The sequence below is a fragment of the Pinus tabuliformis genome, chromosome 5_1 (genome assembly GCF_031772625.1).
Source record: "Pinus tabuliformis cultivar Carrire ecotype Pingquan chromosome 5_1, CPIR1, whole genome shotgun sequence".
NCBI lineage: Eukaryota > Viridiplantae > Streptophyta > Pinopsida > Pinales > Pinaceae > Pinus > Pinus tabuliformis.
The window spans coordinates 460,964,764-461,036,852 of record NC_142305.1 but is presented as its reverse complement, the minus strand read 5'-3'; the positions used below and the strand labels follow the sequence as shown (position 1 = coordinate 461,036,852).

General features: G+C 37.8%; 1 protein-coding gene across 1 annotated transcript; it reads right to left on the bottom strand.

The window, feature by feature from the left end:
* Positions 1 to 37,386: 37,386 nt before the first annotated feature.
* Positions 37,387 to 38,685, bottom strand: LOC149165487 (BTB/POZ domain-containing protein At1g63850-like). The gene has a single exon (XM_089429826.1). It carries the CDS (start codon positions 38,683 to 38,685, stop codon positions 37,387 to 37,389), a length of 1,299 nt encoding a protein of 432 aa, XP_089285952.1.
* Between the last annotated feature and the right edge of the window lie 33,404 nt (positions 38,686 to 72,089).

The following is a 72,089-nucleotide window of genomic DNA, read 5'->3' as shown; positions in this document are numbered from 1 at the left end:
CAGTGTCCAGTTGCTTCATGAGGATTCTGGTTCCAGAAGCCCGCACCCACAAATTTTCCCAAGTGTAGACAACCGTAGCCACAATGCCCCAACTGTCTTTTCATTGAGCTGAAACTAGGTAAGAGCTGAGAAAAAGGAGTGTCACTACAAGGGTAAGGCTTCTGTGCAATAATTCTACAATGAAAGTCTTCGTTCGCCACCTCGCCTGCTCTAGAGAGGGGACTAAAACACTTCTATTAAACCCCATTTCCACCATGTAATGTGAAAGACCGGTCCAAGTAAAAAAATAACACTCTTCATCTTAATCAATTGCAATCACATACAAATGCATGTAAGGGGCAAGCCATACCACCCCCTCTTAAATGCACCCTTAGCCACTGGGATGGCGGCTCGCCCCACGTTTCCCACTTCCATAAAAAATATATTATTATTATTTATAATTTAATAAATTTTTTCTTCTAATTTTATATTAAACAATTAACTCTAACATAAATAAATATCTTTTAATTAAAAAATTAAATTATTTAAAAATAAATAAATTAATTAATTAAACAATTTACTCGATACTTTTTAGTTTAAAAGCTCAAATTTACTTTATCAAATAGTTAAGATAATCTCGTTTAGTTTTAAATATTGAACACGGTTTAGTTAAGATCTATAATTAATTTTACCAAATTATAATTTTTTTTAATTTTTTATTATTATTATAAATAATATTATTATTTTTTCAAAATTTAAAATAATAATTTATTATTTAAAAATAAACAAAACCGTTAAAAACATTTTATTAAATAATATTTATTTAAAATTTAAAATATGTTATTTTTTTATAAAATATTAAAGTAATACAACATAGCACGCTTTTCCCATAGATATTTTCTTGTGTTCGTACTGGAGAATGGAAAGGCATTGGTTTCTGTTAACAGAAGATTGCCTAACACCAAACACGAGTGTTGCGAGGGGATGCTGCTCTCACAGGAACCGGAAGGGAGTGAGAATCCTTAATATTATATTGAAATAGTTATAAAACTAAAGTATCACAATACGTTTAATATTTATTTTATATTTAATTTTTAATCTTTATAAAAATGTAGCTTGCGTTGGCCTAACGGTTAAAAGCATGTGTTTCCTCTTAAGAGGTCATAGGTTCAAAACTAGAGGGATAAAGTATGTATACCTTCGTAGATAGTCAAATTATTGCACAGGTCCCTTATCCTACAAACAAGGAGGTCTTTGATAATTTATATATATATATATATTTTTCAAGAAATTTATTTAAGATTTTATTATATAATTATTAAAACATATAAGATGTTATTAATTAACAATTACAAAATAAAGATATCAATAAATTTAAAAACAAACTAAAATTATAATGACACAATATAAATATATAATAACTTAAAATAAAAGATAAAGTAACATTTAATTTAAAAATTTAATAAATATTTAAAAAATTAAATATTAATTTATTAAGTTATATAATATACATAACCACGGTATAATTTAAAAAAAAATCCAAACGAATTTTTAAAGAACAATCAATTTATGTTTATTAGTCAACTTTTAAAGAATAATTAGTTTATGTTTATAGGGTTTTGGATATATGGTGATTGAGTGTTTTGTTCACTTGGTTCAATTGACCATCCTAATTAAGGTGATATATTGGATATGATGAAGATATAGTCCCATCATATTTATAACAAAAAAAAGCACAATCAAATTATACCTAGAAAAATTCTGAAATAAATTTAGAAAAACTATCTTAAAAAAACCTCATCTTTTTTAGATAAACTAAATTATTATAGATAAAAAAAACTACTAAAAAATTAAATTATTATAAATAAAAAAATCACCCTTTACTACTATAAATAGAAAAATCACTGTTTATTCTAAATAAAAATAAATTATTACACTACAATATCATTTAATTTTTAAAATCCCATTATTTCACCACTAGGAAAAATTATATTACACTACAATATCATTTAATTTTTAAAATCCCATTATTTCACCACTAGGAAAAATTAAAAGTGACAAGGGAAAACTAAAGTATCTAACTTAAATTAGAGATTATAAATAGAGACACTAAAACATAACTTTTATCTATATATTCCATAAGACGAATATCCATAATTTTTTTTAAAGTTCTTTAACCATAAGGGTTAAAGTTTGAGGTCTTTATAAAAAAATATTTATTATGAATTTAATAGGTAGAAATCTCACAACAATAATTTTTTCAACTAACTATATGTAATTAATATACATATAAAATATTTATTTTTAATTAGATTAACTATCGCTTGATATTGATGAGTTATGTCTTAACATGCATATAAAATAATTATTTTTAACTAGATTAACTATTACTTGGTAGTGAGGAGTTATGTCCCAAGAGACACTGCCTGTGGGTCAGCCAACAAACAAATTTATTTTTAAATATATTAGATAATATATTGATTCCATTTTTTTTTTTTTTTTTTCAATTTTTTATCACTAATTATAAAAATTACTTTTTAATATACCATACAAATATTACAATATATTTTTAATAATTACTTTTTAATATTTAATATAAATACTACAATATATTTTTATTAAAATCGGAAAAAAAAATAGTTATGCAAAAATATAATTACACACGAAGGTATAATAACGAATTTTTTCAAAGAAATGAATAATTCAATATGAAAAATATGGAATTTTAAACTAACAACCAAGACATTATAAGTTTGTTTTATTAAATCCAAGCTTCAAATGATACCACGAAACAATGATTTTTCAATCCAATTGGGGTGTGACGCTTGTGTTGGAGGGTTGCAGACGCTTGGGTGATTCTCCAGTGGAGTTGTGGTGTTCGGGAGATGTATCCCATTCCTGTGGTTGAACTATTGCAAATTGTGGGTCTGATTCTGAGCGTGATTTATATCCTATATCTAATGCTAGTCTCGACTTTCCGCACCACTCGACATAAATCCTAATGTGGGTTTTGTTGAAGTTTCGAGAGTTGGCTCTCTACGAGTGCAAGGAAGCTTAGGTAGTTTCGGGGAGGTCTTTTTTTACTCATTTGTGGTAGGGGTTAGACATTTCATATTGTCTTCACCAGACTTTTCAAGGACTTCAGTTTCAGGTGTTGTCATAGATGATGGAGGTGCATGGGGTGCTGGTGTTATTGGTGTTGTTAACAACTCTGTATCTATTCTTGGTACCGGTCATCTGAATAAGGTGTGTCTCTGATTTCGATTGATACCCCTCTATTTTTAGGGTCCTGGAAGGTCATTCTTTTGGATTGCATTGAGGGGTAAGGTGACGAAATGTATCCGACATTAATTTTAAATTTTCTAGTGGTCTGTTGTTCCCGATCCTCATACTTCTCGAGAGTTTGTTTTTATTTCTTCTCTATCTGGGCTCATCCTACTATGTCAGAGGTTTCCTTTCAGGGTGGCTTGCTTTTTTTCTCAGGATTTTTCCATTTCGGTGTGGCATCGTATGTCTCCAGTTTCTTTCTATCGGGAGGCATTACTTGGTTGATTTTTCTCATATTGGTACCTTGTTTCTAGACATGGGTGGCAGGTGATCTCACCTACCTTCCTTTATTACACTTTAGAAGATGGATTTTTCTGATCCCAAGTGATGTTTTAGGAAAATTGATATATCACGTGTCAGGAGGGCGTATTGATTATTCCCTTTGCCACACACTGTTCTACAAACATTCCTATTGTGGCATTTATTTCTCTTAAATGGTGTTTCAGATGGTGGATTTTTCCATTATGGGTGTTTGTATTTTTGTCATAACGACCTGATTTTTGTTGATCTTATTCTATCTTCTTCCATTGGTCTCGGTTCTATTGGTCTGAACGTCAGTGATGCGGAATTTGGAACATGAGGTTGACACATTGGTCACTGATGTTTATGTTCATGAAGCTTTCATCTAGGCCATGTTGGCGGCTGAGCTGGCCTACTCTAAGCGAAACCCATCTCATGACGTGCCGACCCATGCAAATTGTTTACAACCTCCAGTGTTCCTCGATCTGCGGCCACGAAACCTCCCCTTGATGGAAAATGATTTGTGTCCTCCCATCAGTTTCCAAGACGCCATGGTCGGAGACGAGATCAAAGTAAGGTTATCAAAACATCCTTTTAGATAAAACTTTTGAGCTTTGGTCACGATGTTTTATGGGATTGAGTGGTTAGCCTTCAAAATAGGGCTTTGGTCGGCCGTTGGGTTTTTGCAAACTTTCAAGAATACAACATGCAGGGCTAAGTGAAAGCGCAATGGACTCCCATTTTGGGGTATACCCTGAAAGTTAGTAGGCTAATGAATTCCTGGTATAGTTTTCATTTCTCACATTAGGACGACGCCACCCATATACTTCAGACTCCATGGGTGTGAGGATGTAGCTTCCTCCAACTAAATAGGTGGTACGCCAATTTTAATCCTCTTCTGGACACTCTTAAGAATAACTTTGTCTAGGTGAAACTCCCTGGCTTACCTCTTGAATTTTGGATGCACCAAGCAATGATGGAGATTTGTAACTCTATTGGCTGCTTCATTTACTTGAATCCTGGATGTTTGGGGGACTGGGACAAAAGAGTCGCTTGGATCCTTGTTAGGCCCCTATAATACCAGTGTAGCCCCCTTATTGTTATTGTTGTGCCCTTAAATTATTAATGTTATGTAGGCTCTGATTATATTATGACCCCTTAGACTCCTATATATACAAAGGAGGTATTTCCATTTGTATCATCTAAGAATTGTTCATTTATGTAATGTAAAGGAGGTTTCCCCCTCGAAGAAGATAATTTTTAAGTTGATGATCTATCTATTTGTGAGTTGGTTGCATAACATTTGGTATCAGAGCTTTGGATTCTAGGGGTTCGCTGGTTCAAACAGGTCATCATGGAATTTTCTCTATAATTTTTTTCTATGAAGCTGAAATTGCAATCACATGAAGTTGAAATCTCGGTGAACTCCATGTATGAATTTTAGATCTTGTCTCGCTATATTTTCGGAGATATGATATGAGGAAGTTAGGATTTTTGCAGGCTCCAAAATTCCTTCTCAAACAGGTGACGTTGGGAAAATCGTCATAACTTTCTCTCTGAGCATCAAATTCTAATTTCGTAAATATTCACTGAAAGAGGACAGACTGTAGTTTTTTGGGTATCATTTTCAGGGCCGAAGGTCGAAACAATGACACGTGGAACTTTATACAAGTTCGCTCTACTGAACCAGTCTATAATTTGACCATCGTGGGATATTGGGCATAACTCTTTCTTGAAGAATTAAATCTTGGTTTGACTTGTTGGGTTGGAAAGAAAACTCAGAGGGCTACTACAGGACATAATTTTAGATCTTGGACATTCACAATTACAAAGATACAACAACTGTAATATATATTTCCTAAAAAGCAAGAAAAATGTGTGTATTTTTTTTAAATTTTGCATAACTTTTGTTTGAAAAATCAGTGCGAAGTGATTCAAAGGTCATAGTGAAGCACATATATCATTGGTTGATTTCAAAATGCCTTGAAACAAAAAAATGGACACAGTTAGTAAGAATCCATAAATCTCTTCTATGACAGATGAAGAAGAGGAAGAAATGCAACATGATATATCAAGATTACGAGACCAAGTGCAACAAATTTCACTCACGCAAAGAGTAACCAAAAATGAAATGGAAGCTAACATGGATGGTTTGAAGAATGGTTTAAAAGAAAATATGGAAAGTTTGAAAGATGGCATAGAAGAAAAAATGAAAAGCAACATGGAAGATTTGAAGAATGGTTTAAAAGAATACATGGAAGGTTTGACAAAGTTGCTACAAGAAATGCTTCCTAATGGTGAAAAGGTATTAGATGAAACTCATGAGGAGAACAAGAGGAATGTTAATCATGATTTCATAGAATCTAGCTTTGGATTGAAGACCCACCATATTCCAAAGATCAATATGAGGAAGTTTGATGACAAGGATCCGGTAACATGGATACTTCAGATAGAGCAATATTTTGATCTCCATAATGTGAAACACTCACAAAAGGTACGCATTGCATATTTATATTTAGAATCCAATCAGTTTTTATGGTATCGGTGAATTTTCTCTCGTAAGCCTCTTATCACTTGGTAAATTTTTACGGAGGAAATCATAACACATTATGAGGATACAAAGAGCAACACCTTCTTTAGCCAATTGATAAATCTCAAACAAAAGGGTTCATTGGTAGATCACATTGACGAATTCCAAAAAGTGAATATCAAGGTAAATTATATTCCAGAGGAGCATAGGATTGATGTCTTCATAGGGACTTTAAAGTATAACATCCAGCATGAGGTTCGCCATTGGGAACCTGATTCATTGGAGAAGGAATTTAGGGTGGTAAGAAAAGTGGAAAGAAAAATTATGGCAACAAGGAAGTCTACTACTCACAACTATAAAGACGAAAGTGTTGCTGATCCTAGCCTTCCACAACCTACAAGGTTGACACCAAAAAAATTGGTGTAAAAAAGAGAAAAAGGGCTTTGTTATAGTTGTGATAGTAAATACACTAAAGGTCATAAGTGTGCTGAGAAGAAATTATTTTACCTAGATTGTGAAGAGGAGGAAGAAAAGGATCAAGAAACGTCAAAAGAAGAGGATATACACTAGGAAACAACCCTAGAGAAAGAATACATGAATCCGACCATATCTTGTAATGCATTGGCAGGAATTACCACTCCTCAAAATTTCAAGATAGAAAGACATATCAAGAAGAAATATGTAATAGTATTGATTGATTCAGATAGTACCCATAATTTTATTCATTGTAAGATAGCTAAGGAATTGAATTTCTTCCTATATTGAGCACCATAGTGTCAAGTAATGGTTGCAAATGGAGGAACTATAAATTTCTCTGGAAAGTGTCATAATATCAAGCTATCCATGGGGTAATATGTATTGAATAGTCCAATTCTTTCCATTCCAATGGGTGGTGCTGATGTTGTACTAGGAGTCCAATGGTTACAATATTTGGGGATGATAACTTTTATTTTTCAAGAACTTTTCTTGAATTTTTTTTGGGAAGGAAAGGAAGTTGAATTAAGGGGTGTCGCAGGAAAACCAGGAAAGATAATCAACTCTAATGGCATGAGAAAGCTTCTAAAGAAATAACAACGAAGCGTAATTTCACAATTATGCTCACTAGATGTTCAAACATTGAAATCATCTATTTCTCGAGATCTAAAAAAAGTCTTGGACAATCATTCCAAGGTATTGGAGACTCCCAAAGGTCTCCCACCTATTCGTGATCATGATCATGCTATTCATTTGATTCCAGGAACTGTTCCTCCAAACATTAGGCCTTACAGATATCCCTATGCCTAAAAGAGTGAAATTGAACGTATGGTTGCAGAAATGCTAGAGGTTGGTATAATTCAACCTAGTCAGAGTTCTTTCTCTGCTCTAGTAGTATTGGTGCACAAGAAGGATGGATCATGGCGCATGTGTCTAGATTATAGGGATCTCAACAAGATCATTATTAAAGATAAATTTCCCATTCCTTTTATTGATGAATTGTTGGATGAATTACATGGAGAGATTTACTTCACCAAGATGGATCTTCGTTCAGGATATCATCAAATTAGAATGAAAAATGAAGGCATTCCAAAAACAACATTCAGAACTCATGAGGGTCATTATGAATTTTCGGTCATGCCTTTTGGCCTTACTAATGCACCTTCAACATTTCAAGGTTTGATGAATTCCATTTTCAAACCCTTAGAAAATTTGTGTTAGTATTTTTCGATGATATACTAATCTACATCAAGTCTTGGAAGGATCATGTTCAACATGTTGACTGGGTGCTCAAACTGTTGGGGGAGAAACAATTATATACAAAAACTTCCAAATTTTTCTTTGAAGTACAATAGGTGGAATATTTGGGTCATATTGTATCTCATGAGGGTGTTAAGGTAGACCCTAAAAAAATTAAAGCCATTAAGGAATGAAAAATCTCCACAACCATAAAGCATCTTCTAGGATTTGTCGGTTTGATAGGTATTATTGCAATTTTATTAAGAATTATGGGAGAATAGCAACACCTCTAACATCATTATTGAAGAAAGATGCATTTTCTTTGATTCCAGAAGCAACTAAGGCCTTTGAAAATCTTAAAGAGGCAATGTGCCAAACACCGGTGTTAGTTATGCCAGATATCACAAAAACCTTTATTGTGGATTGTGATGCCTTAGGAAATGGAATTGGTGCTGTTTTAATGAAAGAAGGAAGACCCATTGCTTTTTAAATTCGTCTAATCAAAGGAAAGTATTTACAAAAACCTATTCATGAGAAGGAAATGTCGGCAATACTACATGGACTAAAGAAATGGCGACCTTACCTAATGGAAAGACACTTCAAGGTAAAATAAAATCATGATAGCCTTAAATACTTTTCAGAACAAAAATTATCTTTAGAAGAGAAAAAAAAATGGGTCAAAAGATGTTGGGTTATGACTTTGAAATCATCTACAAAAAAGGGAAGAAAATTGTTGTTGCAGATGCACTCTCAAGAAAGGATGAGGATGTGGAAGCATTGATTTGTGCCATTTCTATTATCCAACCTGAGTGGATAATAAAAACAAGGGATGAATGGAAGAATGATGAAGAGGTGTGGAGAACAATTCAAAAGTTGCAGCAAGATCCAAGTACATTTGATACATTTAGCTAAAAAAATGATTCAATATGGTACAAAGATCGATTATATCTTTGTAATAATTTCCAACTCAAACAAAAGATTCTTTTGGAATTGCACTCCTCTCCCTTAGGAGGGCACTCATGATTTTTAAAAACTTACGACAGGGTCAAAAAGGATTTTTTTTGGGATGGCCTTAAATTTGATATTCAGAAGTTTGTGGCGGAATGTTTAGTTTTCCAACAAAATAAAGTTGAGATAATTAAGACCCCGTGTCTATTACAACCTTTAACCATTCCAAGTCAACATTGGAAGGAGGTCCCAATGGATTTTATCACAAGTTTACCAATGTCTGAAGGAAAGAGTGTCATCATGGTGGTAGTTGATAGACTTACCAAGTATGCACACTTTTGTGCATTATATCATCCTTTTAAACCCAATACAGTTGTTATTGAATTTATGGAAACAATTCAAAGCTTCATGGAAACCAAAAGATTACTGTAAGTGACAGAGATCCCATTTTCACTGGAAATTTTTGGACGGATTTATTTTCTTGTCTTGGTACTCAATTAGTTCATAGCTCATCTTATCATCCTCAATTTCATGGGAAAACTGAGATAGTGAACAAATGTTTGGAAGGATATCTTTGTTGCTTTGTATCTGATAAACAAACACAATGGGTCAAGTGGTTACCTCTAGCTGAATGGTGGTATAACACTTCCTTCCATACTACAGCAAAAATGACCCCATTTATGGCACTTTATGGATATCATCCACCATCGATCACATCATATTTAAGAGAAAAACCATCGATCACACTATATTTAAGAGAAAAGTCTAAGGGTCAAGCAGTGGAAGATCACATCGAGCATCAAAATCAAGTTCTCCAACTCTTAAAGGACAACCTCACTCTGGTGCATAATTGAATGAAACAGCAGGCATAACAACATCACAATGAAAAAAGTTTTGAAGTAGACGACTGGGTATTGTTACGGTTACAACCATACAAGAAAATGTCCCTCAAGAAAGCTAAGAAGGATAGTAAATTATCACCCAAGTACTACGGTCCTTACAAGGTGTTGCAAAATATTGGTACTATGGCATACAAATTGGAGCTTCCTACATCTTCCCGAGTACACCTAGTTTTCCACGTTTCATGCCTAAAGAAGGTTATTGGTGACAAGCTTCCAGTTCAAACAGTGTTGCCAGAACTTTAAGAAGAAGGAAAAATCATATTTGAGCTTGAAGCAGTCACGGAAACAAGAACCTGACAGCTACGAAATCGATCAATTCCAGAGTATCTAATTGAGTGGAAGAACTTACCCGCTAAAGATTCCACATGGGAGGATGAAAATTTTATACAAAAGCATCCAAAACTACTCAAGTGCTGATGAAAACACTTTTTTGAAGTAAAGGGGCATGTTAGGTCCCCATAATACTAGTGTATCCCCTTTATTGTTATTGTTGTGCCCCATGTAGCCCCCATATTTTTATTGTTGTACCGCATAGAAGCCCATTATTTTTATTGTTGTGCCCATAAATTATTATTGTTATGTAGGCTCTGATTATATTGTGACCCCTTAGACTCCTATATATACAAATGAGGTAGTGTCATTTGTATCATCAAATAATTTTTCATTTATGTAATGTAAAGGAGGTTTTCCCCTTGAAGAGGATAACTTTTAAGTTGTTGATCTATCTATTTGTGAGTTGGTTGAATAAAAATCCTGGTTGAAATAAAATTAGCTGGTGGTCTCCTAGAAAACATTGATTTAGCTTGGGGTTCAATTTGGTTTTGTCAGTGCCTAGATTTTTGGGGCATTCCTTTCACATGCCTCCTTTGTCACCATACTGTACATCTTTTGGATCGATTCCCTTAGAGAAATCATTGTCACAATGGTGAGTACAGATGACGGGGTGGGAATGGATGAGGAAGACTAACGTCATCTGTAAATCAACGGCTCAACTCTGGAAAAGGTACTATTATTCTAACTGATGATGCCTATTTGCAACATAATGTATTGCATTCATCCTTTCCCTCTTCTTCCCCATCCTCGCCCACCTTTTCGTTATAATATTTGTTGGAGTCGGAGGAGTGTCCTGTTAACAAGGGAGGACATATTCCTCTGAATTCTTTGGATGGGAAGCATGGCCCTTCTTTGCTGATTACACCACCTCCCCCCTCTATGTCTCCTCAACCCTCTATCCCACCTGACATCCCTGATACTCTTTATCACTTTTTGGACCTTTCTCATGAAGTGTCAGACCACCTCCCCCCTCTTGTGTGGGACTTATGTATCTATGATTTGTATTCCTCCCCCTCCATCCTCAGCTGTTCTGTTTCATCATTCCTCCCCCCACAACTCAATTGGAAGTGACCTGAACTTCCTGATGTTAATAAGGGCAAGGGTCAGCCTAACTCTCCGATCATCAGTCTCGACTTTGCTTGAAATATCACTATCTGTAGGCGTGGTGGTAAGGGGATCCGACGTTTTAGAGGCAAGTTGTTGACCAAAACTCTGGTTTTCCATGATAATTTATATTCACAAGATGTCCCCATCATCTCCTCCTTCAACTCCCGGGCCCTTATAGAAGATGAGATCATGGGTAAGACTCCATAATGAAATTCTATATCTCAACCTTCGTGGCCTGGGGGATGCCACTAAATAAATATCCCCACGTCACCTTTTCTTTTCTATTCGACCGTTCATTATCCTTGTTCAGGAGACGATGGAAGATTCTATCAGAGCTTTGACATATTTTAATCTATCTGTCTAGATTGGCATATGGTGGCTGTGAGCTCTTGTGGGATTTCGGGAGCCCTTACTACTTATGGGATCCAAAATGGGTTAATCTAAAAGCCCACAAATTCTTTACAAGAATTTTACTATTGGGACACATACAGGGGGTTGAAGAGTGGGTACATATCTTAAATTTGTATGCTCCTTATAATGGAAGATTTTATTTCTGGGATTGAGTGGAGACTTGTGATATTTTGAGGATAAGCTCTCTTATTATTGTTGGGGACTACAATGCCATTATGTGTATAGAGGAGTGTTGGGGGTTTCGTTGCAGAAGAGACCCCTTGGAAAATTGATTACATGCCCTATTTGAGGATGATCATATCATGGGCATATGCCCCATCCTTCTTTCTCTTACATGACCTAATGGATGAGTGGGAGAAGACCATATTAGGAAACATTTGGACTGATTTATGATTCATGAGAATTTGGTGGAATTAGTAGGCAATATGAAATCCTAGGTGTAAAGGAATTTCATCTCTAAGGACTTTCCGATAGTGCTTCAATGGCGAATGGAGTCTATTCATAAGGGGATCCCATTCAAATTTGATGTAGGGGATAAAAAATATGCCCAAAAATAAAAATGCTCAAAATTGCTTGAAACTAGTGCCAAATCGTAGTGTTCGTCATCCTGATTCCAACGCTGCTTGAATTGCCTCAATTAGACATCATATGAGGAATTTATGATGTTCTGAAGCTTTTCCCAACAACTAAAAGTCAACTTGCAGGGTTGAATGGATTGCTAACTGGGAAATTCATACAACTGACATTAGCATTTGACTAGGTAGGCATATGGGGCAGTACAGACCAATCTAGGAGTGACATGTGGCAGGGTCATATAGTTGGGTTGGCAGATTGTGATTGGTTATTGGTTGTTGAAGTGGCCCAATTACGAGGCGTGACGTGGCCCTCTGTTATTGGTCAAAATTTTCATAACAAGGCTAAAGGGCCTTAGCGGGGTTCAACCCCTCGACCTACCGCCCAACGAAAAACGACTTACCGCCACGCCACAACTTCATTTCTTGGTATAAATGGGTTTCCAGTTATATTTAACCATGTGTCCGGGCACATTTGGGGGGAGGGGTCTGGCGGTTAGCCTTGGCCCCTAGTTACGTTTATCACCATATGATTAATGCATAGTTAGAGGGAGTGGGAGGTTAGCTTGATCCCCGATCCCATTGATCACAATGCGACCAACACCAAAGGCGGAGGAGCAAAGTTGATGGGGTCGGGCTGTTAGCTCAACCCCATACCATATTAAAGCCACACGACCATGACCAAGCAGAGTGGGGGCTTAGCCGGCGGGGGTAGGCAGTTAGCCCAGCGCTCAGTCGTATGTGGCATGTGACAACCCTTAAGGGATAGAAAATAAGCACTAAGGCCTATTTGGCACGCTTAAAGATGTGACACATTGAGCCAATTTGCGATTGGAATCCTGTTGGTCCCAAAGTGAAATTGTTGCTCAACGGTCAATGAAATATGGATTTCGTAGAACAATTAGCTAGTTTTGTGAATGTGCAGAACATATAACAGTGAATTGGAAAAAGAGGCCTAACTTGGTCATTCTTCAGCCTTTTTGAGCCCAAGAAGAGCCTAGACAAGGGTTTTTTGGTGTTATGGACATAATGGCAGTGTCATTTTTTCAATTTGAGCTATGTAAACTGATGTAATTTCAGATTTGAGCATATAATTTAAAGGCCCAACATTCGAAGCTAGACCCAAAGACGTAGCTCAGAGGGGTGAACTTCATCATCAAATTGATGTTTGTGTGATGTTGTTCATGGTCTATTTTTCTCTATGTTATATATGCAAAACTTAACTAAAAATACCAATTTTATGTGATTTTGCAAATTGTTTCATTGCCCACAAGACATAAACTTGCTTGCAATTTTATTATTATTATTATTATTTTTTTTTAATTTTATTTTTATTTATTTATTTTATTTTTAATTTTTTTTTTTTTTTAATTTTTATTATTATTATTATTATTTTTTTTTTTTTCTGAATAAGACTAATTCTATTATCATACAAAAATCAGAAATACATATGAGTTACAATGGGCAAGGCTATGGAAATCTGCCTGGAAGCCCTCTTCTTGCCCTGATTACATTCCCAAAATTGAACGTTATCAAAATTTGGAATACGATAATTTGCCAAAGGCTCGACACATTGACACTGAAGACACAAGGACATTGAACAGACCAAGACACAGACAGACAGACACATAGACAATTACAGCCGACACATTGACATAGATGCTGATGCCGCTTGGCCGAATCATAGACATAAAGATAAAAACATAGAAATGCTCTTGCAGCAGAGGTTACCAAGAGCAAGCTCATTCTTCATCAGTGGTGTAGGGCGCCTCTTCTACTCGACACCCAAATAGGAGAGAATCATCAGAGTCTGAGAGAGGGATGACCGCACCAGATGGCCCTTCCTGAACCGGCTTGCTTGGACCAGCTAGCGCCAAAGGACAGGCTGAGGGGACGCATTCCTTGGCAGGGCGCTCAAGGTCAATTCCAGACCCTCGTCCATGAACCAAATGACTTGTTCCTGCCCGAACCGGATGGCACGCGATGGGGGATTCTTCTCTGCTGTGGCATTGCCATTCCGGTATGGGCTCTGCCCCATGCACAGGATAGTCTGCCGCGTGAATTGCCTCATCCTGTGTGCTCTGAGTAGCACCAGGTTCAACCGTAATAGAGATAATAAGAGTTGAATTAGCCAGAGGGCAGGGAAGCCGATACCTGAGCGTGGGAGATTCCTCCTGACCTCCTTCCGCTCTTGCGTCTCTACCAGCTCCTCTGCCACCTTCATCATTGCTGCCCTGGAACCGCTGTGGCACCGACGTGACTTCAATGGAGGAGGAGGGCGAAATGTGACCTTGCCTCTGCGTGGAGGCTCTACCTCTGGTGCCCCCTCGCCTGCTACACATTCTCTGCCTTTCCCTTTGCATCGCGGGATTTGCCAATTGCAGTCTCACGCAGGCCACAGGAGCTGCTTCTGTGCGGAGGACCTGCGCAATTGTAATGCAGTTGCAGGGCCTGCTTTTCCCCGTCTCTGAAACAGGCTGAGTGAACTCCGGATCCCTTCCCCCTTCCTCCGCAGAGCGCATCAGGGATTTCACCTTATGCCAAACCATATCCCCCGGATGAACAGGCCCTCCAACGTTAATACCCTCCATTGCACTGGTTGCCAAGCAGCTCGCTCGAGCTGAGAGGACTGGCATTAAATTCCTCTGCCATCGGATTTCATGCGAGGTTTTATCATTCCTTGCAGGGTACCGTCTGTCACCTCTGGGCTGCCACCTGCCCACGTGACCGCCCACCCTCTCAACACGTCCCGCCATCACCCGCATCCGGGAGGGTGAGATCCTTCTGCGCCAGAGAAATGCAGTCATTTTTGAGCTTGTCATCATCTAATGTATCCAGAGATCCTGAGAAATATGGAATGCGCTGAGATGCCCCTTGGTTGGCCAATCTATCTGCAACTTTGTTCGCTGTTCTTCTTACGTGCTTGAAGGTTATGCTTTGGGGATTTTGTAGCTTTTCCTCCAGTGATTCCAGTCTACTTAACAACCTCCAGCTAGCGGCCACCTTGACAGCTGGCGTGCCTGCCTGAATTCTTTGAGCGGCTGCAATAAGGATAAGGGAATCTCCCTCTACCTCCAATGGGAAGAAGTGATTTTGCTCTGCAATACATATGCCTGTCCATAGTCCTTCTAATTCGGCTGCGTTGTTGGTGTCTTTGCCTAGAGAGCCATAGAATATTTGCATTATTGCTCCTGTGTGACTTCTGAAGATTCCTCCGAAGCCCGCATGTCCTGGATTTCCTTTGGCTGCCCCATCAAAGTTTAACTTGTAGGTGGCATTAGCCGGAGGGGACCAGCTAGTTGGAGAGGTGGTGCTGTAGGAGGATCGGGTGCTGTCCGTCGTTAGTGCTGAGAGGTTCAGGTTCCACGCCCTCAGAATCTTGCTTTCCATTGGAGAGTCCGACAGATCTGCGTTTGACCAAGTTCTGATGGCAAGAGTTTCTTGCAGGTTTTTTTTGAGAATCAGCCACAAGGCGTCTATTGACTGGGAGGTATTATTGAAGATTCTATGATTTCTTTCCTTCCAAAGAGTCCAATATATAAAGCCTGGTAAGAGGCTCCACAGAAAGTTAAGAAGCTGACTCTTAAAGGGGTTCTTGGGCCATTTTCTTATGTTTTCTGTTATATCCTCTGTCCTGGCTACTGATCTCATATTGCAAGTTTCGACTTTCCTCCATATTTGCGTAGCTAACTGACATGTTTCCATTAGATGGCTGATTGTCTCAGAGTGAAGGTTGCAATTTGGGCATCTTGATGGCCCTACAAATCCGCGCTTTACCAGGTTGTCCCAAGTGAGTATTCTCCTTTTACTGAGGAGCCATAAGAAGGTAGAAATTTTGGGCCACAGTCCTGGCTGCCAAACCTTTTCCCAGATACGGTCCTTATCTATCTGGTTTTCGGTGTATCTTAGCTGGTGAGCCTCTTTGGTGGTGAATGTTCCTTTAGGCATATGGCCCCACCTAAGTCGGTCCTGTTGAGTGGAGTGTCAGATTCTTCTGTATGATAGTTCTTGATCTATATCAGAATATGACTCTCCTAGCCAATCCCTCTGCCAGAGACTGGCTTGCTTCCAGATTCTGAAGTCGTGACTTTCGGATTGTTGCCAGAATTGATGAACATAAGTGAGGTTTGCCTGCTGCATCTGCGCTTGCCAGAGGGGCCTTTGAAATAATGTAGCCAGCTTGGGGAGCTGTTGCCATGAGTCCTCCCAGAATCTTGCCGTAGTACCTGAGTGAATCTCCCAGAAACTGTGATCTTGAATGAACTTACTGTGGGGTTTGGCTGCGTTCCATATGGGTGATCCTTGTGTAGTGGAGTTGATTCTGATTAAATCATTCCATTGACTGCCCGGTGCATATTTGGCCTGCCATAATTTAGCCCATGGTGAGTTAGGCTTGGTGATCCAGTTCCACCACATTCGAGCACCCATAGTGTTGTTGCTTTGAAGGGGATCTCGCAAGCCTAGTCCACCTTCAGACTTGGGTTTGCAGACATCTTGCCAATTGACTAGCGCCCATTTTCTGTTCAAGCCTGATGAACCCCAAAGGAAGTTACGTTGGAGATTGCGAATGGTTTTGAGAACCCACTTTGGGGCTGCCAAGATTGAAAAGAGGTACAGAGGCATGGCCTGTAGGACTGATTTGATCAGAACGAGCCTGCTGGCAATGTTGAGAGCTCGGAAAGTCCAAAGAGAAAGTTTAGATTCAAGCTTGTCTAGAAGAGTCTTCCAGGAGGAATGCTTTATTGCAGCAGCTGCTAGGGGAGCCCCTAAGTAGGATGATGGAAGCTTGGAGATAGTGAACCCCAGAATTCTGGCTATGTTTCTTTGCGTGGTGGGGGGGGTGTTAAAGAAGTAAAGCTGGGATTTCGAGGCATTGATGGAGGTACCAGATGCGTTGGAGAAAATGGAGAGCAGGGTTTTAAAAACAGAGGCTTCTTGAGAGGAAGGGTGTCCAAATAGCATGGTGTCGTCAACAAACTGCTGGTGAGATTGAGGAGGGAGGCCATGGACAGAGATGCCTTTGAGCGTATGGGAGGAGACAACTGCGTTTAGCAGTCTGCCAAGCCCTTCAGCCATGAGGACGAATAGGAAAGGCGATAGAGGGTCCCCTTGTCTTATGCCCCGAGATGGCCGGAAGGGAGAGGAAGGAGAACCATTCAACAGGACAGAAAAGCTAGGAGAGGAGATCAGATTCATGATCCATCTTGTCCAAGTGAAACTGAATCCAAAAGCCAAAAGCATTTTTTGTATGTAATTCCAACTGAGCTTGTCAAAGGCTTTAGATAAGTCTAGTTTTAGGAGCATACCTGGCTTTTTCAGAAGCTTTAATGAGTGAATCACCTCATTTGATAAGATGATGCCGTCCATGATCTGCCGCCCTTCAACATAACCTGTTTGTTCTGGCGAAATGAGTAATGGAAGGAGAGGTTTGAGCCTATTTGCTATGACCTTGGTGATGAGTTTGTATATTACATTGCATAAAGCTATAGGTCTATAATTTTCAGGCTTGCTTGGCTCAGCACGCTTGGGGACTAATGCTATGAAGGTGGTATTGAGGGCCGGGAGAATCCAATGCATACTTCTTGATTCTTCCACCAGTTCCCAGACCTCTTCCTTGATGAGCTCCCAAAATTCGTGGTAGAAGTTGGCTGTAAAGCCGTCCGGCCCAGGGGCTTTGCCGTCCTTGAGCTGGTTCATGGCCTCTTCAATTTCCTTTAGAGATGTGGGCTGCAGCAGTTTGTTGTTGTGCTCCTCTGTTATTATTCGAGGAATATGCTGAGTGATGGTTCTAATTTCCGCTTCTCTGTTTCCTGCCGGCTCTTTGAGGATATCCTGAAAGTAGTTTGTGAATTCCTTTTCCATGTCTTCGTGGGCTTCAACTCGTTCCCCTTGTTGGTTGTTGATGAAGGTGATGTTGTTGTGCATACGCCTTTGAATAGCTGTTCTATGGAAGAATTTAGTGTTCTTTTCCCCTTCTTTTAGCCAGCTGATTCGTGATTTTTGTCGCCAGAGAATTTCTTCTTGTTGCCTCCGTTCTTCAATTTGATGCCAGAGGATTTTCTCTTGTTGTGACTGTTCCTCTGTCCGGCCTTCTCTGATGATAGCTTGTTGTAGCACTTCCATTTGCTTTTCCAGCCTTTGGCGATTTACCTGTATGTTGCCAAATTGTGCTCGATTCCAATTTTTGAGGACTTGTTTTAAGTTTTTTAACTTTTGTTGGAATTGATACATTTTGGCTCCCTCTGGCGGCATATAGGACTTCCATGCTTCTTCTACTATTTGCTTAAATTTTGGATTTGTAAGCCAGAAGGCTTCAAATCGGAAGGGCCTATTGCAGCGTGTACCAGGCCGAGACCATTGAAGCATAATGGGCCAGTGGTCCGATCCTCCATGGGGTAAAATTGATGCATTGAAGTCCCCCCCTAGATGGATTGCATTGTCTGAGAGGAGGAACCTATCAAGCCTGGAAGCGATATGATGAGTGCCCCTGCGCTTGTTAGTCCAGGTGAAGATTCCATTGGTGGTTGGAATGTCCATTAGGTGGTTGTCCTGAATAAAATCTCTGAGTCCTTTGCTATCATTCTCTAGCCTTGTTCTGCCACCTGTCTTCTCCTCCAGCGATTGTATGATGTTGTAGTCTCCTCCACTGATCCATAGAGGGAACCTTCTGTTCTCATTTAGAATGGAGATTGTTTCCAGCAGATCCAATTTTTGCTGTATGTTTTGCGGAAAGTATACATTTGAGAGATGCCCATGGATATTAGTGCCGATGAGATGAAAGGATGCTTGAATTAGGAAGTGGGTGGCATGGAAATCATAAAGTGTAAGGATCTGCGGATTCCATAGTATGGCAAGTCCACCCGAAGCCCCTGAGGCATCTACTGACATTGAGCTGCTGCCTGCCCAAATTTTATTTCGAGCTTTTTCCATAGCTGTAGTGCTGCTTTTAGTTTCTTGAAGAAAAACTATGGAAGGTTTTTCTTGTTGAATCAAGTTCTTGATCATCCTGTGTTTTGAGGGGCTGTTGAGTCCTCTCACATTCCAGGAGATGAGCTTCATGGTAACTGAGATGTGGGTTTGTAGTACTTAGTCAACTTAGGGAATCTCCCTGATTCCATAAGTAATTCTCCCACTGCAATGGTTCGCTGAAGATCCGTCTTGCGCCCCCTCTTCTTGGTTTCTTTGAGGTTCTTTTTTCCATCCCATGGGCTTCCTCCCTGTATGCCGAGATTTCTGTTGTGCTGCACCTTGGCTAGGACTCCTTCTAGCCGATCTATTTGCCAGGGAGGTATGGTATTATAATCTTTTTGCTTGCAAGCTGTTTCAAGTTTTAAGATGTCAATACCTTCTAGGATAATGTTCTCCGGATCTTGTTCCATGTTGCTAGGGGCACTTTGCTCGTCCTCCTCCGTAGTTTCCTGTAGGCTTAAAGCCAGCGCTGCATCTAAATCCATGGCAGAGGCTTGCTGCTTGGAGTCTAGAACAGATTTCCCTTTGCCAGTAGATGGAGAGCTGGGGTTTGGAGCTACCTTTGAGATGTCTTCCAATGGTGGGAGAGGAGAGTGAAAAGAACCAAGATTAGAGGTATGCATGGGGGCAGAGGGATTAAGGGACGAAGAGGGCTGAGAAACCGATTCCAAAGGCTCCGTGCTAGGAGGGTCTTGGGTAGCAAGAGGAGAAAATTTGTTCCGAGAGTCTAACCTGGCAGTATTTTCAGGGACTGCCTGGTTTTTCTTGGTGTGCCTGCGGCGGTTAGGGATTTTGGTGAAGCCCTCCGAATCGGTCAAGGTTTCATTGGGTGAGGCTTTGGATTGCTGATTGAGAGGACAGTCTCTGAAGAGGTGACCATGCACATGGCATTTGCGGCAATGAAAGGGGATGTGTTCATAATCAAGAGTTTGGATCCATTCAAAATCATCATGAAAGAGACTTACCGAATCCGCCAGAGTCTTGGTAAGGTGCATCTGCACGCAGATCCGAGCATAGGATGTATATTTGCGGGTCTTCGTTTCCGCTGCAACTTTGATGAAGGTCCCCAATTTGTTGCCAATGTCTGCAAGCATTTCTTCCTTCCAATATTCCACTGGGAGGGAGTACATTCTGATCCATACAGGAGCCCAGCTGAAATCTTCTTTATCAGGGTTGAATCGTGGCTTCCATTCTGTGAGGTACAGTCCTGATGAATTAAAGAAGTATGGGCCACCCTCAAATATCCTGGATTTGTCCTCCACACAGTTGAATATGGCTGTGAAGAAGCCTTTTGGGCCAAGTTGCAGTGTAACTTGTCCTTTGGGTTTCCACTTTGATGCGATCCATCCATGCAAGGCCTTTTCTGTCGGCCAAAAGCCCAAAAATTTTCCGATCAAGGCGTGATCCTGCATGTATTGGATCTCTCCGTTTATTCGATGACTGGGCAGTTCTATCTTGATGCGTTCTGCTGCCTTCGGAATGCAAGTAGCCGAGGTCGCCTTTGGCTGTGACGGAGAGGCGTTTTGGTGCTCCTCTGTTTCTGTGTCTGTCTCTTCAGGCTGATCTGCGGGAATCTCTTTGTCATTGGTCCTTTGTCCTTCCTGCTCAGGTTCTGGAATATTGCCAGAAGGGGTTAGAGGGGTCTTGATCCTTCCTGCTGGCTTTGCCATGAAAGGCTCTCAGCATTGGTTCGACGGCACAGCGAAGTCCGTCAGGTATGATTAGGGTTGTGGGGTTCGGTTAATGGTAGCAGGTGCGCAGCCCAATCTCTATTTATTATTATTATTATTAATTTTTTTTTTTGAAACATTCAAGTTTTTAATTTCATATTAGTTTGGTATCAGAGCTTGTTTTTTTTGAAGGTTTGACTATGTTTGCAAGTGTTTTCTTGATGCTTACAAGGTTAAAGTTAAAAAGAGGAGAGGGAGTGCTTGAAGAGCCAAATCCTCAAATTGGTTCAAGGAGGTCGCAAAATCCTCAAACTCCACCAGTCACGACACATGAAGAAGGACATGAGATTATGTATGAGGATGAGAGAGATTTCAGAAAGGCTTTTTATGATATGTCTGAAATGGTGAAATTTTTGTATGAGGAGAGAACAACAAAGTTGCAAGGAGAGAGTTCAAATCATCCAAAAGGTAATGGTGGTGATGGGAGCAACTCTCCATCACCACCTCCTCCTTCACCTCCATCTTCACCTCCTTCTTCATCTCCTTGAACACCTATACATACTCCTCCTAGATCTCCAAAAGGATATGCTAAGTCTCCTTTGTTAAAGCTTGATGTCAAGTTTGAATTGCTTATGTACAATGGGGAAGTAAATGCTGAAAAGTTGGATAATTGGGTTCGTCAAATTGAAGTCTATTGTAGGATTCAAAGGATTAAGGATGATATGACCAAGATTCAACTTGTTTCTCTTCGTTTGGAAAGTGTAGAACTCATATGGTGGGAAGCCAAAACTCAAGAAGATTTGAATAAAAGTGGTAAAATTATCTCTTCTTGGAATGATTTTATAGTTGCATTAAGAATGAAATTTTATCCATTAGCTTACATGCAAAAAGCAATTATGGATTGGAAAAAATTTAGACAAGCTAAAGGTCAAAGTGTTCAAAGTTACACACAAGAATTTAAAAGAAGAGATTTAATCTTGGGTGTAGATTTGTCTTCACAAGACACTCTCCTTAAATACATAGGTGGATTACATAGTTATTTGAGACATACAATTCTTATGTTTAATCCCACCAATCTAGATGAATTATGTGTTCAGGCAACTCATTTAGAAGCAAGAGGGAAGAATGTTCCTCAAGAGACTTGTTAGGTCCCTATAATACTAGTGATTAATCCATTACTTTTGTCATTGTATCCCTTATTGTCATTTTTGTGACCTTATTGTCCCCATATTGTTATTATTGTGCACCCCAGAAGCCCACTATTGTTATTTATGTGGCCTTATATTATTATGGTTAGGTCGGCTTGGGTTATATTGAGACCCCTTAGACTCCTATATATAGAAATGAGGTTTTGTCATTTGGATCATCTAAGAATTGTTCATTTGTGTAATGTAAATGAGGTTGCCCTCTCGAAGAGCTTGAATTATAAGGCGTTGATCTATCTTTTCTATCTTTTTGTGAGTTGGTTTCATAACATTTGGTATCAGAGCTGTGGATTCTAGGGTTTCGCTGCTCCAAACAAGTCATCGTGGAATTTTCGCTATAAATTTTTTTCTGCAACGTTTCAGATGCTAAAAAAAAACCCATTTGGGTTGAAATCATTCTAAACCTTGGGGCCGAATTTCAGAGATTTTCACGCTATATTTGCAGAGATTTGATCTGAGGAATTTGGCCTTTTTGCAGACTCCTAAATTACATTCCAAACAAGTGACCTGGGGAAAATAGTCACAACTTTTGTTTTGAGCATCAGATTGAAATTTCGTAAGAAATTACAAAAAGAGGACGAACTGTAGTTTCCTGTGTATATTTTTTCAGATCCTAAGGTCAAAACAGTGCCACATGGCACTTCATACAAGTTCGCTCTTCTGAAAAGGTATATAATCAGGTCATCTTGGGAGATTGTGCATAAATCTTTCTTGTAGAATCTAAATTCGATCAGAATGGTGCCATTGGAAAGAGGAAATAGAGGGCTACTGCAGGTCACAATTTCAGAACTGGAAGATCCGAAATTACAGAGATACATCAGATTCAATATCGAGTGCCTACAAAGTGAAAAAAGGTGTGTATTTTTATTTATTTATTTGCATAAGCTTGGTTTGAAAAATTAGTTTGAAGGAATTCAAAGGGAATAGTTAAGCATTATTATCGGTAATTGATGCCCCTAAGAAAGAAAATGGAAACACCTAGTAAACAACCTGAAAGCTCTAGCATGAATCATGAAGAAGAGGAAGAAATGCTACATGATATATCAAAATTACAAGACCAAGTGCAACAAATTTCACTCTCACAAAAGCTAACAGAAGCTAAGATAAATGGCGTGGAATCTAAGATAAATGGCGTGGAAGCTAATATGGATAGAATGGAAGCTAAGATGGATGGTATGAAAACATTGTTACTAGAAAGGCTTCCTAATGGAAAAAAGGTAGGAGAGGAAACTCATAATGAGAACAAAAGGAATGTTAATCATGATTTTAAGAATGACAACATGGAAGATTTGAAGAAAGACATTGAAGGATTGAAGGAAGGTTTGACAAAGTTGCTACAAGAAAGGCTTCTTAATGGCGAAAATGTTGTAGAGGAAACTCATGATGAGAACAAAATAAATGTTAATCATGATTTCATAGACTCTAACATTGGAACAAAGACCCACCATGTTCCAAAGATCGATATGAGGAAGTTTGATGGCAAGGATCCCGTGACATGGATACTATAGATGGAACAATTTTTCAATCTCCATAATGTGCAAAACACACAAAAGTTACGCATTGCAACTTTATATTTGGAACCAAATCAGTTTGTATGGTATCAATGGATTTGCTCTCGTAAACAAATTGTGACTTGGGCAATTTTTACGGAAGAAATGACAGCACATTATGAGGATACGAAAAACGACACTTTTTTTAGCCAATTGATAAACCTCAAACAAAAGGGTTAAATGAGGGAGCACATTGAGGACTTCCAAAAATTGAATATAAGGGTAAAAAATATTCCAAAGGAGCATAAGATTGATATGTTCATAGGGAATTTAAAGGATAAAATCCAACATGAGGTTCGCCTTTGGGAACCTAACTCATTGGAGAAGGCATTCAGGTTGGAAAGAAAAATGGAAAGTAAAATTATGGCAACAAGGAAGCCTACCACTCACAACTATAAGGATGGAAGTGTTGTTTCCCCTAGCCATCCACAACCTACAAGGTTGACACCCCAACAATTGGAAGTAAAAAAAGCAAAAGGGCTTTGTTATAGTTGTGATAGCAAATACATTAAAGGTCATAAGTGTGTTGAGAAGAAATTATTTTACATAGATTGTGAAGAGGAGGAAGAAAATGAACAAGAAACACCAAAAGAAGAGGATATACACCAGGTACAAACCCTAGAGAAAGAAGAAATGAATCCAACCATATCTTGTAATGCATTGGTTGGAATTAGCACTCCTCAAACTATCAAGATAGAAGGACATACCAAGAAGAAAAAGGTAATAGTGTTGATTGATTTGGGAAGTACCCATAATTTTATTCATTGTAAGATAGCCAAGGAATTGAATTGCTTCTTATATCCAGCACCAGTGTCAAGTGATGGTTGCCAGTGGAGGAACCATAAATTTCTCTGGAAAGTTCCATAATATCAAGCTATCCATGGGAGAATATGTATTGAATAACCCAATGCTTTCCATTCCAATGGGTGGTGCTGATGTTGTACTAGGAGTCCAATGGCTACAATCCTTGGGTACAATAGCTTTTAATTTTCAAGAACTTTTCATGAAATTTTCTTCAGAAGGAAAGGAAGTTGAATTAAGAGGTATCGCAGGGAAACCAGGAAAGATAATCAGCTCTAATGGAATGACAAAGCTTCTAAGGAAAGAACAACAGGGCGTAATTGCACAATTATGTTCGCTAGAGGTTCCCACATCAAAATCATCTATTTCTCCAGATCTCCAAAAGGTCTTGGACAATCATTCCAAGGTATTTGAGACTCCCAAAGGTCTCCCACCTATTCGTGATCAGGATCATGCTATTCATTTGATTCCAGGAAGTGTTCCTCCGAACATCAGGCCTTACAAATATCCCTATGCCCAAAAAAGTGAAATTGAATGTATGGTTGCAGAAATACTAGAGGCTGGTATAATTCAAACTAGTCAAAGTTCTTTCTCTACTCCAGTAGTATTGGTGCACAAGAAGGATGGATCATGGCACAAATGTCTGGATTATAGGGAGCTCAACAAACTCACTATTAAAGATAAATTTCCCATTCCTGTCATTGATGAACTATTGGATGAATTACATGGATCGATCTACTTCACCAAGTTTGATCTTCGTTCAAGATATCATCTAATCAGAATGAAGACTGAAGACATTCCGAAAACAACATTTAGAACTCATGAGGGTCATTATGAATTTTTGGTCATGCCTTTTGGCCTTATCAATGCACCTTCTACATTTCAAGGTTTGATGAATTCCATTTTCAAACCCTTCCTTAGAAAATTTGTGTTAGTATTTTTTGATGATATACTAATCTATAGCAAGTCTTGGAAGGATCATGTTCAACACGTTGACAGGGTGCTCAACCTATTGAAGGAGAAACAATTATATGCAAAAAGTTCCAAATGTTTCTTTTGAGTATAAGAGGTGGAATATCTGGGTCGTATTGTATCTCATGAAGGTTTTAAGGTAGACCCCAGCAAAATTAAATCCATTAGGGAACGGAAAATCCCCACATCCATAAAGCATCCGCGAGGATTTCTCGAGTTGACAGGGTATTACCGCAAGTTTGTTAAGAATTATGGGAGAATAGCAACACCTCTAACAATATTATTGAAGAAAGATTCATTTTTATGGACTCCAAAAGCAACGAAGGCCTTTGAACATCTTAAAGAGGCAATGTGCCAAGCACCGGTCTTAGCTACGCCGAACTTCACAAAAACCTTTATTGTGGAATGTGATGCCTCAGGAAATGGAATTGGTGTTGTTTTAATGCAAGAAGAAAGACCCATTGCTTTTGAAAGTCGTCCAATCAAAGGAAAGTATTTACACAAAGCTATTTACGAGAAGGAAATGTTGGCAATACTACATGCACTTAAGAAATGGCGACCATACCTAATGGGAAGACACTTCAAGGTAAAAACAGATCATGATAGTCTTAAATACTTTTTAGAACAAATATTATCTTCAAAAGAGCAACAAAAATGGGTCACAAAAATGTTGGGTTATGACTTTGAAATCATCTACAAAAAAGGGAAGAAAAATGTTGTGGCAGATGCACTCTCAAGAAAGGATGAGGATGTGGAAGCATTGATTTGTGTCATATCTATTATCCAACCAGATTGGATAAATGAGGCAAGGGATGAATGGAAGAATGTCGAAGAAGTGGGGGCACTCATTCAAAAGTTACAACAAGATCCCAGTGCATCTGATACATTTAGCTGGAAAAATGATTCATTATGGTACAAAGATCGTTTATACCTATGTAAGAATTCCCAACTCAAACAAAAGATTCTTATGGAATTGCATGCCTCTCCCTTAGGAGGGCACTCAAGATTTTTAAAGACTTACCACAGGGTTAAGAAGGATTTTTTTTGGGATGGCCTTAAATATGATATTCAAAAGTTTGTGGCAGAATGTTTGGTTTGCCAACAAAATAAAGTTGAAACAATTAAGACCCCGGTCTACTACAACCTTTATATATTCCAAGTCAACGTTGGGAGGAGGTTTCAATGGATTTTATCACAGGTTTACCCAAATTTGAAGGGAAGAGTGTCATCATGGTGGTAGTTGACAGACTTACCAAGTATGCACACTTTTGTGCATTATCTCATCCATTTAAAGCCAATACAATTTCTACTGCATTTATGGAAACAATTCAAAAGCTACATGGAAACCCAAAGATTATTGTAAGCAACAGAGATCCCATCTTCAATGAAATTTTTGGACATAATTATTTTCTTGTCTTGGTACTCAGTTAGCTCATATTTAATCTCATCATCCTCAATCTAATGGGCAAACTGAGATAGTAAACAAATGTTTGGAAGGATATCTTTGTTGCTTTGTATCTGATAAACAGACACATTGGGTCAAATGGTTGCCTCTCGCTGAATGGTGGTATAAAACTTCCTTCCATACTTCAACAAAAATGACCCCATTTATGACACTTTATGGATATCACCCACCGTCCATCACATCATATTTAAGAGAAAATTCTAAGGTTCAAGCAGTGGAAGATCACATCGAGAACCAACAACAAGTTATCCAACTCTTAAAGGATAACCTCACCTTGGCACAAAATAGAATGAAATAGCAGGCATATCAACATCGTAGTGAAAGAAGTTTTGATGTAGGTGATTGGGTATTCCTATGGCTACAACCATATAAACAAATGTCCCTCAAGCAAGCTAAGAAGGATAATAAATTATCACCAAAGTATTATGGTCCATACAAGGTGTTGCAAAAGATAGGTACAATGGCATACAAATTGGAGCTTCCTGCAGCTTCCCGAGTGCACCCAGTTTTCCATGTTTCATGCTTAAAGAAGGTTATAGGTGACAAGCTCCCAGTTCAAACAATATTGCCAGAACTTGACGAGGAAGGAAAGATCATATTGGAACTTGAAGCAGTTAAAGAAACAAGAACTCGACAGCTACGAAATCGATCAATTTCAGAGTATCTCATCAAGTGGAAGAACTTACCCATTGAAGATTCCACATGGGAGGATGAGAATTTTTTATAGAAGCATCCAGAACTACTCAAGCGTTGAGGACAACACTTTTTTGAAGGAGAGGGGCATGTTAGGTCCCTATAATACTAGTGATTACCCCATTACTTTTGTCATTGTATCCCTTATTGTCATTGTTGTGACCCTATTGTCCCCATATTGTTATTATTGTGCACCCCAGAAGCCCACTATTGTTATTTATGTGGCCTTATATTATTATGGTTAGGTCAACTTGGGTTATATTGTAACCCCTTAGACTCCTATATATAGAAAGGAGGTTTTGTCATTTGGATCATCCAAGAATTGTTCATTTGTGTAATGTAAAGGAGGTTTCCCCCTCGAAGAGGTTGAATTATAAGGCCCTGATCTATCTTTTCTATCTTTTTGTGAGCTGGTTTCATAACAAGACTAGCAAGAAGACATCCAAATATGGGGACAAAGGAAATGGGAAGTTTAAAGGCAAAGGGGAAAATAATGCTGCAGTCAAGAAAGAGGGAGAGAAAATTACCAGTAAACATTGCTCTAAAGAAGGCCATGATGAATACCATTGTTGGAAACTACATCCAGGAATGAGAACAAAGAAGTTCAATAACAAGCGGAAACAAAAGACTGCTGAAACAACTCAATAAGATCTAGGATCTAATTCAGAAGATGAGACCAAAATCACAACCATGGAAATGAAAGGTAAAGCTTCTATTGCAAGTACTAGTTCTTCTAGTAAGCCTATTGAGTCTCAAAATGATAAATAAATAATTCATATTTTCCATATCAGGGTCATTACAAAACATACCAAAGTTGATACCTTATTTGATAATGGATCCCAAGTTAACCTTATTTCTAAAGCTATTGTCAAGAAATTAAACTTAGAAACTACATCTCATCCTAAACCTTACCCTTTGGGTTGGGGATGTGAAAATGCCAAATTGCGAGTGACAAGAAAGTGTAAACTAAAATTCTCCATCACTGTAAACTTTATAGATGAGGTAGAGCTTGATGTTGTACCAATTGACATATGCAGGATTTTTTTAGGGAGTTGATACTTGTATGAACAAAAATCCATATTCTATCGTCATGAGAACAAATATCATCTTTTTAAAGATGGCATTGAGTATATTGATAGAAAACATCAGAAGAAGATGAACTTATCTTCCATGAGTGCTGGTAAGATGAAAAGGCTTGTTAATGCTAGTAAGAATTTTGTATTGTTGATGATCAAACCCAAAGATACTACTGACTCTAAAGCATTCCAAGGATGTGATTAAAAGATAAAGTATGATTTGATTGAAGCTGTTAACACATATGATAAGCTATTTCAAGAACTTGAAGGGTTGCCTCCTAAAACAGGAATCCAACATGAGATTCAATTACAGTAGGATGCACCTCTTCCAAACATTGGCATGTACAGAATGTCAATTTTGGAGAATGCAGAAATCAAGAAGCAAATTCAAGAGCTACTTGACAAAGGGGTCATCAGGCCTAGCACATCTCCTTGTGGGTGTCCTATTGTCTTGGTTCCAAAGAAGGATGGTACATGGCACATGTGTGTGGATTTTAGATCTTTGAACAAAATCATGGTGAATAATCGTTATCCTCTTCCTCGTCTTGATGATTTGCTAGACCAATTAAAGGATGTTGTCTATTTCACTAAGTTAGATTTGAGAAGCGATTATCACCAGATAAGGATTGCTGAAGGTGATATTTGGAAGACTGCTTTCAAGACAAAATAAGCTTTTTTTGAATGGTTAGTTATGCTGATTGGGCTTTGTAATGCACCTACAACATTCATAAGAGTTATGAATGATGTGTTGAGACCAATCCTGGATGATTTTGTCATAGTCTACTCAGATGATATTCCGATTGTCAGTAAGACTCGAGAAGATCATGTCAAACATGTGAAACAAGTTTTAGATGTCTTAAAGAAAGAAAAATTGTATTTGAATATGTCTACGTGTGAATTTGGAAAAACCTCTTTGGTTTATTTGGGTCATATTATAGGAGGGGGTGAATTGAAAATTGATCCCTCAAAAATTGAATTCATTGTGAATTGGCCTAAACCCAATAATGTAACAGAAGTTAGGAGCTTTTTGGGAGTATCCCAATATTGGAGAAAATTCATAGCTAACTTCTCACTCATTGCAACACCATTACATGCATTAACAAGTGTAAAACAAGTCTATCAGTGGGGATGCAAGGAACATAAATCCTTCGATACATTGAATAAGAAAACCAATACAACACTAGTTCTATCACTTCCAGATATTAAGCAACCATTTGAGATTCAAACCAATGCAAGTGATTATGCTATGGGAGCAGTTTTGATTCAACATGGTAAGCCTATTTTTTATCATTATGAAACCTTTACCAATGCAGTAATTAACTATCCAACTTATGATAAAGAGTTGTATGATTTGGTACAAAGTGTGAAGAAATGGAAGCACTGTTTAATGAGCAAGGAAACAATTATTCATATTGGCCATCAACCTTTGCAATATTTACAATTGTAAACCAAGCTACAACAAGCTAGAAATTTTAGGTAGATGGGATTTCTACAACAATTCCATTTGTTAATCAGGTACAAGAAAGGTATATAAAACAAATTTGCTGATATGTTATCAAGGCCTATTGTTAATGCATCTGTCATTCTTAAGCATAACTCAATCATGCATGAAATTTATATTGAACAATATGCTCAAGATGATGATTTTAAAGATGTTTATGAAAATTTGATTCAAGGCAATCATGTTGAAGAGTTGAATTATCATGTTCATAACAAGTTGTTGTATCATCTTGGCAAGTTATGTGTTCCATAGGGTGAAAGAGTCAATGTCATAAGGGAAGCCCACACTTCTCTTATTGCTGGTCACTTTAGTGTAGGAAAAACAATTGCACAAATTTAGAGGTATTTTTATTGGCCTCGTATGAATGAAAATGTTTCAAGATATGTAAGAGGATGTTCCATGTGTGTTACTAGCAAGCCTAGCAATAGGAAATTTGGTTTGTATACTCCACTTCTTATTCCTTCTTGTCCTTGGGAAAATATTTCTATGGATTTTGTAGGAGGACTACCAATGTCAAAGAAAGGTCATGATTATCTTTATGTTGTTGTGGATTGTTTTAGCAAAATGTGTGTGTTGATGCCATGTAAGAAACATGTTACTATTAAACAAATGACAAACCTGTTCATCCAAAATGTATGGGTACACTTTGGGTTTCCCACTTCTATTATTTCTGATCGAGATTCTCAATTTGTAGAGAAGTTTTGGTCAAGCTTATGGGAACTCATGGACACCAAGTTGAAGAAGAGCACAACATTTCATCCACAAGCTGATGGCCAGACATAAGTGGTAAATAGAATGATAGTGCATCTCCTTCATGGATATTGTGGTAAGCATCCTAAACTTTGGGAAGAATATTTGCATTACATGCAACACCCCTGCAATCGTGCCAAGCATTCATCTACACAAGTATCTCCATTCAAGCTTGTTTGGGTTATTTGCCAAAGTCTCCTTTGGATTTCATATTTGGAAAAGATATTGCTATAGATGGACATAGTGACGTGGAAAATACCAAACATTTTATTGAACAAATCCAGCTAGTGAATCAAAGTGTATAAGAGCAGCTTGAGAAAAGTAGAGCCAAGTACAAGGAAAGACATGACAAACATTGGGTTGATCATGATTTCCTAGTGGGAGATCAAGTTTGGTTTTACATAAACAAGGAAAGAATTCAAGGTGAAGGTAAAAATCTCAAGCGAATCAGATATGGCCCTTTCAAAATTTTGGAGAAGGTTTGTAACAATGATTTCCGATTAGATTTGCCACCTTATTTACAAATTGATTCTGTTGTGAATGTGGAAAACTTGAAATAGTATGAGCCTCCTATGATTGATGATCAAGGAGAGAATGTTCAAATTCCATCCATAGAATATTTTTCTCCTAAATATTTAGAAGAATTACAACAAGATACTATTCTTGACAGGAGGATAAGGACTTCATGCAGAGGCATTGTGGAGTATCTTCGTGTAACGCTCAAAGGTACTAATCCAAGTAAAGAAAGGTGGTTTGAGATCGAGAAATTGAGGGAGTTGTACCCTCAATTACTTGTTGAATAAAAATAGAATTTTGGTGGTCCAAAAACTTCCAGTGGGGAGGAATGATCCAGGGGATGAAAATTATGCTCAAAAATAAAAATGCTCAAATTTGTTCGAAACTAGTTCCAAATTGTAGTGTTCGTCATCCTGATTCCAAAGCCGCTTGAATAACCTCAATTCAATTTCGTATGAGGAAGTTATGATGTTATGAAGTTTTTGCCCAACAACTAAAAGTCAACTTGCAGGGTTGACTGGGTAGGCCTTACAGTTGTTGTTAGCAGCTGACTGGGCAGGCACAGGGGGCCATACGAACCAATCCAGGAGTGACATCTGGCAGGGTCGTATAACTGGGTTGGCAGATGGTGATTGGTTGTTGATTGTTGAAGTGACCCGATTACGAGGCACCACGTGGCCCTCTCCTATTGGCCAAAATTTTTATAATAGGGCTGAAGGGCCTCGATGGGTTTCGACCCCTCAAACTACCACCCAATGGACAAATGACTTACCTCCACGCCACAACTTTGTTTCTTGGTATAAAGGGGGCGGACGGTTAGCCATTTATCACCATACGATTGATGCGTAGTTTGAGGGGGTGAGCGGTTAACCCGCCTCTGGTCCCTTCGATCACCATGCGACTAGCACCAAAGGCAGGGGAGTGGAGCCGACGGGGGTGGGTGGTTAGCCCGACCCCCAACCATATTAAAGCCACATGACCACGACCGAGCGGAGCATGGGCTTAGTCGGCGGGGGCAACAATTAGCTCGACCCCCAACCCTATGTGGCATGTGACCACACTTAAGGGCTATAAAATCGACTCTAAGTCATATTTGGTGCGCTTAAACATGCGACAAATTACACCAATTGTGGCGGGAACCTCGTGGTCCTAGAGGAAATTGTCGCTCGACGGTCAATGAAAAGATGGATTTGTAGAACAGTTAGGCAGTTTTATGAATTTGCAAAACAAATAGAAGTGAATTGGAAAATGAGGCCTAAATTGGTCATTATTCATCCTTTTTGAGCCCAAGAAGAGCCTAAACAACGGTTTTTGGGTGTTTTGGACACAATGGCTGTGTCATTTTTGTAATTGAGCCATGTAAAATGATGTAATTTCATATTTGAGCATATAATTTAAAGGCCCAACATTGGAAGCTAGACCCGGAGACATAGCCTAGGAGGGGTGCATTAGGGGATTTTTGAGGTCTAAAATGAGCCTCCTAAGGAAATTATAAAATAATAGTGGAAATAATAAAATAAGATTAGATTACATCATTAAATTTTTTAGGGAAAAAAAAAAAAAAAAAAAAAAAAAAAAAAAAAACTAACTATATTTTCAACTTATCTCCCTATGGTTTTAGTCAAATTTCGAGGGGAAACACTCATTGGATGCAGAGTTTGATTTCTCGTCCAAGGAGTATCCATGTTGCATACTTTCGATGGACCCTGCTACACGAAAAATGATAAATACATGAAAAATGTGATTGCAATCACATCTTTTCATGTATTTCTCATTTTTCATGTAGCAGGGTTCATCGAAAGTATGCATAATAGGTACTCCTTGGATGAGGAATTACATTTTGCATTCAATAAGTAATCCCGCTTGAAATTGAAGTAAAATCTTAGGGAGATAAGTTGAAAATATGAGTTGAAAAAGTACTTTTTATTTTATTATTTTTTAATATTTTTATCTTTTTACTCAAAAAATGGAGAATCATCCCCCATGGTTGACATCATCATCTTGAATCCTATTGGTTCTTATAAAGTTTATTTTTTTGTACATTTTTCTTAGGAGACCCATTTTAGACCTCAAAATTCCCCTAATGAACTCCATCATCAAATTGCTGTTTGTGTGATGTTATTCATGGTCTATTTTTATTTGTTTTATTTCCACAAAACTTAACTCAAAACACTAAGTTTATGTGCTTTTGAAATTTGATCCATTGCCCAGAAGACATAAACTTTCTTGCAAACTTTTTATGAAACCTTCAAGTTTTTAATTTCAGATCAAAATTCAACAGAGTATGGCTCAAATATGAAGACTTCAATAAGTTGGTAAATTCCATATGGAGAATGGTTGATACAGTGCCTGGACATCAACCATGAATGTGATTGTGCAAAAATTGAGTCTATTGAAGAGCCGGGTCAGGATTTGGGAGCTTAAAATAGAAATTTGATGTTACTAGAACTGAGGTAGATTGTCGGGGAAATTGAAAGGCTGGGTAGCTCTATAGAACAGGGGACACCTTCCCAGATGATTTTGGAGCATCTAAAGGAACTGGAGGGCAAGAAAAGGCATATCTTAGAGATTCAAGAAACACCATGGCGCCTTAAGAGCAAGGTTTTATGGCTTCGTGAAGGTGACAAGAATACTCGTTTATTTCACCAATTTGCTTAGAACCATCGAAGAAATATACACGCGATTTGGCACATCAAAGGAGCAAATATGAAGATGGTATATTCGATAGGTGAGATTTAGAAAGAGGTTGTTTCTTTCTTTGAAGATTTTTTGAAGGCTCGGGAAGGGGTTAACATAGAAGACCAATTATGGGGATCAAAAGACTATAAATTTATGTTTAAGGCTGATTCAAACAAGGCTCTCTTCCACCCGGTGACTCTAGAGGAAGTTTAATTGGTTTTGAAGTCTTTCGTGAAGGATAAATGTCCAGGTCCAAATGGTTGGATGGTGGAAGTTTTTTTACACTTCTTTGATCTGATGGGACAAGAACTCTTGGATTTGGTAGAGGAGTCCCGGACTACTGGACATATCTCGAGAGTCATAAACTCTACCTTCCTTACTCTTATTCTGAAGGTATCTTCCCCCTCTTCCTTCCTAGATTTCAGGCCTATATCGCTATGTAACATAACATATAAGCTTATTTCCAAGATTATAGCGGAGCGCATCTAGAAAACTCTCTCAGTTTTCATCTCCTAGGAGCAATTTGGCTTCCCGCACAATTGATCGATTCATGATGTTATAGCCACAACACAAGAATGTATACATTCAATTCACACTAAGCGTTTGGAGGCGGTGGTTATGAAGGTGGATTTACAAAAGGCTTATGATTGTGTAGATTGGTCCTTCTTGAGAATTATTCTGACAAAAATTGGACTGGTCGTGCACAATGTGGATTGGATTATGGCTTGTGTTTCCTCTCTGTGTTTTTTCGTTTTGATAAATGGATATCCAACAAGTTTCTTTCGGGCGGGTAGAGGTTTGAGACAAGGTTGTTCTCTTTCACCCCTGCTCTTCATATTGGTAATGGATGGAATGTCTGAATATTAATGAGGCAAAATCCTCCGGTATTTTCAGTGGCCTCAGATTGGAAAACAAAGTTAACATCTCACATTTGTTTTTCGTGGATGACATTCTTACCTTTGGGATGGTCTCCAGAACTCAATGGATGGTTCTTCATTATATTTTTTTGCGATATGGGGAGGCTTTTGGACTGGTAGCAAATGGAAGTAAATCATTGCTTCTTTTCTCAAATGGCGACAGGTTGGAGATTGATTTCATTGCATGTATTTTTGGGGTTGGATCTAGACCCCTGGTGGAGGGATTCACTTACCTGGGATTCAGACTTAAGCCAAATAATTACAGATTGAAGGATTGGACATGGCTACTAGACAAATTTCAACATAAATTAAAGGGTTGGACACACATATGGCTTTCCTTGGGAGGGAGATATACCCTTGTTTAGGCTGTACTTCAACAAATGTCTATATAATGGGCCTATCTTTTTGCACTTCCCTCGTATATCATTTTGAGAATCTGTTCTATCCTCTCTCATTTTTTATGGTCGAGCACAGGCGAGGTACATAAATAACATTTGATAAGCTGGGAAGCGATCACTAGACTGAAATTTTTTGGAGGTTGGGGCATTTTAGATACAAGAATCTTTGGGTGGTCTCTGCTCATTAAGTCACTTTGGAGGGAACTTTTTGGAGATGGTATATGGAAGGATATTTTGATGGAAAAGTATTTGAAAAGGAAGAGCATCATTGACTAGTTCAAAGAAGACAATATAGGCATAAAATCTGGTTCATACATATGGTTGAGTTTTCATAAGATTAAGTGTTGGTTCTTGCAAAGGATCATATGGTCTTTCGGGAAGGGAAACAACATATTAATTAGTTTGGACCAAATTTTGGGTGTCAACACTACTTCCCATCTTTCAGAGGACACCATTGAGGCTCTCCATGCAAGGGGTTTCTTCTTCTTGGAACAAGTCATTCGACTATGGAGAGGACATTATCCAATTTGGAAAGAAGCGAAATAAATATGATTGGAAGGCCAACAAACACTGACATGGAATAGTTTTATTCAAGACCTTTGATAGGCGGGTCTTTGCAGAGCTGAGAAGGGGGTCACTCTCACTTGGGCGGGGAAACTACATCAAGGAGTTGTCATGGTCGCAAACATTTACAGGTATATTATGTGCACAAAATTTTCTTTAACTAACCCCTGTTGGTTTTAGAAAGTATGGAAGTGGAAGGTTCCCCTGAAGATAATCCTCTTCAACTCGCTGGTTTGGAAAAATAAAATTTTGACTTGGGAAAACCTCTGTAAGAGGGGGTACCAAGGTCCAAGATGGTGCCCTCTATGCTGCGAGTCAAATGAAACAGGACTACATCTCTTTCTTCAATGCACGACAACTCTACATGTATGGGTTCAGATTCTACAATATTACCACATTCCATCCAAACAGTTTCCCTCGATAGAACATTGTCTCTGTTGGTGGGTTACTAGGAGGGGACAACATAATTCAATTCCTTTATTCTTTATCTGGGAGATTTGGCGGGAAAGGAACACCTGCATCTTTGATGGCATTCCCATAAATATTCACAAAATTTGCTACAACATTAAGACTTGGATGGAAACACAGGAAATGCGCACTCCAGCCAACAAGGATCTTCTGGTTAGAAATATGCCTCCTCACATTCAGTTTCCGGTTGGTTACTTTGATGCCATTGCCCAGGGTGGTCTCTGTGGCTGTGGGGCATGGCTCAAAATTTGCAACATATCACATTACAAATTATATTGGCATGGGGGGAATGGCTCTAATACTAGAGTCGAGATATTGGCACTGTGGGGTTTGCTCTGGTTTGCCAAGGACATGCCAAGGAGAGGTCACTGGAGTGTATACATATTTATGGGGATTCTAAGTCCCTCATTGATGGTATTATGGGAAACACAAACTTTGCCCCACCTGAACTTCGTTGTTGGATGGATTGTATTAGAAATCTTAAAAAGTCTTTCCAGAATATCACCTTCAAGCATATCTTTCGGGAATCAAACATGGTTGTTGATGCTCTATCCAAAGATGGTCTAACTGCTATTGCTGGTTTTTTGAGGTTTAGTTTCTTTGAGGATAACATAATTAGAGATGAGGGTTTGATTACTCTCCCATAGGCTATGTGCTATGTGTTTTTCAGATTTATGATGAATATTGGGAAAAATACTTTTTATCGTCTATACCTGCAGGTGGATATGTATTTTTATACTACAATATACCGGCTGTCTGAATATGTTTTTAATGAGATATTTGCCCAGACGGTGATGGTTTCCTCTCTTGTAGCAGAGTTCTATTTTTGAACATACTATGATATATGTACTGGTTTCTATTCTTCTTTAATAAAAACCAGTGTTTTTTTGATCTGAATTTTTTTTTATAACATATAACAAACTAACAATTTAGCAAACCTCTCTGTTGTAAAATTCATTCCATGCTTCAGAGTTTAATATTAAAAAATTATATCCATAATCCACAAGAACAATTGTGTGTCATAAAATATTATTCCATTTATTACAGGCTTCATAGTTGAATGGCAACCCTAAAAAGGAAATGAAATCCAACAACATTAAAGTAGAAATGCTTAGAAAAACAATTAATATCTAAACTGCTGTGTCGTCACACATCACCAGGATCCTCTTAGATATGACATCGTCGGCAGGATGGCCTGACATAATATGGCCCTCTGTAAGTCTTTTAGTCCACCACTCAAACGCTCTATTGGAGTTCATGCTATTAATTCTGTAAGCCTCTTCCCATATGTAGTAAAACTGTTTTTGCTCAGGGAGATGGAGCGTTTCAGCAATACACATCATTCCTTTCTCCATAGTTTCTTGAAAGTCATCTATGACAAAAGTGTCATCCTTTGTTATGGACCTCAAGTAATGAATGTTGGTGACCAGAGCAGGAATCCAATTTGTGAGAAAATAACTCCTAAATGAACGAGGAGTTATTATCTCCCCTTTGGCCAAGCATTTCAAGAACCGATTGATTAAAATATCCAGAAGATGTTTCAAGGTATCTCTATTGATATTTTCTCTGTGCTGCAGAGCCTGTACTGCATGAAGAAGCTCTGCATCTTCGCAAAAAAGTCTCAGCACTTTTTCATACAATCCCTCATCCCCACATCGCTGAATCAGGTCGAGCAGCCACAATATGGAACGAAAAACATCATGGAGGTCATTATCCTCTGCAGATTTAATAATCTCGACATTGTCACTGAACTCTTTCACAATTACAGACCTGCACACATCTGCAATCTCCGAGGAAGCATTTGCCCTATAACTTTCTACAACAAATTGTTCAATTCCGCTCCGGATATGTTTCTTATTCCAAAATTGGTGATACCAATTTGAAGTCTGAGAAATGAGAGAGAACCTTCTCTGTAGACTCTGCTCCAGCATCTCTAAATGCGCACAGTTAAACTCGCACTCACCAGTACCGAGCCTCGCTGCTAAATCTGGCAAAGGGGTTATTTGCAAAGTGGAGAGCAGCACTCGAAGTTTGGCTTCCTGCTCACCATTCCAGCGAACAGCATCCAAATACCGCAAACATTTGTCCACAGCCTCCTGAAACAACCATTCTGAAGCAACTGGAAGAATGGTTAGGGTTTCATCCACACTGGAGAAAACAAAGCGGCTGTGGTTTTGAGAAGAGTACACCAGACGAAGACATTTCTTATATATCTCTGCACTATCAGGACTTGTTATCTTCATTTTAATTTCAATGGGAGGCTCTTCAGAACAGTGTTCAGACAACTTATCTTTATAGAAATCAGATTTTCTGAGAACTTCAGAATGAAGGTACAGAGTATTTGCTTCATCAGCTGTTCCATCTGTATGAATCAGCTGTAATTTAACGTCTGCTGTGGCCTGGTCTCCGAATTGTAATTGCTTCGCCATTGCAACACACAAAATACACAATTGTGAAATAATCTGAATAGAGTCGATCCTGTTTATTGTACGCTGTCATTTGTAAATTTGAACTCCATTGCCCTTTTATACACTGAAAGTTTTCTTGAGGAGGGGGGCAAAATGAGAATGAAACCATTCATCAAGAAATGGGCAAACTGTTTTAGCCCACCATGGATTTTCGAATTTGTGGAGTTGAGAATGAGTAAGACTGAATAAAGCTCGCAGAATAAATTCATGCCTCTAAACTTTTGCTGTGCTGGGCCAGCATTGCAGAGAAAGCTTATTACTAAATTCTGTACACATGCCTATACGTATTGTAAATTGATTTTTTTTTTTAAAGCAGAAGACCAGTTTTGCTTCCACAGGACACCAGGAATATCTGTTATACTCCTTGGCCATGGCTACATATTGAAGGTGAGAAATTATCAGGCAAAGGAACACAATACCAATTCAAAGGTAAAGAATGGGAAAAATGAACATGATTTGAAACTTGGGTAAATGAAAGATGTAGAGAAGGGAAAGTAATATACCTTGAAACTTAATGTAAGTAAAGGAAAATAATTTGAAGCTCAAGTAAATGAAGATGTAGAGAAGGGAAAAGGAATATACTTTGAAACTTGATTTAAGAGGTATCATATTAAACGGTATTCATGGAGCATGAACAGCTGAAGTTATGTCTCATAAAGGTGGGTAATGGTAAAGAAGAAAGCATGACATTTTTTAAAAGGGAAGCATTTAAAAACCTTTGGTCTAGCATTGCAGATTTGCACGTATTCTATTATTTATAATAAATTAAATTATTTGTAATTGTAATTGTAATTTGATATTTTAAAATATTTAAAATATTTTTGGTTATATGTATAGTGTTGAAGGTTATAAAGTCAATTCTCTTCGACACCTACGACACCCATGGGGTTTAGGCTTTGCTAGTTTGGCCAATGAAATTTGATTCCATTTAGGGTTGATTTGTCTAGATTTTTTTTATGAATGTACCATATTTGCAAGTATTCTATTATTTATGATATTTTTTTAATTAAATTATTATATTGTTTTTATATGAAATTCATTTTCTATATGCTTTGACTTTAATACAATTATGACCATTTCAATAATCATTCAAATTTCACATTAAACAATGTAATCTTATATATTTTTAAGAAAATAACTACTCATTTTTAACTAAAAATTTAAAATTCATAGCATCCCAAAATACTTCATTCTTACATTCTATGAAATAGATCCATTCGATCCTAGAATAATCATTTATAAATTTAAAAAACAAAAGACTAATCCTTATTTTTTAAGTAAAAAAATTGTGTTACATATCCACAAAATTACATTCATATGAGCCTTGAGGCTCTGCAAATCTAGCCGTGGTCATAAGCTCGAGGTTGTGACGTAGGAGGAGGCATATGCCCATAGAAAAAAAAACCGAAGGTCTTATTGACAACCACAAAATAACATTATAGATGGAGCCAAGAGCGATATATCAAAAGGAACCAGGAGCAAAAAAACAAATAGAGGCGGGAGCATTGGACCAACGTGGTCATGAGGAGAGCTACCTTGAAAGTCGAGCGTTGCCCCATTAGCATACATGAGGGACTTCCTTGATCACGAGATAGGGCTTGTAGTATTTAGCAGCATCAAGAATGGGAGGCACTATTGAAATCGGCTAGCTAGAAGATGTTGGTTGTGCTAATTGTTGCTAGAGAGACGACACCCCTTGACTGCTGAAGTGGCTGCTTCGACTGTAGGAGGACCCATTCCAATGTGAGCTGCCTTAAAATCATTATCAGTCTAGCAGTGCTTTAATGAAGGGTTGTGATGCTTGACAAACAATGTATCTTCCTATGCTAGAGAGAGTGAGGGGGGGTTTCCAATTGTGTCCGTCGAGGGCAACACAAAGGTTTGTAGTTGTATACCTAGAAGACCTCCAATGTGTTGGTAGGTCACCTTAGCATGGTGTAGGTGGAATTCCATGTCCAAGGTGTTGTCTTCCAACAGACCATTCACATCCTCCTGGTTTCTGACGTGATGACCGAGGAGGTTTCTTAGAGTCCAAAGGTGGTCACTTATCACCCTAAATTCTTGAGCCTTTGCCTCTACAACCATGTGACGAAAACAATGTGGGATGCTACAATCAAAGTTCTCATCTTGCCAAGGTGGAAGCGGAGATCTTACTCTGCCACAACCTCCTTTGCGTGGGCGACCCCTCTTGTACACCATGAATGCACTTGAACTTGTCTTCAAATTTCTCACATAAATTCCTGCTATGGAGCTTAACACCCAACATCTTGCTCGAACTTCAAAATCCCACCTGCTTTGAAACATAACAACTAACTATTGCGAGGGTGAATTGCATGTGTTCCAAGGGTTTCTCAATCTAAGATGTAGTTATTCTCGCCAAAAAACAAGACTAGCATACCAACTTGTCATTCTCCATAAATGTTAGAAGAGGGTGGGCTTCCCACCACCTCTATTTTTCAATCTCGAAGTGCACTGGTGTAACAACCTTGGTAAAAATTCCATGTAAAAATATATAAGACTACGGTCAATGTGACACATATTCCAAGCTGAATGTTGGGCAAGAAATCTTACTGTGGGTGTTTATTAATTTAATGACTAAGGAAATTGGAAAAGGCTTTGAAAAGGAAAAATGGAATTTTTGGCACATTTATTTATGAAAATAATGGAAATTGGGAGAAAAGGAAGGTGAAAGGTCATAGGATGCATGTGAGGAGGAAATTGAAGGAAAATAATGGAAAATGAAGAAAATAGAGGTCTCATTAATAAAAAGGCTTCTGAGGATCAGTTGGCAAACTCTTAGTCAATTTAAGCTCTTGGCTCAAGTTTTTGCTATGGTTATGCATGGGATAAAGAAAGGAAAAGTAGGGAAGAGGAAGGAAGGAGCAAGCGAGGAAGAGCAGGATCAAGCAGCTACAACATGGTTCTTTCCAGGTATCGATTTGCATGTGTATTTTCCTTACTAGATTTCGCATGCATGGTATTGCATATGGTTCTTTTGTTGTTATGGCATGGGCTTTTCTAGGTGTAACTATGTTTTCACCCTAGCCTTGCCATTTCCAGATAGCCATGGTGTGATGAGGTTCTCATTTTTTGGTTGAGTTGGATTGCTAGATGGATTTGAAGTTGAGTGAGGTGGTTCTGTAAGAGGGGTACCAAGGTCCAAGATGGTGCCCTCTATGCAGTGAGTCAAATGAAACAGGACTACATCTCTTTCTTCAATGCACGACAAATCTACATGTATCGGTTCATATTCTACAATATTACCACATTCCATCCAGAGAGTTATCCTTGATAGAACATTGTCTCCGTTGGTGGGTTACCTGGAGGGGACAACATAATTCAATTCCTTTATTCTTTATCTGGGAGATATGACGGGAAAGGAGCACCTGCATCTTTGATGGCATTCCCATAAATATTCACAGAATTTTCTACAACATTAAGACTTGGATGGACACATAGGAAATGCGCACTCCAGCGAACAAGGATCTTATGGTTTGAAATATGCCTCCTCACATTCAGTTTCGGGCTGGTTACTTTGATGGCATTGCCCAGGGTGGTCTCTGTGGCTGTGGGGCATGGCTCAAAGCTTGCAACATATCACATTTCAAATTATATTGGCATGGGGGGAATGGCTCTAATACTAGAGCCGAGATATTGGCACTGTGGGGTTTTCTCTGGTTTGCCAAGGACACGCCAAGGAGAGGTCGCTGGAGTGTATACATATTTATGGGGATTCTAAGTCCCTCATTGATGGTATCATGGGAAACACAAACTTTGCCCCACCTGAACTTCGTTGTTGGATGGATCGTATCAGAAACTTTAAAAAATCTTTCCAGAATATCAACTTCAAGCATATCTTTTGGGAATCAAACATGGTCGCTGATGCTCTATCCAAAGATGGTCTAATTGCTACTACTAGTTTTTTGAGGTCTAGTTTCTTAGAGGATAACATAATTAGAGATGAGGGTTTGATTACTCTCCCATAGGCCATGTGCTATGTGTTTTTTATATTTATGATGAATATTGGGAAAAATACTTTTTATCGTCTATACTTGTAGGTGGATATGTATTTTTGTACTACAATATGCCAGCTGTCTGAATATGTTTTTAATGAGATATTTGCCCAGACGGTGATGGTTTCCTCTCTTGTAGCAGAGTTCTATTTTTGAACATACTATGATATATGTACTGGTTTCTATTCTTCTTTAATAAAAACCAGTGTTTTTTTCATCTGATTTTTTTTTTTTTTTTTTTTATAACATATAACAAAATAACAATTTGGAAAACCTCTCTGTTGTAAAATTCATTCCATGCTTCAGAGTTTAATATTAAAAATTTATATCCCACAAAAACAATTCGGTGTCATAAAATATTATTCCATTTATTATAAGCTTCATAGTTGAATGGCAACCCTAAAAAGGAAATGAAATCCAACAACATTAAAGTAGAAATGCTTAGAAAAACAATTAATATCTAAACTGTTGTGTCGTCACACATCACCAGAATCCTCTTAGATATGGCATCGTCGGCAGGATGGCCTGACATAATATGGCCCTCTGTAAGTCTTTTAGTCCACCACTCAAACACTCTATTGGAGTTCATGCTATTATTTCTGTAAGCCTCTTCCCATATGTAGTAAAACTGTTTTTGCTCAGGGAGATGGAGCGTTTTAGCAATACACATCATTCCTTTCTCCATAGTTTCTTCAAAGTCATCTATGACAAAAGTTTCATCTTTTGTTATGGACCTCAAGTAATGAATGTTGGTGACCATAGCATGAATCCAATTTGTGAGAAAATAACTCCTAAATGAACGAGGAGTTATTATCTCCCCTTTGGCCAAGCATTTCAAGAACCGATTGATTAAAATATCCAGAAGATGTTTCAAAGTATCTCTATTGATATTTTCTCTGTGCTGCAGAGCCTGTACTGCATGAAGAAGCTCTGCATCTTCGTAAAAAAGTCTCAGCACTTTTTCATACAATCCCTCATTCCCACATCACTGAATCAGGTCGAGCAGCCACAATATGGAACTAAAAACATCACGGAGGTCATTATCCTTTGTAGATTTAATAATCTTGACATTGTCACTGAACTCTTTCACAATTACAGACCTGCACACATCTGCAATCTCCGAGGGAGCATTTGCATGAGTAAGTGTAGCGGAAGGTAAGACTATGACAATCGGTTGGACTAGCTGGGTCCATTGTGGTAAATGGACCCAACAAGTGATGTAAGACACAAATGAAGCTTGGTGCATGAGTAAGTGTAGCGGAAGGTAAGACTATGACAATCGGTTGGACTAGCTAGGTCCATTGTGGTAAATGGACAGTGGAAGTAAATTCATGAGAAAGGTAACCAAAAATGTAAAGTAAATGGATTTGAGGTGTCGGATTCCTTGGCTATGTTGGGAATGAATATTCTTAATGTTGCGCATGTGTTGCATGAATAAAGGAATTTATCTTAAACCTTGACCTTGATATCTGGTAATTATGTTATGATCATGATTATGCTTATGTTTATATATGTATACATGTAGGTGTGTATGTATGTCATGTTTGACAAGGTCATCATGGATCATGATTATTAACGCTAACATTTATGTGTATATATATGTATGTATGCATATCATTGTCTGACAGGATCATGATTGTTTATGCTAATGTTTACGTATATGTATGTATGTATCCATGTATCTATGTCACTGTCCGACAGATCATCAAGAATCGTTCTTGTGGTAGAATGATTTCTTATGCAGGCGAATGGCATGAAGAAGTTCCTGGCTATGAGGAATCAAGTGGGAAGAGTAGTCATGACAAATATATGAGGTCAGTATCATGTGAATATGAATTTATATTGTATGCTTGTATTATGCCTATGCTTATGTTATGGACAGGTTATACCGAGGGATACATCAGCAAAGTGAAAGCAGTGTGGTCTGCGACATGCTAGGATAAGCATGGATAAGACACTAGAAGCAAGGTTTCTTGGTAAGGACAGTGTGGTTTTGGATGTGTGGTATTACTATTGTGCATATGTTGTACATGTTGCATCTATGATGTTATGTGCACATGGTGTTGTGTACACATAGCGTGTGTACATGCTATTTATGCAATGTTATGTGCGTGATGGTACATATAGCGTTGTGCGAATATTTCATATGCATTGCTGGGTAAAGATGATGCTATGTACATGATTGATATGTAATGTTGTGCACATGTTGGATATGCAGTGTTATGTACAAATGATGCTATGTACATGTTGAGTATGCAGTGCTGTGTGCAAATGATGCTATGTACATGTTGGATATGTGATGCTATGTACATGTGGTGTTGCATGCATGTTGTACATGTGGTGCTATGTACATATGGTGTGGGGTGCATAATTGTACAAGTGGTGTTGTGTGCATGTGGTGTTGTGTACATGTTGTACAAGTGGCGCTGTGTGTAGATGGTGCTGTGTACATGTGGTGTCACGTACATGTCATGCATGTGGTACTATGTACATGTGGTATTGTGTACATGTTGTACAATGGCGAAATGTACATATGGCGTTGTGTACACGTTGAGTAGCTGGTGTCGTGTACATGTGATGTTGTGCACACGTTGTGCAGGTGGTGCTTGGTACATGTGAGATTGTGATCTGTTTTTGTATGATTAGTTTTGTTGTGCTAATAACAATTACAAATTTCTAAACATATGCTTGCTTATTGTTTTTTGTGCTGAGGTTTAATTAGTTGTTTGTGTATGTAATTAGGTAACTTTCCTTAAGTTTAAAATGACATTCATGAGAAAAATAGCTTCAGAAACAAATACTGAACAACAGACATTCACAGTACAACAAACCATCAAAGAGACACTTTAACACAATGTTTTGATGAAGGAGTTCACCCTCTTGGGCTACATCCCCTTGGTCCAACCTCCATGGCTTGGGCCTCTGTATTAGCTCAATGTGGTAAAATGTTGTTTTACAAAGCTATACGACTCTTGATACCTGCACCAATGTGTTCAGAATGTTTAAATTAGACAAGAACACCTTTTCTTGAGCTCAATTTGGTCGAAAATTGCCTTCTCTATGACTCAAGCAGTCTTTCCCTACAATTTCTCCTATAATTCTGGAATATCTCTAGTTAGCCCCGCTAAATCTAGAGGCAGGTCAGAATTTGGGGGCACCACCAAAAAAACTGTTGTTTTAAACTGCAATTAAATAACATTAAATTGTGCTTATTTATTTTTTAAACCATGATTAGCGCAAACTGAAACCGTTGTGCCCGATGGTTTTGATGGGTTGTTCACATGCGATGTCAATATCGCATTAATTGTTGGAGCCGGAGCTATCAGAGTGCTAACTGTTTGATGTTGCAGTGATAGTGTTCACATGCGGAGACTGCTAATGGTCATGGAGTGGTGAACTGTCTGCCGAGTTAACTGTAACCTTAACTATGTTGTGGTGTTCACATGCGGAACCGTTTGGAGTTTGTCGGAGTCGTCAGGTTTCATAACTGTAATCACTTGCAGTTTATATGTATGCGTTCACATGTTAACTGTCGCGGTTTTGGAGTGTTCGAGCCCGCCGATTTTTATAACTGTTTGCAGTTTGTAACATTGCATTCACATGGGGGAGGGTTCACCTGCGGGCTGGCCCTCCCATAACTGCCCAACTCCCAACCGTTACACCTTAAATAAATGCGGAGAACTGATATGATAAGAACCTCGGTGTAGAAGAGTTGGTAAAGTCGCATGGACAGTGTGCCAGAGGTCGCAGGTTCGATCCGACCTCCAACCAAAATTTTGTTCCACTGTATAGATTGTCAAGGCCTTTGGGAGGTACCATGTGGCGACCTCCAGGCTTGCCACATGGCATTCTTCCATTGGTCCCAAATAAGCCAATAAAAACGTGCCAACTCATCACCTGTAAAACCCAATCAAACAATGACACTTGTCCATCTATAATTTGTTGTTGACCAAATTTGACCATGCCTAGTCACCTGCCACGTCAACAGTACAAACTGTTGACTGTGCAGTGATTGGGCATTTTTTTTGTGAATTTCGTCTGTTTAGCAAAATGATTAGAACACAATAAATTTCTCATATGAACTTGGTTTTCAACGAAATGAGTTGCGTTAGGATTGTTTTTCCGAGACAGACGTGGTTGTTCAGGTTTCAATCCATTATGAGAACTTTGATTTTTGAGCTAAATACTGAGCACCTGATCATTCCTCCCCACTAGAAGCCTTTTTGACCCCAAAAGATACTATCAATTGTTCAGCAGGTGAAGGTACAACTCCCTCACCTTCTCGATCTGCAACCATTTGGCTTGAGAAGGCTTTTGTCCCTTGAGTCCCACTCTAAGGTAGTTGACATCCCCTCTCTTTGAAACCCTGGTTCTTTTGTCAAGTATGAGATCCTATTGAAGTTCATCAAGATATTCTGGCGAGAAATCATCTATTGATGACAACTGAACATGCTCTCCTTGATCATCAATCAAAAGAGGCTCAAACAATCTCAAATTCTTAACATTAACAACAGAGTATATTAGCATATAAGGAGGCAAATCAAGCTTAAAATCATTATTACCAATCTTTTCTAGAATTTTAAAAGGACCATAATGGATTGGTTTAAGTTTTTTACCTCCTCCTTGCAGTCTCTCTTTGCTAATATATAACCAAACTTCATTGCCAACTTGAAATTTGTGATCAACCTAGTGTTTGTCATGCCTTTCCTTGTAGTTGCTTTGACTTTTCTCAAGCTGTTCTTGCACTGTATGATGTATCAACTGAATTTTCTCTATGAAATTCCTTGCCTTATCGATGTCACTATGACCATCGATGGCGACATCTTTCTCAAAGATGAAGTCCAACGTCGATCTTGGCAAGTACCCATAACATGCCTCAAATGGCGATGTATTTGTGGAAGAATTCTTTGCCTTGTTGTATGCAGGCTGTATGTAATGCCATTTTTCATCCCACAACTTGGGATGTTTGGTTCAATAAAATCTAAGAAGATGAATAACTATTCGATTGACCACCTCAGTTTGTCCATCTGTTTGTGGATGAAAGACTGTACTCTTGTTCAACTTTGTGTCCATCATGTCCCACAAATTTGACCAAAAATTCCCAACAAATCGAGAATCTCGATCAATTACAATAGAAATAGGAATACCAAAATGAAACCAGATGTTTTGGAAGAAAATATGAGCTATTTGTTCAGCTGTAATTTGCTTCTTACATGGTGTTAGTATGAACATTTTTCTAAACCTATCTACAACTACATACAAGTAATCATGAACTTTCATTGACAATGGAAGACCTCTTGCAAAATCCATTGAGATACTCTCCCATGGATGTGAAGTTACCGGAAGTGGAATGTATAAACCAAGTTTCCTATTGCTAGGCTTACTTGTAGCACATAAAGAACATCCTCTTACGAAACGAGAAACATTATCCAACATGCGTGGCCAATAACAATACCTTTGAAGATTCGCTACTGTCTTGCCTACACCGAAGTGTCTAGGAATCAATGAAGTGTACACGTCCCTTATGATATTGTTTCTTTCTCCCTATGGAATACACAACTTACCCAAGTGATACAACAAACTATTATGTACATGATAATCCAACTCTTCAATTTGATTTCCTTGACTCAAGCTTGCATATACTTCTTGAAAGTCACTATCATTTGCATATTGTTCTATGTAACCTTCATGCAAAACAAAATTATGCTTGAGTATAACAGATGAATTTACAATAGGCCTTGAAAGCATATTGACTACCTTATTGTAGATTCCCTTACCTAATAACCAAATGAAATTGTTGTAGAAAACTCATCCATCTGAAATGTCGTGCCTACTACAACTTTGAATGTGACTGTAAGTACTGCAATGGTTGATGGTCGGTATGGATGATGGTCTCCTTCCCCATCAAATACTGCTTCCATTTCTTAACACTTTGTACCAATGCATAAATTCCTTTGTCATGTGTGGTATAGTTAGTTACAACTCCATTAAATATTCTAGAATGAAATGAAATGGGCTTACCATGATGCAATAGAACTGCTCCCATGGCATAATCACGTGCATCCGTTTGAATCTCGAATGGCTGTCTAAGACTCGGAAGAGCCAATACCGGTGCTGAACTTAGCTTTTTCTTCAAAGCATCGAATGCTTTCTGCTGTACATCTCCCCAATGGAAGACTTTCTTGACACTTTTTAATGCATGTAATGGGGTTGTAATGGAAGAAAATTAGCAATAAACTTTCCCCAATATTGTGCTGCCCCTAAAAAGCTTCTTACCTCTGTAACTCTATTGGGCTTGGACCAATTCAGAATGACCTCAAACTTAGAGGGGTCGATCTTCAGCTCACCTCCTCCAACAATGTGTCCCAAATATACTAAATAAGTCTTGCCAAATTCACACTTCGACATCTTTAGAAACACCTATTATTTTCTCAAGACATCAAGTACTTTGTTTACATGCATGACATGATCATCTCTTGACTTGCTGAATATGAGTATATCATCTAAGTAGACAATGAAAAAATCATCTAAAAATGGTATCAATACATCATTCATTACCGTCATGAAAGTATCTGGAGCATTTGTAAGACCGAAAGGCGTAAAATCCACTCAAACAATCCTTGTTTAGTTTTAAATGCAATTTTCCAAATGTCTTCTTCAACTATCCTAACTTGATGATAACCACTTCGTAAGTCTAACTTAGTGAAATAATTTGCATACCTCAACTGATCAAGAAAATCGTTAATTCTTGGGAGTGGATAATGATTCTTTACCATGATTTTGTTAAGTGCACGAAAATCCACACACATGCACCAAGTTCCATCCTTCTTTGGCACCAAGACAATGGGTGAACCACATGGTGAAGTAGATGGGCATATGATACCTTTGTTTAGCAATTCTTGAATTTGATTTTTGATTTCCATGCTCTCCATAATAGACATGCGATACATGCCAATGTTCAGAAGTGGAACATCCTGTTGCAATTGAATCTCATGCTGAATTCCCCTCTTGGGAGGTAACCCCTTTGGTTCCTAAAACATCTCGCCATGCTTTCTTACCACATCAAACAAATCAGATTTCAATTTATCATCAAAACCTTCAAAATATTCATAATCAATATCATTCTTTTTCTTGATCATGAGAAGCAAAATTTTTTTACTTGCATTTACTAGCCTCTTCATCTGCCTTGCATTAACCAAAGAAATGTTCAGCTTTTTGCGATGGGCTCTCTCAATGTACTCCACCCCATTCTTGAGAAATATGTATTTGTTATCATGGCGATAAAATACTGATTTTCTATCATACAAATAAGGACTACCCAAAATGATTCCTGAGATTTCAAGTGGAACTACATCTAAATCAACTTCATCAATGAACTTTTTAGTAATTGCGAACTTGAATAAACACTTCCTTGTTAAATATCCAACCCAATGGATATGGCTTATGATGAGGTACAGTGCCAAGGTTTAGTTTTTTAACCAAGTCTTCTGAAATCAAGTTTGATTGTGACCCACTATCAAATAATGCATCAATCTTTGTATGTTTTGAAATCAATCTTACATGAAACAACTCTATTATTGACTCTTCATTTGGGGTGTTGTTTTGACTATGTGATGAACTAGTGCTTGCAACGATTTCTTTTCCTTTTGTAACCATGGCTGAAATCTTGGTCTCATCACCAGAATCAGAACTAAGGTCATGTTGTGTGGTAGCGGTCGTCTTTTGTTTTCCCTTATTGTTTTGTTTCTTAGGCCTTAATTCGGGATGCATTTTCCAGTAGTGGGCTTCATCATGCCCAACTTTGGCACAATGTTTGCATGTGATTTTCTCCCCTTCTTTCTTCACACTTGCATTCTTTTTTCCCTTCCATTTTCCACCCTTCTCTTTCTCCTTTCCTTTGAATGGCTTCCTCTTACTACTCTCTTCCTGAATGTTCTTTCCTGTAGATTCAAGATGTGTGGCTTGCACACATACCTCATATAAATTGTTTGGATTGAACATTCAGATAGGAATGTGAACCCCCAATATATTTCAGCAATGTATCTTGGGAATTCAAATTCACTCCTAATAATAAATCCCTTTTCCTAAACTCCTATGTCTAATCTTGGACTGTTTGGCCTTTAAGTTGCCTAAAATTCTGCCAATCCATAATGGCTTTTTGCTATAGCTAAAGGATAAAACTGTCTTTTAAGTGCAGAAACAAATTCAACCCAAGTAGTGGATATCTTACCATGGATTCACATTTCCTCTTGAGTCTTTGCTTCCCACCAAACCAGTGCAACTCCTTCTAGCCTCAATGAAGCCAACTGAATCTCTATGTTGTCTTCTTGAAGGTTCTGAATTTTGCAGTATACCTCCAACTGTCGAATTTTATGTCCAATTTAAGTAAGGGAGTCTTTCCTTTTGGGGTTTTTGAATGAGTATGGATAGTTTCGGTGGTGGTAGTGGAAGATGATGCTGTGTGAGATGATGAAGATGATGAGGAAGATGATGAGGATGGTGGAGATGGAGATGGTTTTCCACCATTCCCTTTGGAATCCTTCTTCTCATCTTTTTTATCCTCTAAGCTTCCTTCTCTATGTGAAGGTTTAGAACTCTCTCCAACCATTCTAGTGTTCCTCCCTTCATAGATGACTTTAACCATCTCAGTTAAAGTGAAGAAAGATTTCTTGAATTCTTCCTCTTCTAAAGAAGGACCTTCAAGCTCTATTTATCCAGACATAATGGCTATGGATTCAAGCTCTCTTTCTCTAGACATAATGGCTATGGATTCAGGCTCAGAAATTGGTACTGCTTGTAACTCTTCAATATCAGTTGAAGGAAAAACTTGAGGAGTTTCAAGTGCAACTGGAATTGGAACTTTAGGTGGTGGAGATTATGGCCTTGTGGCTCTCCTTCTTTTGGGAATTACCTCAGGAGTTGCAACCAATAGCTTCCCTTCTCCTTTCTACAACTTTAATAGTGTAAGCATCACAATTTTGCAACCATTAAAACCCTAATTTCATAAATTCAAGCAATCAAGAAATTCAACCTTTTCGCTAATACCAAATTGATCTATTTTTTATGATTAGTTTTGCTGTGCTAATAACACTTACAGATCTCTAAACATATGCTTGCTTATTGCCTTTTGTGTTTAGGTTTCATTAGCTATTTGTGTATGTAATCAGGTAATTTTCCTTAAGTTTAAAATGGCATTCATGAGAAAAATAGCTTCAAAAACAAATACTAAACAACAAACATTCACAGTACATCAAACCATCAAAGAGACACTTTAACAAAAAGTTTTGATGAAGGAGTTCACCCCTCCTGGGCTACATCTCCTTGGTCAAACTTCCATGTCTTAGGCCTCTATATTAGCTCAACGTGGAAAAATTCCATTTTACAAATCTCTATGGCTCCTGATACCTGCACCAATGTGTTCAGAATGTCCAAATTAGCTAAGAAAACCTCTTCCTAAGCTCAATTTGGCCGAAAATTGCCTTCTCTATGACTCAGACAGTCTTTTTCTACAATTTCCCCTCTAATTTTGGAATATCTCCAGTTAGCCCCACTAAATCTGGAGCCAGGCCCAAATTTGGGGGCATTGCCAAAAACTCCACCGTTTTAAGTTGCAACTAGTTAACGTTAAGATGTGCTTAATTAATTTTTAAATCCAGATTAGTGCAAACCGAAACCGTTATGTTCAGCGGTTTTGATGGGCTGTTCACATGCGATGTTATTATCACATTAACTGTTGGAGTCGGAGCTGTCAGAGTGCTAACCATTTGATTTTGCGGTGATAACGTTCACATGCGGAGACTGCTAACCATCATGAAGTGGTGAACTATCCGTCGGTTTAACTGCAACCTTAACTGTGTTGTGGTGTTCACATGCAAAACCATTTGGCGTTTGTCAGATCCATCAGGTTTCATAACCGTAACAGCTTGCAGTTTATATATATGCATTCACATGTTAACTGTCGCGGTTTTGGAGTGTTGGAGCCCGCCGGTTTTTATAACTGTTTGCGGTTTGTAACATTGCATTGACATGGGGGAGGGTTGGCCTACGGGTTGGCCCTCCCATAACCTCCCAACTCCCAATTGTTACACCTTAAATAAATGTGGAGAACTGATATGGTAAGAACCACAGTGTAGAGGAGTTGGTAAAGTCGCGGGGATAGTGTGCTAGAGGTCGCAGGTTCGACCCGACCTCCAACCAAAATTTTGTTCCACTATATAGACTGTCAAGGCCTTTGGGAGGTGCCACGTGGTAGCCTCCAGGCTTGCCACGTGGCATTCTTCCATTGGTCCAAATTAAACCAATAAAAATGTGCCAACTCATCACCTGTAAAACCCAATCAAATGATGACACTTGTCCATCTATAATTTGTCATTGACCAACTTTGACCATGCCTAGTCACCTGCCACGTCAGCAGTACAAACCACTGATTGTGCAGTGACTGGGCATTTTTTTTGCAAATTTCCCTTGTTTAGCAAAGCGATCAGAACACAATAACTTTCTCATACGAACTCGGTTTTCGATGAAATGAGTTGTGTTAGGATCGTTTTTCCGAGATGGATGCGGTTGTTCAGGTTTCGAGCTATTCTAAGAACTTTGATTTTTGAGCTAAATATTGAGCACTTGATCAGATTGAGTGCATGTCATACATGCTGTGTTGCGGGCATGCGGTACTATGTATGTGCATTGTGTAGTCATGGTATCGTGACATATGCATTCATTGTGTTGCACTCTATATACATATTTGTGTTGTGTTGTATGTCAGATGTAGGTGCATGTATTGCATAGTGTTGTATGCAATGTGTGATTGTATGTGTGTGATGCACACGATGTGTATGTGAACATGGTTAGGAGAAGGAACTGTGTGTTTGTCTGGTGTGGCAATTGATCCAGAGTGCGTACGAAATAAAGACAAAGGTAGAAGCTAAGGTTTGATGAAAGGATAAGTATCAACATTTTATTTCAGTTTTATTATGCATGTGATTTATGATTATGGTATATGATGATTATATGTGATCTATGGTTATGGTTTATGATGGTTACATGTGATTTAGGATTTTGATCTACAATGGTTGTGTTTTGAGCTAACCTAATGTGTTATGCTTATACATGATGTTTTGATCAAATAGTTAGTTTCACTTGTTGTGACATGAAACAAACATGATTGCAAATATACCTTATTGACGAGCTACCAATGAGGTATGATTTGAGGTTATTCCAAATTATTTGAATCTAATGGAAATTATGTGCTTGGAATAGGAATGCATGAACGTGTCTGGTTGGGTGGTTGAAATCGACTGCAAGAATGGGTAGCAACAACAAAAGAAATTGGAACATGCAACAATACGCTGGTAGAGCACTTTAGAAGCCAGGCCATTGTGGGACACTGGTACCCAATAGTGTCCACTAATTTCATGAGCATGTTATGACCAATATGATGGTTTTTAGGTATGTATATGCCTTGGTTTTTGTATCTTCCGATGTGAGGAAGCCTTACCAAGGGATGGATCACCCAGGATAGGGGATGCCAGGGAACTTGGAAGGTGAGTGACTGCACAGAAGGGGGTGACCGGATTTCTCGAGGCACTGTGTAGTAGAGAAGGGAAGGTTGCTGATATGTTTGTTTTGGTCATTAGCATTTCTAGATGGAATCAAATGCACATTAGGAGTGTGCCCTGGAACAATGAGCAGATAGTTGTTTGCTGAAAGGATAAGTGACACAAGATTTTAGCGCTGGACATTGGATGTAGATTTGACTTTGCAGTGGATTTTGGACTTCATAGGAAGCAGGTGAATCCTGGTATTACTTTGAGGGTGTAGGTGTGAGCCTCTGGATTCTCTTGTTGATTGATATGAGAATTGTATCCTTTTATTTGCTGGTTTAGCAAATGTGCATATGTGTACATGTGGTTATTGTAAATACCGTAATGCGTTGTGTTATGAAGCTCCATGGGGAGTATGTTTTGTTTCAACAGTCTTGTTGGTAATAGGTGTCATTGAACACCGAGGAAGGTGTCCCCCAAGGGGAGGGTTCTGTAACAACCCTGGTAAAAATTCCATGTAAAAATATATAATACCATGGTCGATGGGACACATATTCCAAGCTGAATGTTGGGCAAGACATCCTAGTGTGGGTGTTTATCGGTTTAATGGCTAAGGAAATTTCCAAAGGCAATGACAAAGGCTTTGGAAATGCAAAATGGAATTTTTGGCACATTTATTTATGAAAATAAAGGAAATTAGGAGAAAAGGAAGGTGAAAGTTCATAGGTTGCATGTGAGGAGGAAACTAAAGGAAAATAATGGAAAATGAAGAAAATAGAGGCCTCATTAATAAAAAGGCTTATGTGGATCAGTTGGCAAGATCTTAGTCAATGTAATCTCTTGGCTCAAGTTTTTTCTATGGTTATGCATGTTGACGAATCTGAGGCACATGTAGTTAATGAGATTCTTCTTGACTTGATAACTATTTATGAGACATTTTTAATTTGCTTGTTAGCACAATCTTCTTTTTAACATTATTAGAGTGGGTGTTTCTTATTTCATCAAATAGCTACCAAAAACAAAGAGACAAGAACACAAGATTTAGGCATTTTTCTAGGGCCAAAACCTCTCCCTCTTGGAGACGAAAACCCGCACTAAATTCTTCTTCTAGAGATTCCAATTGACGAACACCAAGACCATGACCCTTGACTGACTGAGCCACTCCAAGACCAAGACATCAATCCTCTTCTTCATACCGCTGAGATCATCATCATCTCACTGCACCCTTTCCGAGATCATCACCGTGCCTGCATCCTCAAGATATTCATTGTTTTCACCATAGCTGCCCCTTCGATGAGATTATATCCTTGAGATAGGGTCACCATTGAGATCATAACTATGCTTAAGGTTATGACTACAAAGAGTATCACTGAGACCATTGTCTTTAGTATTATGTCGAGAATGTAATCATCATAATAGTACTTATCTGAAATCACAATGAAGGTTGATTCTTATGCGAAGAGACATAGTCTTGTACCTATCCGAGTTCCAGCACCTTGAACTTAACTAAGATCTCAGAGTGGAATGCGAAGGTATCATTGTACCTTATCACCGAGATCCTGCTCCTAATTATCCCATCCGAGAGAATATACTTCTTCAATATATGCGAAGTTGCAGACCTTGTTCTTATTTGAGTTTCTTCAGAGAATGCGAGATTTTGTTCCTCCCATTTGCAGTGACCCTAGGTGGGTATATATAGTGGTCATGCCTCCATAATGGGTTGACATAACCAAGTGATCCATTGTGTCTCTTTTGCTAGCCGACATGACTTCAATTATTTTGCTGGCCAATGTAACATAGTTTTTCCATCATTTTTCTTGCTTGTCTTTAGGAGGATTATGTTGGTCTTGGAGGGTTGTTCTTAGACACTAGGTAGCTTCATTTCAAATATGCTCAAGAAGAGCTCATGATTTTGACTCTTTGACTTTCCTAGACCTATGGAATGAGCGAGAAATTCATTCATATGATTTACAAAAATAATATTTATTTTATTTACAAGTACATAGATCAAAATCACATGTATAAATATCGAACCTAGTTACATTTTCTTCAATAATGCATGGGACCAAGAAAGGAAAATGAGGCAAGAGGAAGGAAGGATAAAGAAAGGAAGAGAAGGATCAAGTAGCTACATCATGGTTCTTTGGAGGTATCGATTTTCATGTGTATTTTCCTTGCTAGATTTTGCATGCATGGTATTGCATGTGGTTCTTTTGCTATTAGGGCATGGGTTTTGCCAAGTGTAATAGTGTTTTCAGGTTAGCCTTTCCGTTTCTAGATAAACATGGTGTGATGGGGTTCTCATGTTTTGGTTGAGTTGGATTACTAGATGGATTCAAAACTGAGTGAGGTGGATCTATGAAATGATAGAGCACATGACCTAGTGGTCCCTGAACCATACTATGGATCATGGTAAAGCCACTGGCCTAGTGATCCCTGATCCAGATTGTGGGTTGCGATAAAGCCAAGATTGTGTTGCCTCGGTGGGCCTAGGAATCCTTGCTGGTGAATGACAGGATATATGGTAAAGCCAAGAGGTGGTTTTCTCTCTGTTGGGCCTAGTAATCCCAGGTTGGGATATGTGGTAAAGCCTGGAGAGTGGGTCTCAATTTAGGGCCTAGTGATCGGGTGTGGATTGCAGTAAAGCCTAAGACACTGGGTCTCAGTTTAGGGCCTAGTGATCCGGGTTTGGATTACGGTAAATCCTAAGAGACTGGGAGACAGGAAAATTATTCACAGTGTAGGTGGAGGAATCTGGTGGCATCCATGCTTGTTTGGCTTAGTGATCGGGTGGAGATCACGGTAAAGCCTGTTATGATGTGTTCAATGTGTTCGCCTAGTGATCAAGGATGGATTACGATAAAGCACGGTTTCTATTGATGAGGGTGAGGTTGGTTCTTTTGGTTTGAGTCCCACATTCATGCTTGGAATATGGAACGGGGGTGAATGGCTGAAGAGAGATTTGGCTCAACCATTCTGTGGTTGGGTGGAATGTGGAAGTCCCATCCTAGGTTTGGTTTTTGGCATCATTAATGAAAGGTTATTTCTCCTTGTATTTCTATGAGCATTTTGATGGATTGTATGTGGTCTATATGACTGTACTTTCATGAGTATTTTTTTTGTTATTATGTTGGTTATATGTGTGTTTCATGACAACAACTATGTATGGCTCTCACCATGTTTTTACTTGTGAATGAATGAATAATGTATCTATGACCTAATTGATGGAATGATAGTTAAAGTGATAAGGAAATAATGCTTCATGGTGAATCTCAGATAAGTATGAGACCCCTATGCTCATATCTGTTATTTACACTTGTAGGTTGCCTATTTACTAAGTGTTTACCAAAATGTCTGTTATGGCTAGTAGGGGTCCAGTTAAGGTCTTAATCAAGTATTTTCATTAGTACTTTCATTTCCATAATTTTTTATTGATTTGAAGAGATGGTTCAATTCTGGGTAGTGACCTGGGCTCTGGGCCTAAAAAAGTGGCTCAAATCCTGGAGTCGCTAGCATAGAACTGACAATTTGGGTATCTAGTCGTTGGAAGGCAAGCCTGTGAGAGCGACTATAGGGTTATAGTTGCATGTATGCCTTGTCATGGGAGCGACTTTGGGTTTAATTCATCTAAATGCTAGGTTAACTCAAGGGTTGGGCACCTGGATTAGTGGATTAGCTCCTAGGCCTCATGAAGCACCCGAGGGAGGTCTGTGTGTTGCGTTTTCATCAATTCCATTTCCTTGAGGTCACCTAGGAGGTTGAATCATATCACAGTAGTCTCTCGTCGCATGTTTACCTCGGTTGGCCAGTTGCTTGGGTAGATGTGGGAGGAGGGTGTTACAACTAAAAGGCAAGCCCATGGCATCGCAGAAGTCCTGCTTCATGTGAACTAGAGGGGAATTCACGAGATTAGTTAATATGTTTGATCTGCAATCCAACATTTGGATCTGGGGAAAGACCAATCCTTGTTACATGCATGGGACAACAAATATCTAAATGAACTAGTTGTAGCAGTCATGAAAGTTCTTGGAATGATTTCCTAACCATGATATTTTTTTATCCTGTTAAAAATGCTCATCCTTTAAATTCATCCCCTTGAAATGTAAATAACCATATTACCTAGGCCGCAAGTTACAATCTTCAATTATTATTTTAATAGTTTTTTAGTTTGTTCTAAAAACTTTCTATTTGTTGTCATTAGAATGCTACAAACTTTCCATCCATCACTCTTATTAAAAAATTTATAACTTCCATTATAAAAACACTTCATATTTTTTTCCAATCAAGTGGACTACACTTAAAAGATTGTACTAAAAAATAGAAACCAAAAAACTATATTGATATTTCCTTACCTCACCATGCACAATAAACCTTCATTCTTCAATCATCCTTATTACCTTATAATCTCCAAACTTCACTACATGTTTTAACTATTTCATCCTTTAAAGAAACCCATTAGAGAAATTTTGATGTTTAAAATAGGCCTTCTAAGGAGTATTATAAAATAATAGTGGACATAATAAAATAATATTAGATTACATCATCAAATTTTAAAAGAAGAAGAAGAAGAAGAAGAAGAAGTACTTTTTCAAATCGTATTTTCAACTTATCTCCCTATGGTTTCACTTAAATTTCGAACAAGAGCACTCGTTGGATGCATAATTTAATTCCCCATCCAAAGAGTACCCATATTGCATTCTTTCGATGTACCCTACTATATGAAAAATGAGAAATACATTAAAAAAACGTAATTACAATAACATTTTTCCATGTATTTCTCATTTTTCGTGTAGCGGGGTCCATTGAAAGCATGCAAAGTCGGTACTCTTTGGATGATAAATTAAATTTTACATCCAAGGAGTGCTCCCTCTTGAAATTTAAGTAAAGTCGTAGGGAGATAAGTTGAAAATGCTAGTTAAAAAGGTAATTTTTTTATTTTTTATTTTTTAATATTTTTTCTTTTTTTACTCCAAAAAAAGTGAACCTCCCATAATTAACATCATGATCATGAATAATATTAGTTTTTATAAAATTGATTTTGATTATACATTTTTGTTTTAAAACCTATTTTAAATCTCAAAATTTCTCAATAAAATCACCTATAATATAAAAGAGAATTAAAAAACCAAACATCATCTTGAAACACATTTCTCTATAATATAATTAAAAAACATATTAAATACATTAAAATGAGCTACTTCACCTTTTGTGAAATTTTCAACATTGTTTCTTGTGACTTTGCTTGAACTTACACTCCTTTTCAAAATGGATAGAACTTTATTAGCTTGTGGCATTCAAATGCCTCTTTATCTACATGACCACATCCAATACCTCTTCCTCTTAAAGAATTATGTGAGTAATCCTTACTTTCTTAGTAATTAAAAGCGTTGGTATGTTCTTTTCTCACTTTTTCCTTCGTTGCAAAATTTTGTTCTAATATTTTTTGTAAATCTATTAATATATTTTCATGAGATTGATAATTATCACATTAGTTTTTCCAATTTTGGTAATGTTAAATTTTTTATTTTCATTATTACAGTAATTATTAAAATTTATTTTACTGGTACGCATTTAAGTCTGTTTTCACGAATCATGTATAATAGTTTTTTCATGAGTATTCAATTGAACAAGGATGTTTTTAACGCGAATAGAAAAAATAACAATTTTCTTTTTATATTTTTCTATTATTATTATTTTTAATATATATTTTGCCATTAAACCAAATTAACTGGATTTTATTTACGTTTTATGAAATATAATGTTATATATTCTAATTTTTATTAATATGTTTCAAATATAGTAATCTGTCAAACAAAGAATGTATTGAGATCTCAATTTTTTTTAGAGTTGCAAAAAATCACTTGATTTTGAAAAGTGTTGATTTAGAATACATCTTTTTTTAGGCATATTTTTGAAATTTTAAATTAAAAATATATAAAAATTAAACATACAATTGAAAAACACAAAGAAAAAATATTAAAAAGAAATGCATAAAAAAATTCAGTGAAATAAAATATTAAAAAATGAAATGAAACACTAAAATAAAAATAAAAGATGAAAATTATTAATTCTTTTTATAAAAAATATTAAAATAAAACTAAAAAGCATTAAAAAAATAAAAATAAAATTAAACTTAAAAATCATTAAAAAAAAATCATTCAATTGCAATCCTTGGCTCTCAGTTGGAGGAGGGTCGATTCTCGCAATCGTCCCTCACTGGAGCCAAAGTTGATGTGATTATTGCTGAAAACTTTCTAGATTAATATTTTTAAAATATTTTTTTGATTTTTTTTAATTTTTTTTTTTAATATTTTATAACCATTTTTTATTTTAATATGTTATAATTTTTTTTCAAGGTGTGTGTGTTTTTTAATTCTTTGTAATATGTTTTTATTTATTTTTTGGTTAAATTCGTTTTAATGTTTTTTAATATATTTTTTAAATTTATTTTTAACTTAATATTTACTATGAATTAAAAAAAATTTAGTTTAAATTTTGATAATTTTTTTTAATGAGTTGAATAAATTTTTAGCTTAAATTTTGATAAAATTGTTTTTACTCTGTTTGTTTGCTTTTTTAATTATCCAATTTGTTTTTGGGTTAAATTTTGATTTTTTTTAATTAAATTATGTTTTTTTAATTTTTTTGGTTTAATTTTTATGTTTTATAAGTTAATTTTATTTATTTATTTATTTATGTTTGATTTTTTTGTATTATATATATATATATAGTTTTTTTGGGTTAATTTTCATTTTTTTTTATAGTTTTTTAATTTATCAATTATTATTTTTTTAAACTCGTTTTATTTTCTTAATTTATATATATATATATATATATATATATATATATATATAGGGTTCGTGTTGATCCTCGACTAGCAACCCGATCTGATTATGTGGCAATATGATAGTTAATTTTAAAGTTTTCTTTACAATGGATCAAGTTTGCCCTACGATGTGTTAATTTTATGGTTATTTTTAAGATTTCATTGCAATGGGTCGAGTTTTTTCAGCTAAATTTTTAAAATATCTACGCTTTTAGCATTAAAAAAAATTACTTTTGGTATAACGCCTCTTTCATTCAGAGGTTCATTTTAAAAGTTTTTTTTAGTCATATAATTTTTCCATAATGCCATGGTTGAAATATAATGAAAACTTTAGGATTTTTGTAGTCATGATATTTGACTTTAACTCCATGGTTGAAAATTGTCAAAGTTTTAAGGTTTTTCTGAGTCATAATATTTTATCTTTAATGCTATGGTTGTAAACAGTTATAAGTATTTCATCTTTAATACCATGGCTGAAAATTGTTGAAATTTTAAGACTTTTCAGAGACGTAATTTTTTTAATGTCATGCCTAAAAATTGTTGCAATTTTAAGGTTTTTTGGAGTCATGATATTTTATATTTAATATCATTGCTAAAAAAATGTTGAAAATTTACCCAAAAAAAATGTTGTTCCAACATCAACACTTTTTTTTTTTTGGTCAAGTAAGAGTGGAGCCTTCAATTAACCTCAAAAACAAGATTACATATGGTACATGTCTTTACAAGTGTAAAGACCAGCAAAAGACAGACCTGTTGATGAAAACAAGCAACAAGGTCAACAAAACCCGAAACATCACACACAAAACAAATTTAGACGCTTCCCATTCTCGGCTTATCGCACATTACATTCTCGGCTTATCACATTCTTGGCTTATCGCATCCTCGGCTTATCACATTCTCGGCTTATCGCACATCGCATTAACTGCAAGCCGCCAACACTTGAAACTGCGAAATGCGAGAGTAAACCTCCACCGTTCGATCAACCTATTGATCTAATGGTCCAAAGTCCATCGCAACCTCGCAAACCTCGACCCATCGCAAAGTCGCAAAACTGAGTTTATCGCTGGCCAAACTCTTTTACCGAAAGACAAATTGCGATTAAATCTCTGTCGTCGATCTGGTTCTTGATCCGATGGTTGTCGCAACATCGCTTCGGGAACTTGCGCGCCCCTTAACCACTATCTGGACCCGATAAAGAAAAAGAACCTTTGATCTATAAAAATTCGGGTCCGCTCTTCAACTTAACCACCCACCAACTTCAAACCCGATATCCATTCGATGACGGGGCACTTAGATCCAACGGTCTGCGGCTATTCAACTAGCACGCGGGTTACCAGTAGCTGAACCCCCATAATGGAATAAGACATCAGCGCGTGGATATAAGATCGACGGTCAGGATTTACTGTGGCACTTCAACTAGGCTCAAGGACTTCCGCCCGCTCCTACTCCCGCTAAACTTGTCCACCAAATATGTCTATTGATCCTCCATGATCTAACGACTCCTATGCATCGTTACCTCACCTCTTCATCCTTCTCTTCACTTTGGGTTTATGCCATTCCTTCATCTCCCGCTGGTCTTCCTCCTGCTCCTTCTTCATTGGTCTAGAGATTCGCCATGTCTTTGGCTGCCTGTCATTGACAATCATCACGTAGTTTACCAGAGGGTATAGACTCCCAGTCATACCGAATATAGCTTTCCTTACATAGCACCCCTTCATTCGCCAGACGATCAGCTAGCATATTGGCTTTTCTTCGCACATGAACAAAGCTGACGGTTCTCAGGGTTCACAAGTGGGAATGAATACACTAAAAGACCTGCGAGAGCCTCTAGTGTTTCGACACTTTTCCAAGTGTCATTCCATTACACATCTTCTTGGCTGCATTAATGACCAATTCAGAGTCAGCTTCAATGATGGCGTTGTGTAAATTTGCCTCCATCAGGATTTCCAGGCATTGCTCTAAGGCCATAAGCTCCACCATGTTGTTTGTGGCAGTCCCCAAATGACTGTGGAAGATATTCTTTATGCACCCCTGCTCATCTCTTATGACACCGCCATATCCAGCCATCCCTGGGTTGCCCTTAGAGGCCCCGTCTATATTGATTTTCAAAAAACCAGGAGGAGGAGGTTGCCAAATATCTTTACCAGCAGTTGTTTTGCTCACACCCTTGCCAACGCCTTGGGGAACCAGAGAATGGAGACCCAACTGCATCAGTATGCGAGCATCCTAGGGTGAAGGGGGGTCCTCAGGAATTTTCCACATAAGGGCTCCTACTGTATCTTTAAGCTGTTGTAAAATTTGGACAATGATACTCTGGGTTGAGCCTATTTTGTTCTTGAAAATCCTGTTGTTGCGTTCTTTCCATACATCCCAGATAATAAAGCCTGGAACCAGAGTCCAAGCCTTGTTAATGATTTCATTACCTGAGAAGTCTTTCCTCCAATTCTTCAAAGTGTTTGTGATGCTGAGTCTGTCCCTGTCTATTTGCCTAAAGACTGAGGTTGCCCAATCCCACACGGTAGAGGTGAAGGGGCAGAGGTTTAGTAAATGCTCCATCATCTCCTCCTGTAAGCCACATAGATGGCATTTAGATGGGCCAACAAATCCCCTTTTTAGAAGATTCTCCCATGTGAGAATTTTCTTTTGGTGAACCAACCACATAAACAATTTGATTTTCATCCATTGCGGGTTCTTCCAAAGGTCATTCCAAACCTAATCAGGGTTTGGATAATCAAAACCTAGGGCCATGCGTTTAGCTTCTTTGAGGTTAAAAGTGCCTTCGGTGTTTCGACCCCATCTCAATTGGTCAGACGAGGAAGACACCAAAATCTTCCTCTGCTCCAATTCAAGAGCAAGGGAATCTGCCTGGGCCCTCAAAGGACTCTCTTCACTGTAACCAAGATTCTTCCACATTCTCCATTTACCATTGTCCCGTACCTAATCCCAGAAGTCACTTACCATAAGTAAACCTTTGTTATCAGTGTCATTTTTGAGAGTGTTAATTCTTCTCTAAACAAATTTGGTTCCTGCTGCCAGTTATCCTCCCAAAACCGTGCAAGGTTCCCATCTCAGATCTCCCAGAAACTATGCTGCTGGACAATGGCTCTATTTTCCCAAGCAAGGTTCCAAATGTGGGAGCCCTTGATGAGTCCTGACATTCTGATATGATCCCTCTCCTGCCAGTTATTTGCATATTTCTGCTTCCAAAGCTTAGCCCAAGGGGTAGCCGATTCCTTGAGCCACCTCCACCAGAGTTTGGCTCCCGATACTCTGTTGAGGATTTCAGGGTCATGAAGCCCCAAACCACCATGAGCCTTAGGTTTGCAGAGCTTGTCCCAAGCTACCAAAGCCCACTTATTTTTCTCTTCCCCTTTGCCCCAAAGAAAATCTCTTTGAATATTCCTGATCTGTTGTATAACTCCTTTAGGAGCAGGAAGAGCTGACAACATGAAAATGGGTATGGCCTGTAGGACAGCCTTTGTAAGCACAAGATGCCTGCCAAATTCAAAGACCTGCAAGTCCATTTCCTGATCTTGTCTTGAAGTTTGTTAATTACTGGCTCCCACACTCCCTTGCTCAGAGGTTTGTCCGTAAGAGGCATTCCAAGGTACTTAGAAGGTAACTGATCCCTTTGAAACCCAAGAATTCTAGTGAGGTTCCTCTGAATAACAATGTCAGTGTTAAAAAAGAAAACCTTTGATTTTTCAAGGCTTACCTCTATACCAATGGCCATAGCAAAGTCGTTCAAGATTTGTTTGAAAGCTTTGGCTTCCTTGACTGAGGGAATACCCTGTAGCATAATGTCATCCACAAATTGCTGATGAGTCGAAGCAACACCATCTATGGTAAGTTTCAGTCCTTGGATTCTTCCTTCAGCATTTTCCATTTTGATCGCTCTACCTAACCCTTCCATCATGAGCACAAAGAGGAAGGGGGAGAGTGGATCTCCTTGTCTGAGACCCCTAGAAGGCATAAAGGTTCAAGAGGGTGAACCATTAAGCAAGATTGAAAAACTAACCGTGGATACAAGGGCCATAACCCATCTAATCTAGTTGTGCTTGAAACCATAAGCTTTTAGCACTGCCCTGATGTAAGACCAGCTGAGCTTATCATAAGCTTTCGCTAGGTCAAGCTGTATGATCATACGGGCTTGTTTATTGCTCTTGAGAGAGTGTACCACCTTGTGAGCTTGTATGATGTTGTTGAGAATTTGTCTTCCTTCCACATAACCAGTTTTCTCCTCTGAGACAAGAGCTGGAAGAAGGGCCTTGAGTCTGTTAGCGATCAATTTGGAAATAATTTTGTACACCACATTAGATAAAGCTATGGGCCTGAATCTGTCCGGTGTCATTAGTTTTTCTTGATTTGGAATCAAAGCTATGAAAGAGGCATTGAGAGCCTTCAAAACGATTTTGGATCTTCTTGAGTCTTCCACAACATTAGGGATGTCTTGTTTGACTATTTTCCAGCACGCTTTGAAGAATTCCACATTGAACCCATCCGGGCCAGGAGCTTTCTCATTTTGCATCTCATTGATAACTTCACCGACCTCATCTTCAGACACTGGCCTGTTAAGATTGTGATTGTCTTCCCTAGTTACAAGATTGGGAATGTACTTTGTGAAATTGTTAATGAACTGTGATCTGTCGAAGAGAGGCTCCTTTGCTATGCTAAGGAAGTTTTGAACTAGGATAGATTCCATTTATTTGTGGGAGATGAGCTCTTTCCCTTGAACATCTTTGAGTTTTGAAATTCTATTATGTGACTTGTGATCCAAAGTTGATTTATGAAAAAAATTCGTGTTTCTTTCCCCTTCTCTAATCCACTGCACCCTCGATTTCTGTCTCCAAAAAATCTCCTCTTGCATGCATCTATCTTCCCATTCCTTCTAAAGAGAATCAACTTGAGTTTTCCTTTCCTCGGTAAAACCATCTGTGATGATGATCTGATTAATCCCCTGGAGTTTCTGTTCAACTTCTCTTTTGGCTTTGAAAATATTACCAAAATCCTTTTTGTTCTAATCTTTAAGTTTGGATTTGATGTGTTTAAGTCTTTGTTGCAGCATGAACATTTTAGTGCCTTGAACGGGCATATCTTACATCCAAAATTTGTCAATATTGTTGGTGAAGTCAGGGTGAGAGAGCCAGAAATTTTCAAACCTAAATGATCTGTTCCTCAATGTACCCATAAAAGTGGCTTCAAGCTGGATAGGCCAGTGGTCTGAACCTCCAAAGGGAAGGATTAAAGTTGACATGTCAAGGACTGTGAGAAGGAGGACCTTTGAGATTATGAATCTGTCTAGTTTAGAGGCAACTTGAGAAGCCCCACCCCTCTTATTGTTCCTGGTGAAAGTGCCATTTATTGTTTCAGTATCCACTAGTCCCATGTTATTTATGAAGTTCTGGAAGGCAATGGAGTCTCTACCTAGTATTCTGGTGCTACCTTTTTTCTCTGTAAGGGATTTGATCATATTGAAATCCCCTGCCAGAATCCAAGGCATATCAGGATATCTCTCTCTTAGCTCCTCAAGGGAGGTGAGAAGCTTGAGTTTTTCTTCTAGTTTTTGAGGACCATAGACATTTGTAATCATGTTGATCTCCTTATCACCCAAAGGTTGAATCAACAGCGATAGATAGTTCTTGGATGCTTCAGTATCCAGGATTCCAAGTTTCTAGGGATCCAAAAGCGTAAGAATCCCCCCCGCTGAGTTATCTGCCTTAATCTCTAGATACTCATACTTGATTAACCATTTTCTATGTATTTCTCTGATCTTGTTCATCGAACAATTTGTTTCCTGAATAAAAACCATATCTGGTTTTTCTTCTTTTATTCTACTGCTAAGATTTCTTTGTTTCCTTTTGCTTCCTAGACCCCTAATGTTCCAGGTTGTAAGATTCATTAAAAAAGGTTTGTAAAGGAGTAACTGGTGATCTCTCATCTTACCTAAGTTAATCATGAGTTTCCCACATTCGTTCAGCAACTCATTCTGTCTTTGTCTTCCTCTTTTCCTACTTGGGTTCTTGGAAGAGTGCCTCGGTGTTTCCTCCATTGTTTTCATCCCTCTATTCTCTTGGCTGTCATGGTTTCTTTTGACTCCAGAACCCTTCGATTGGGATCTCCATAGGAAGAGCTGTTGAACCCTGTCAAACTCCTCTTTTGGCAGGGATTCAACCCCTTTGGTAATTCCTTGCTCTAGAAACTTTTCTAGATCTAAATTCTCCCTCTCTAGAATCTCCTGCAGTTCATGGTCCTCCATTCCTACCTCACTTGGGGTCACCTCATGGTCCCTACTGAGCTCCATAATTCTCGGTAGATCATCCTTTTGTTAGTTGTTCTCTGGTATATCCTCCATGCTATCATCCCTTTCCTTCTCAGTGGGATTAGTCTTCGATTCCTGGTTTGCCCCATTGTTTCCAACTTCTTCTTCTAAGATCTTGAAACTATTGTGGCTCGGTTGTCCGTCCTTGTTGATTTTATTTTGGTACCGCTTTCCTCCTTTCCTTTTACCCCCCACCTTAGTGAAATCCTTGGGATCTTTGCTTGTGGTGGTTTTTGTGTTGCTCTCTAGTTTGTTTGATGGGAAATCTCTGTATAGGTGCCCATTTTCATGGCACTTATGACACCTAAATGGGACATGTCCATAGTCCACCGCCTACACCCATTCTTCATCATACACTTCTAAAATGATCTCGTCTGGAAGTGCCACAGATAAGTCCATTTCCACACAATTCCAAGCGAAGGAAGTGTATTTGCCTCTTAGAGTTGCATCTGATATCTTTATAAAATGCCCTAGCTTGTTGCCAATAGCCTTTAGAGACTTCGGTAGCCAATAATCTAAAGGAAGGGAGTAAAGTCTTATCCATACCAGTACCGAAGTGAACGTTTCTCGTTCTGGGACAAAATTCATCACCCATGGTCACATGTAAAGGCCTGCACCAGCCTAAAAATAGGGTCCTCCCTCGAACACTCTGTCTTTATCTTCTAAGCTTGTGAACGCCACCGTAAAGAAGCCCTTAGACCCAAGGTGAAGGTTTATTTCTCCCTTTGGTTTCCAGTGGTTCCTTATCCATGTGTGCAAAGCCTTCTCCATCGGCCAAATCCCCATAAATTTGCATATAACCGCGTGTTCGCCATGTGATCTCTGTGCACCTGTAGCGTTGGGTCACTTAAAACTACCCGAGGAATAATGGTCGACTTGGGTTTACAAGCCCTTGTTGCACTCATAGGTGAAACTTTCTAACTGCTACCCCCTGTCCTCTTCTCCCTTCTATCTTCCTCGTGATTCTCTTCCTGTCCGTGAGGTATGATATTTCCTGTGTTAACATCCTTAGTTGTCACCTCCGTTGGTTTCTTGAAGCAATGCTGACCATCTCCCTTGCTTTTGTTCGCAACTACTTGACTGTAGGAGGGAGCAAAACTCCCTCCTTCGCATCTCGCCACGGTTACCAGTGGCCCAACCCTAACTCAAACCCTAGTTCAGATTGCAGAGCCACCCTTCCCCCCAGCATCAACACTTTTCATTTTCAAGGTGTTTTTTCATATTTAAAAATTGGTTTTCACTGCTATTTTTAAAAAATGTTGAAAATTTATCCTAAAAGATAAAAAAGTGTCATTCGGGTTATTTTTTCATAATTTTTTTGGGTTTTTTTGGCTAGAGTTCTCGTTTTGAGGTTACAATTCTCGTTTGATAGATTACTTTCTTTCCACACAATATATTTAAGAAAAATACTAATGTCTCAAGCATGATGGATTACAAACTTCATTATAACAAACTTTGTTTACCCATCTCTTATCATTTTCCTATTTTGCTTTTGTATCATTCCAATCACAAAGATCATCCTAACATGCTTGAATTGTATTCCAAATGTCTTTATAGACGAATAAGATATGCATTTTGATTTTACAATATTCATAATGTTTTATTTAAAGTGTCATCATAAGGTGGATACCTTGCTCAAAGTAGCATAAGTTAGGAAATCATATGAAATCTTGTTAAGCATAGATCAATGCTTATATTTGCGTTTAGTATAAACTCAAGTAGCAGGTAAAGCCTAACTAGTGTTAAATAGCAATATTTTACATATAGATATTCATGCGAACTTTCATCACTATCATATGACTTCTTCTCCATGGATTTAGAGTCAACCAACTAGTTTTACCTCATATTTCTTAAGGAGGTTAGTTAGAAACAACAACAATATAATGTATGGTTACTACCTAATAAGAAACTTAAGAAACGAAATGGATCCTCTTTATTATGGGATAATGGATCACATCTACACAACTATTTCACTTATTAATTTACAAAGGTGTACATACACAACCCCACTCTAGAACTTGGCCTTTGACTTCCAAGAAGAAAACACATATTCTTAATTTTTAGATCCACAGAGGATTATGTGAATGTGTGGAGAGAGAGAGAAAGAGAGATTCCTTGAAAATAACTCACTAGGAAATTCCTTAGCACTTTCTCTTGATATAAGGATAGTATTCAGTGTAAAGTGGATGACATAGATTAGTGTGCCTAAATCTCAAGGGATTCTAACTAGAAGTTTTAGATTGTATTTGATTACAAGCAATTTATTGGAAAGTGTGACACTAACCGACACTAATTAATTAAGTTTACTCTTAGAAATTATAAGCCCTAAGAATTAGTTCAATTAGTTGATTTAATTTTTTCTATAAATAAAAATAATGAAACCAACCAATTAAACTAATTTTTAAGGCTTATAAACCTCAAGTTAACTTAATTGGTTGGTATCAGATATCTATCATGTGTGTGTTAGAGAAGAGAGGGATGCCAAGAAATAAAATAAGATACATATAATGTTAACTCATTATGATAAAAGTTCACTTGGTGTCACTCTACACTATTTCTAATATGTGTTATAGAGAAGGTAGGGGTGTCAAAAGAATAGGATAGGGTACATATGATGTTGATAAAAAGAAACTTAGTGCTGTATCAATACTTCGTTATATTAATTTTAAATACTAAACCAGTCTCAAATCTCATTGATGATTGAGGAAAACCAACTTATATATCTTACTTTGCACGTATAGAAAAATATTTCATATTTGAAAAAGTTTAAAATTAATAAATTTTTATATCATAATACTCCAACCGATCTAACAACATTGAAGCTAACTGCATCGAACATAACATATTACCCATAAATAAATCAACGCAAATTCAAAGAATATATTAATGACCTTTATCCTGTGAAAATAATTCGAATCTTCTCACTTTGGTTAACCATATAAAAAAGAAAATGTGAATCTTTAATCATATATCATTTCCATATGAAGTATACTCATTGGAGTAAAATAACAAATCTTTAAACTTTACACAAGGCAAAATTACGCGAATGCTTTGAATCCACGTTTCTACATTCATAAAATAAAAGGTTGAATTATTTGATTATTTTTGTGAAGGGAAGTTACAATTTTTTGAATCCAGGTTGTACGGTGATAAAATAAAGGTTTTTATTAAAAGGTTTATTTTTTACCTATAGGTTTATTATTTTTTTCTCTTCAAAAAAATTGTAATTTTTTATTAGTAAAAAACAAAAGTAAAAGTTATAAATTTTATTTATTATTTATTTATTTTTCTCAGAAAAATCGATTTTTTTTATTAAGTAAATAAAAAGTTATAATGTAGATGCAATGAAGCATATGTAGAAAATGAAGACGACAATATATTGAGAAAAAGTGGATATGCACTTGCTCAATATTGATAATCCATAAAAAGAACTCAAAAAGCAGAGATCAAAAAATGGGTCTCTCTGAACAATCAGAGAAAACTACCCATACTAGAAACCACATTGAGTGATAATAGTCAAAACCATATGTCCAATACAACATATATAAACAAAAACCAAAACGTTGTCATAAGACAAAATAGGGTCATATCTTGTCAATATGTACATATTATAACATAAACCAAAAGAACAAAATGGAGAGATTAAAGGTAAGGGGCCCGATCCGAAACTGTGACCAGCCTATTGTTGGAGATGATTATGTGCCAGGAGTCCAGAGCCTACTGTAAGCCTTTTTTAGAGAAATAATCAGCCTCCATATTCCTCTCCCTGTAAATGTGACAAACAGTTAAATCATCAAAGGCTGATTTAAGATATAAAATTTCATCTAATATAGGAATTAGAGTAAGATTTTGACAGCACTGCACATTATTTGCCCAGTTAATCACATTCAGGGAGTCACCAAAAACCTGAGTTGAATCCACCCCCAACTGCCTTAACCAACATAAGAGAATTTTCAAAGTATTAAGTTCAACAAAATTATTTGAACCTGAACCAATACCCACAAAAGCTTTTAAGATTTTTTGTTCATTTAAGTGTATGACGATCCCAGCCCCACAACGATCATGGGCATCTGAAGCCCCATCAAAGTAAGCCCACGAGATATTTGTTTTGATGTTTTCTTCTTGAATAATCTGAGAAGGAAGAGTAGGAATGATTTGTGGTATCATTTCAAAAATAGAAGCACATTGAATAGCTAGAACATAAGGGTCTGAAGGTTGATCCATAAAAATGTATTTGTTCTGAGCCAACCAAAAACCCCAACATATAATCAGGTGAATATTCCTATAATGTATATTAGGTGAAAGAGTCCACCAATTTTTCCAGTCATCCTCCATAATGATCCTAGTCCAATGAGAAACAATACCAAATGTCTTCAAAAAGAGTTCCCAGGTTCTTAATGCAAAAGGACAAGACAAAAAGAGATGATATGAACTTTATTCAGAAATTTTGCACAAGGCATACCAACCTGGCCCATGTTTGTTCCTTTTTTGAAGGTTGTCCCAGGTTGGGGCTTTGTTTCTGAGAATGCACCATAAAAAGAGTCTAGATTTTGAAGGACAACTGAGTTTCCATATAGACTATGGCCACCGATATTGAAGACCTCCCTCCCTTCTCTCCATTTGAAAATTGTAATCGAACTTCAGAGCATAAAAGCCACTGGGAGAGT

Bases quoted from the DNA above. Each gene is read 5' to 3' on its own strand.
- LOC149165487 (XM_089429826.1), bottom strand. From the start codon at position 38,685: ATGGCGAAGCAATTACAATTCGGAGACCAGGCCACAGCAGACGTTAAA.